Consider the following 68,681-nt stretch of genomic DNA (forward strand, 5'->3'; position numbering starts at 1 on the left):
TTTCGCCGTTTCTCGCTCAAATCGCGAGTTCTTTATATCGATTCGTTCAGAATTCGATTCCCTATCATCGCTAAGCTTCAAATCAAGGTAAGCTGGACGTTTTTATTATGAGAATTGATAAATACGGGTTATTTCGTTTTAACGAATTAAACGAATCGTAATCGCGTTTCTATTGGCGTTTTTGATGAAATTTGAAGTGGTTATTATGGAAATCATGTTAGAATCGATTTTGGACGTTTAAGCACGTCGGAATGATCGAAAAACCCTAGGAATCGGATTCTCAGGGGGCTGTGCACTCGGTACACGAACGTGTACCAGAGTACACGAACGTGCACAAAAGTGCACGAACGTGTACCAGCCGAGGTACACGAACGTGCACAAAAGTGCACGAACGTGTACCATCTAGAGTACACGAACGTGCACTAAAGTGCACGAACGTGTACTAGCTGTGGTACACGACCGTGCACCAAGGTTGCACGATCGTGCACCCACTGAAACGCTCGTATGTGCACCCCGACTTGCCCCAACGCGTATTCGGGCCATATTCGACCTAGGTAACTGATATTTTGAGTATTAAACCCTAAAAGACAATTTGGATTTGAGAATCATAAGTTTTAAGATTAGCTCGACATTTTGAGCAATTAACGATAATGGAATACATCGATTAAGATCCATGATTCTCGAATATGAAGAGTCGTATTTGAGAATACGATCGTTTTAACCTAAGTTAATAACTCAGGGTTTTAGTATTTAGTCCACGTTTATTAATTTAAACATACATACGATTTGAATAGGAAGTGGATATGTCGACAAGCTACCAAGCCAGTTAGCTGGAGTGGTTACGTAATTGGACAACGCATGGAGCTTATGTTTGCGGGATTATAATAGTGCAGCTTCGGATAGCGGTCACTGTGAGTGGCAATTTACTTTCGTGTGTTATTATTATTAAAGCTATTTTCATATATTATGAATATTATTATTAATCTATCGTATTTAAATGATTTGCTCGTATAAGATGTTATGTTTGGTGAATTTGATTATATGAATGCCGTTATTTTCATTGTTTTGAATATAAATATCTAGTGTGCGATCCGAAGAAATCAACTACCTATTGGGTGTCAATAGGCTGTGTGATCACCAGTATTTGAGTCAGTCTAGCGTGTCTAGATTGTCTATGAGATTATGAGATGCGCATATGATATGAATGCGATACGCGTGAGAACTCGGTTACGGTGTAACCTGAGCCCCGTATCTAGTGGGTTGGACCCACCAGTGAGTTGGACTCACACTTGGAGATTAAGAGATTGGTCGCGGCTGACGTGGTTGAGTGTGAACACTCCCGGGTCGGACCATTTGGATCAGTTTGATTTGAATATTCCGAGTAAGATAAATTAAGAGTTTAAGATTAGGATTTCGGTCGGATCTGCTATTTGCGAATATTATGTTATTTTCATATTATATTGGAATAATTATGCATATGTTTGAGTATGCGATGTGTATTTTCATAATACCGATAATAAGTTGCATACTCACTCAGTATTTTCCCAAATACTGACCCCTCACTCTGATGTTTGCAGGTAGACAGAGTCGGATCAGACAAACCATCTCCACTGTGCCAGAAGTCATTGGACTTGCACAAGTATGGGTTCCTAAAGCTGCAGTAGTCAGTAGGTGTCAATATTAGATAGACATTTTGACTTCAAACAATATTTTATATTGTAAACGCTAGTATAATATTTTAATATTTATAAATGCTTTATCCGAAAGAGTTTTTCCGAAAATGTCTTATATATAATATTATATTTTTTTAAATGCGAAAAATTATTAGTGGTTTTAGGCTTGCTACGGGTTTCGGAGCTAGCACTCCCATTCCCTAGCGCCGGTCTCGGCTCAATAAATTGAGTCGTGACAATTGTGGTATCAGAGCAGTTGGTCCAGTTACCTCTGCTAAAATGTGTTTGTCGGTTGAGTAACCTAGGAACTACTGCAGCTATAGAGTTGGGGTTTGTCTGATCCAAGTCGTTAGTGTGATTTGATTTGAGATGAAGATTTTGGGAGATGTATTGCCTCCTCTGAATAGAAAATAATTGTTATGATTGCGATTTGATGTTATATATACATGTGTGCTTAGCACCAGATAGCATGAGCGATGTTATTGGATTCGATCGATCGAAATTTCAGAAAGAGTGAGAAGAAGGAATGTAAAGTTGTAGAAGTTGAGGAACTTTCCAGAAGCAGAATTTAAAGGTCTAGAGAACTTACAAAACTCGAAGTTTATAACTTTTAAAAATTATCTATTTAACGATTCTGAAAGCATAATTGTGCCTAGACCCGATATAGAAATACATGATTGCCACGACATTGATAGAAATGCATCACTACATACATCAATACATGCATTAATAGGACATGCATCATATGCATTATGTTCAGACGAAGAGGTGAGATGTGGCAACTCTTTGGGGATGAGAGACGTCATCACCCTAGTGCACAATTTTGCTAAGATTTAAATGAAATTTTCAAATGAGTCGTTGTATTTGAAAGAGTTTTCAAAGAGTTTTGTTTTTAATGTGGGTATACCTAGACCAGAACTCTGTGACGGAAGTGAGATGCTCGCGAGCAAGCTGTGATTAAGGCTATGAGACGAATGAATATATATAATTGAGAGACATAGGATTTGTGCCTCTAGTTATTGAACTTATCCTTGATTGAACAAACTAGTACATAATTAGAATAGTATATGTGTTCGGATAATAATTTATATCCGACTAATAATGTATAGAACATGTATGATATGTTTTGATACTTATGATGTTTGATCAAGTCTATGTGAGTGGAATGCTCGCAAGACTTAAGATGCGATACGTAATCAAGAAAATCTAGGGGACACTGATTTTCTTGAATCCGGTCAACATAGATGCTTATAGTTACGACAGTAATATGCGTTTAACATATACAATGCGAGTATATGTTTTGGCAATTGGCTAGTCTATGACGAGTCAGAACACTCAAAAGACTTCCAATAAGAGACGTAATCATAGAAGGCTTAAAGGAAGGAGATGTCCCTAGAGTTCAACGTACGTGGACATCGATTAGACGTAATTATTAGTAAAGATTATATTTTAAGGAATTTATCAGTATTCCTTTATATAATCGCTATACAAGGAACGAAGAGTTGCGCGAACGCGTGCTGTTGTACAACAAGTATATGAGACGCGAGAGGAAGGTCGAGGTGACGAAGGCGAGTGCAACCTAGTCCAAGTGGCCTGCAAAGGCCAGAAATGTGATGAAGGTCAACGAGAACCGAAGAAGATAAAGTAGGAATGTATAGGCATCAGGAATACCGCAATAACCCAACGTCATTATAAATCAGTTAGCCGTAAAAGCAACCAATATAAGGAATTGTGTGTCAATGATAGGACGATGGATATAAAGATAGTATCAACGTGAAGAAAGGAACACCTATAGAGATTTGATGTTAGTATACTTAAGTTAAGACTAAAAGAGTTTGACGGATCAAGTGGTATGCTAAATCCACTAGGGAAGTAAAGTAAGATGCTCGTACACATCAAGCGGATGATAGACAAACAGTAATGTCAATAAAGATGTCGATGAAAGGTTCAACCTATGATTAATTTCGATAAGCAATTAAAGCAATGATAGACCAAATAACATGAACTAAGTTTGTGACCCGATTTGGGAAATTCTTTCAACTATTAGTTCCAGCTAAGGATAATCGGAAAAGATCAAGGTACTTAGATCAAGAGACAAACAACAAGAACTGTAATCGGTGAAATGAGAGTTGAAACTTCCACCTTAAGATTTCGGTTATGAAGCGGAATAGTAAGTTGTGAAAGGTACCAACGTAATGGATGTTTGTGAAGTGTTAGCCTTAAACTTCAAATTAGATCAAATAAAGAGGGATGTGATCAGTATAAAAGATTGACTATGATTCTCAAAGGATTAAGACGTATTAGACACGATCAAATTTGTTTGATACATTCCCAGAAAGAGATCCTCAGGAAGAGGACTTCGGGAAAGAAAAGTTATCAGACGAGTTCGATGTCGAGAAGTACCGGAGCAAGCATTTCTGATTTAGTGTACGGTAATATCACAATCTGAGGGAGGATGCGGAAGTAGCCAATGGTCAGACACGAGTGGCTCTGATCAGGTTAGGAAGCAAATGTGCTCCTTTTCACAAGGAATGCTACCAGTAAGACTGTATTCCATTGACTTCCTGCGTACGGTCGAGAGATTGCCAAAGGTACATGACATATATGATATAGTATAAAGACGCAAAAGTAGATTATGGATAATAAGAAGTTAGTTAAAGTAAACAGAGTTAAGGAAAGTACGGATAACCTGCGTATGTCGCAAGGAACTTAATAAGAGTTATTGAGAAATGAAAAAGAGAAAGTCACGTGGAAAGATGACAAGAGGATCATATGGATTAAATTCTATGTAGTCGTCAACGAATAGAAACAAAAAGGGATAAAGATAATAGAGTCATATGAAAGGATCCACTGGCAATTAAGATGTTAGTAAGGGTACAATAGGACGATATGTAAATGATCGAGAATGCACTACGTCGATAATTCAAGCAAAAGAATTGTGACACATTATTTAATTGGTGATTGACGTTCAGAGTATTGAAACAAGAAATATCAATAATACGAGATACAATAGAGATGATACCATTATATGGTCGACTTCATAGACGACCATGATGATAGTACAAGAACGATAAGATAATATATATACGATTGAGAACGCACTACATCGGGAAATTCAGACTAAGAAGACCACAACTCTCTATAAATGATTGATGTTGTGGATAGTAAAAGCAAATAGTATGCGATGTACAAGATGCGCTAAAGAGGAAAGCAAAGAATGCAATAGAAGATGATCAAGAAACACGATAAGAGCGTGAATAAAGAACGCAAGAGAAATACCATAGGATTATAGCAGTTAGACTATGAATCCTATTGGTTGACAAAGGACAAGAAATCAAAGAAAAATTTCGAAGAAGTACATCTACGATATGGACAAAAGTAGGAATAACAAGTGGAATGGTAAGATTATGGATAGAAGTAAGAAGTAAACTTAACGCTACGTGATAGTAAAGATAAATGATTTGAAAGTTAAGAGTCAAACTAAGATTGAGAATTGGAAAGAGGATATAGATAGGAAAAAGTTGGATTATGACAATAAGTGCTAAAAGCATCTTGGAAGGTCAAAAGACGAACAATATTAAGAGGGTGACAGAAAGAAGAAAAATATAGACGAAATGAGAAGGGATAATGAATAAAAAGATCAAGTATAGAACAAGTAACGACGTCATCAGAGCACATTCTAATGTAAGTATATGATTAAAAAGGGATTAAGGCCTTCATTTGAGGTTTATAAGCAAAGAAAGCTTACCTGAGTATTGATCACCTGCTGTTTTATTATGATAAAGATTCAACGATCAATATGACCATCCTATCTGGCTGAAAACCAGATTGATGAAACAGGTCGATGTAAGGTAAAAAGAGACAGGGAGTTTTAAAGAATAGTACGTCATGCATAAAAGAAATAAATCAATGGATATGCAGACGAATATAAAGGTATGCGATAAACCTAGATGCAAGAAGAAGGTTAAGTAAGTTTTACAAGAAAAGTGAAGACCTCATAAGGATACGTCCTGAGGATTCACCTCATAAATAACCATGATTAATGACGATAGCGAAAGAATCTTCATACGAGAAGTGAAGTAACGAGACAAAAAGAGAATAGTGAATAATGGGATAAAGATCCCAACATAATGATAAATAAGAATCAGACCGTGGTAACGGCCATATGGAAGAGATTACAAGAGTAAAGAATTAAGAACGGCGAATCGTAGATACACATGAATACGACTAATGTTGTCATAAAAGAGAGATATTAAATGACAAAGATAATCATTTTTAGTGATAAAACATCATTAAAACGAAATACCATTGGATATCAGTTAGAAACTGAAAGTCCAATTATAGGGACAAGAGTGATAGTATTGAATGTCAAACAAAGGGTAAACACAAGGATTGTGTTGTAAAATAAAGATTGTCAATGATACCTGACGTCAAAGTGCAAAAGGTACAGAAAGTGAGATAACGATTCCTGGCGCTAATCAGTGTCGTAAGACGAACACGGTATTCCTACTGTGAATACAATTCTAGATGTAAAAAGGGAATAAAGTAAGTAAGAAGAGTATATGAAAATTCGAGGACGAATTTTTATAAGGGGGGAAGAATGTAATATCCCAAAATATTGAAGCATTTAATTGGACTACGTGTCCAGTCCTGTTTCGCCAGGGTGGCGATATTGGAAATAATTTTTGATAAACTTAATATTATATTTCAATTCTAAAGTTAGAATTGGAATTAGAAGGAAAAAGGTCAAGAAAAGCTCGAAATAAGGTACAGGGACTAAAGTGGTAATTTAGCCACTACGACTTAAAATGGAAATTATTTCGCCAAGGTCCGCGAAATGTTTTATAGTATATGTGGTAAAAGTTTCGGGTCAATCGGAGACCTTTTAAAATTTGGACGCGGATGCGTTTGGGCTAAATTGTAACTTTTGAAAAGTTTCAAGGGCCAAAGTGAAAATTAGCCAATTAAGCTTCGGGAATAGAAATTAGAAGATTATTGACGGAAAATAATAATTTTGGGTTAGTATTATTTATTTGAATATAAATAATACATAAGTAATTAAGTTAAAAGGATAATTTAACCGTTAGGTTAAATTAGAAAGTTTAAAAGAGAATTGGTTTGAGTTAAAGAAATGAAGGATCAAAGTGGATAATTAGCCATGATATACTAAGGAAACCAAATGAATTAAGAAAAGAAGAAGAAGGAGCAGAAGGTTACAGAAGAAGGAAATGGCGATCGATACGTTCCGTCGCCGTTTCGCCGTTTCTCGCTTAAATCGCGAGTTCTTTATATCGATTCGTTCAGAATTCGATTCCCTATCATCGCTAAGCTTCAAATCAAGATAAGCTGGACGTTTTTATTATGAGAATTGATAAATAAGGGTTATTTCGTTTTAACGAATTAAACGAATCGTAATCGCGTTTCTATTGGCGTTTTTGATGAAATTTGAAGTGGTTATTATGGAAATCATGTTAGAATCGATTTTGGACGTTTAAGCACGTCGGAATGATCGAAAAACCCTAGGAATCGGATTCTCGGGGGGCTGTGCACTCGGTACACGAACGTGTACCAGAGTACACGAACGTGCACCAGAGTACACGAACGTGCACAAAAGTGCACGAACGTGTACCAGCCGAGGTACACGAACGTGCACAAAAGTGCACGAACGTGTACCAGCTAGAGTACACGAACGTGCACTAAAGTGCACGAACGTGTACTAGCTGTGGTACACGACCGTGCACCAAGGTTGCACGATCGTGCACCCGCTGAAACGCTCGTATGTGCACCCCGACTTGCCCCAACGCGTATTCGGGCCATATTCGACCTAGGTAACTGATATTTTGAGTATTAAACCCTAAAAGACAATTTGGATTTGAGAATCATAAGTTTTAAGATTAGCTCGACATTTTGAGCAATTAACGATAATGGAATACATCGATTAAGATCCATGATTCTCGAATATGAAGAGTCGTATTTGAGAATACGATCGTTTTAACCTAAGTTAATAACTTAGGGTTTTAGTATTTAGTCCACGTTTATTAATTTAAACATACATACGATTTGAATAGGAAGTGGATATGTCGACAAGCTACCAAGCCAGTTAGCTGGAGTGGTTACGTAATTGGACAACGCATGGAGCTTATGTTTGCGGGATTATAATAGTGCAGCTTCGGATAGCGGTCACTGTGAGTGGCAATTTACTTTCGTGTATTATTATTATTAAAGCTATTTGCATATATTATGAATATTATTATTAATCTATCGCATTTAAATGATTTGCTCATATAAGATGTTATGTTTGGTGAATTTGATTATATAAATGCCGTTATATTCATTGTTTTGAATATAAATATCTAGTGTGCGATCCGAAGAAATCAACTACCTATTGGGTGTCAATAGGCTGTGTGATCACCAGTATTTGAGTCAGTCTAGCGTGTTTGGTGAATTTGATTATATAAAGGGCTTTTTCTAGTTGTTTATAAGAAACCTGGTTTTGATAAAAGTTTTGTGATTAATTATATAACATGCTTAAACCGGTTACTTGATATGGTAACTGGTTTGCACTACTGTCAGTGTTTTCGGACAGGGTTGTGTTAGGATACGTGCAGCGTACACGTACCACCCTGAGTCCAGAAATACAATCGCACGGTTTTGATTACACGTTTATCTAAAGGCTTTCAAATACTTGCAAAAAGAGATTGAAACTTTTTATGTTTTTCAAAACGCGAAAAGTTTTTACTGTTTTTCCTAGGATTGCTACGGGTTTCGGAACAATCATTCCCATTTCTTAGCGCCGGTCTCGACACGAGTTTCTAGGTGGAAATCGGGTCGTGACAACTCTTTTCATCTGAAAAAAGTTCAAATTAATCCTTCATTTTTAGGATATATTTTAATTAAACATTAATGTTATTAATAGTATAAAAAACATTTTTCTTATAAAAAAATTTAATAATAATAATAATTTTTTATTTAATTTTTATTAATTATCAATAATAAAAACCATAAAAATACCCTCTATAAAATTAAAAATATTAATTCGTCGCGGCACACCGCTCCTTAATTCTCCATATTTGATTTGAGTAGGAACAACAACTGTTCCTTCTCTGGTGGATCGCAGTGAGTTCGTCAATCGGATTGGTGGGTCGGTGGGGAGGGTTTTTTAATTCATTTATTTTTTAATAAAATATATAAGGTTAATTAATTATTAGGATTTATTTGAATGTTTTAAAAGTTAAAAACTTGTTTATATTATTTTAAACAAAAAAATATGATATAACTCTTTTTAGTTGTTTTAATGTTTTCATCCTTAAATTAATTAAATTGTCAATAAATTTAATTTTGGATAGAGGTGAAATATAAAAATTCAGAATACAAACGGTTTCTTTTTTCATACGTCGGGGTATAAATGAAAAAAATTCAACATATATAGTTTTTAAATAATTAGATTTTTTTTAAAAACGGTTCATGTTTTTATTTTAAGGGTTATTGATTCTGGGAGTCATTGTACTTTTCCAAAGTTGCAAAATGGACACTGAACAATTTTTTGTTCCAAAATGGTCACTGTACTTTGTGATTAGTAACTTCCGGCGATCATTAAATGAAATTCGGTGACTTTTGTCCTATGTGGCTTGCCGGAAGCTGACTCACACCTTTCTTTTTGCCGGAAAATGTTTAAAAAATTAGGGAAAAACATGATGATGTAGAAAAATAAGAGTGATATTGACAATGACATGGCAAAGAGGAAGGTGTGAGTAAACTTCCGGCAAGCCACGTAGGACAAAAGTCACCGGATTTCATTTGGTGATCGCCGGAAGTTACTAATCACAAAGTACAGTGACCATTTTGGAATAAAAAATTATTCGGTGACCATTTTGCAACTTTGAAAAAGTACAATGACTCCCAGAATTAATAACGCTTTTATTTTAGAGGCTTAAAGACTTGTCTTCTTTATTCTCTTGATGATTTCTAATCTCCCTTTCCCCTTCCCTCAAATATGCATCTTTCCTGAATCTCTAGTATTTTTTTCTCAATTTGTTTGTTTCTTTTCTTTTTCTTGAATTTTTTTGGCATTCTGTTTTTAAATTTTTGGTGATTATTTTTATCAAAATTTAATTATGAAGTCTGCCGAACCATAAAAAAGTGAAAATTTATAAAAAAAATAAAACATGAAGCCAAAACTAAAAATTAAAAATAAGAATAGAGAAAACAGTTAGGAAGATGTTAGAACAACGAGACATGAACATTAATTTTATTTAATTCTAGATTACATGATAAGTATTTTTGTTCTATTTTTTTATTAATAAATTATTTTAAATTTGATGAAATTTTTGTTATTGTTTGTGACTTTTTTGCTTATCAGAGATATGTCATAGTTTAGTATCTAATTAAGGCCTAATTACTTAAAAACCACCCACCTTATAACTTTTTTCAATTATACCATGACCTAGAAAAAATTTCAATTGTACCCTATTTTTGATTTTTATATTTCATCTCTACCCTAATGAGTTGAATTTACCTATTTTGTTTTGAAAAAAAGTTTAAATTAGTCCTTCATTTTAACCTATATTCTGATAAAACATTAATGTTAATCATTTATATATCTTGTTTTTAATAATTTCATCCTTAAATTAATTAAATTATCAAATTTTTTAATTTTGGGGTACAAATGAAACATAAAAATCGAAAACAGGGTACAATTGAAAATTTTTCTAGGTCATGGTATAAATGAAAAACAATTATAAGGTGGGTGGTTTTTAAGTAATTAGGCCTCTAATTAATAATAACTCATGCAATTTATATCTGCAAAGTGTTTAATTTAATATTTTGATAAAATTATTTTATAAATTTTTCATAACAGTCTTATAACTGATTCACAACTGTTTTATCTGTGTTTTAAAAGGATTAGGTGCAGATTTATGTTACCCCACCTATCCTGTAAAAATAAAAAATGTGACCACTCTTTTTGTCTAGTAAAAATAGAAAATTAGCCATATTTATTGTTCATTTTAAATAAATTTATAAAACTACCCTCACAGTTCATCGTATAATATTTAATGTGGTGACTTCATAATGATTCACTCTTAAATTTTCAAAAGGTATTGTAGGAACATTTTAATAAAATAAGCATAATTAATGAGTATTTTAATTTTTGTAAAAATATTTTTTTTTCTATTTCTACGGGCGGAAGAAATATTAGTTTTGGAAAATCAATTTTGTACTGTTTTATACAAATTTTAATATATTATTGTAAAAGAACATAATAATATGATATATTATGAAAAAAAATGAAACATAATGAAAATGTTTAGATATTTCATACGGACTTATTTATATTATTATATAGGCCAAACCTATCTAAAAATCTATGTACTTTACATTTTTTTTTCCGGAGGTTTTTATACTTTAGTTTTGTATTACCTTATCCCTTTACTTACCTATTTATTATTTTTGAGGTTCTTTTTGAGTTTTTTCTAGTTTTTTATGTGACTGGAGAAAAAACAATGATAAGTAAAGGGGTAGGAAAAAAAATCAAAAAAGACCTGAAAATTAAAAATAGCTAAATAGAAGGATAAGGTAATATAAAAATGAATTATAAGGATTTATGAAAAAAAAATGTAAAGTATAGAGATTTTTAAATAGATTAAGCTTATTATATACTCCCTCCGTCCCATTTTATTTGTCCACTATTCTATATTTGTATGTCCCAAAATGATTGTCACATTTGTATTATATACACATATGTTCCTCTTTTACCCTTGATATAAATGGATATAATTTATAGAATATTGTGTACTATAAATACATATGTTTGACTATCTTACATTTTTAATGCAAAAATTAATGACTATTTCTTTTTTAATATAGTAATTCTAAATTAACTCAAGAATCAAAAAGGGTATAAAGTGAAGAATTGTTAGCAATTAAAGTTTTCTTAATATGTATGAAATTAGAAAGTGGACAAATAAAATGGGACGGAGGGAGTATGAAATACATTTTTACATTTCCATAAATATTGTTTGTATTACATTATGAAAGTGTTATGAAATACTTATGGCATGTTTTTTTTTTTTACAAAATAATTATGAAAAGGTTATAAAGAAAATTACGAAAGAGAATGTGTTTTTTTATTTTTACCTTTTATATTGAAAATATTCATATATTTTATTGATGCCCATTTTCATATTAATATCTTTCTAAAAATTAAATTAGTTAAGAAACTGAATTACGTAATTTTTTATTTGAAATTTCTAAGAACATGTTATAGTAGAAGTTTAATTTTTTTAATTAGGTTATTTGACTTAGTTGACTAATATTAAAAATAAATAAAAAAACTAAAATATTACTAAAAATAAAAATAAAAATTTATATTATTTGATTTCAAATATTAAATAAAAATTTAAATTGTAAAATATGCAGAGTATGAAAGTACTATGTTGTGTTCTTTTTATTAATAATAAAATAGCTAAACCTATTTTAGCATCTCTAAATTATACGGTTTTAGTTTATCAGGTCCCTCAACTTTTATTTGGCTTTCTCAGATTTTTAAATTTTCATTTTTTGATTCATCAAATCCCTCAATTTTTGTTTGACTTACTCAGATTCCTAAATTTTTATTTTTTCAATTCATTAGTGATGGAGTGTGCCTTTTGAACTGGTGAATGAGACTTGTAAAACAGGGTAGAAGCTAACCGGACGGTGGTGGTCCGATTAACTCTCCGATGCTAAAGTCAGTTTAGAGCTTTGAGCAGCATTTTGAGTATTTGAATGTAATTGTGATTCAAGGCATACCTCATACTATTTTTATAGTAGATGAATGCAACCTTGTAGAGTCATAATAGGTAAGTGAATCCTACTTTGTAGGGATCGAGCTACTTTGTAGAGATTCACCCTGATTTGTCGTGATCTACCTTATTCAGACATGAGTCCTATTTAGGAACGTCTTCCTAAATAGTCTCGTCTTCCTAAGATAGAGCCTATCTTTCCATGTTGGAGACTGCGTCCAAATGGGAAGATACTTCGAGATATTGTAGTGGATCATGGTGATCTACCCGAATCCCGGATTTAACGCGCTTTGGGCGGATCCTAAGGGATTCGGTCTTTATTGATATATCGGCGGATTTCAAGGGATTCGGCCGCCTTCCTCATATATTCAGGTTTTCATTAGGAGTCCGGTATCACCTGAGAATGGATCTCATGTGACTCGGCTCTATTTTAACTATCGTAGGATTCAGTATCCATCATTAGCCTCCCCGCAAGTGAGCTGAAGTGATTGGTATTCATGCCTTAGTAGATTTTGGCTCTTTTGGAGCTGAGTCTTTTTGTATTCTGGGCGAGTCATTTCATATATTGGCGAGTTGTTTTTCTTCTCTAGTAAGATTCTCTTTCTTGCCACATGTCATTATTTAATGATTTGATAAATGTTCGTCATATTGAAACTCTTCGTATTTAAACTCTTCATATTTCTATTTTCTCTTTTCACTTCTATTTTGAAATTACTCTCATTCTTCAGTTATCTTCTCCTTGTTCTTCATTTGCTTATTCTATTCTCCACAATTTGTTTCTCCAGAATTTCAGATATGTTTTTTCCTTTGTTTGTTGTGCTTTGAAGGTGTTGAAGATGCTTTTTTGTTTTCCTTCTCTTTCTGCGAATGTTGTTCTGGGAAATGTTTTATTGTTCTTGGTGTTCTTCAATATCTTCTTCGTTTGATCTGTAATTTGTATTTGTGTTTGTGATTTTCTGTTCTAGGATGCCTCTTAGTCGAGTGGAAGATGCATGCACCACCATGGCCATCAGCATATCTGGGCTTCGTAGGAGCGAAGTCTTAAATATTTATTTTAAGTTTGGTTTTCCATTTGACTACAGGGTAATATTACCCGGTGTCGATATGGTCGCTTCCGATTCTCCTGGTTCGTCTTGTAGGGTGATTGTTTTTGAGGAGCAGTTCGCTGCTGGTCTTAGATTTCCCTTAGATCCGTTTTTGGTAGAAGTATGTAGGGATTTAGGAGTTGCCTTAGGACATCTTTATCCTGGTACGATTAAGGTGGTGCTCGCCTTTGTGGAAGCGTGTAGGCTTCGGGGCTATGCCCCTTCTCTTAATGTACTGTATTATTTTGTAGATTTTACAAAGTGCGACGGTTGTTTCGTGTTTGCACTTGGTAGGAAAGGGCGATCCCGTATTTATCTTCCTTGTTTGAACAGTCGCTGGCGAAGGCGTTTCTTTGTAGTTTATCATAATTTTGCTTTTCTTCATTTTTCGGATGGTTTTTCTACTCATCAAGTCCAAAACTGTCCGTCTCCTTTAAGTTTATCTGAGTCGATCCTTGCTTCTGATTTATCATTCCATAGTGTCTTTCAACGTTCTATCTTAGACGTTTTAGTTAATAGTAATCTTCGGCATCGATGGTTTCCTTTGGAGGATCCTTCTCTAGGCCTGGCAGATCTTCGTTATTCCTTTCTTCAAGGTATATTTATTGTTTTAAGTTTATTTGATGTTTCTTTTATTTTTGTAGGATGTCTTCTTCTTCTGACGATTTCCTTTCTGGATTTAAAGTAGATTTGGATATTCCAATGGGCGGTCCCGAAGCTCACATCGCCGAGCCTATTCCGGGAGATGACACCGAAGTTGCTGTAATTCCTGGTGAGGCAGTGCTGCTTGCTGGCGATGGTGTTATCGTCATAGCTGATGGCGACAACCGATAGGCGATGAGGCTGTTATATCTCCACTCCCCCCTCCAGCTCCATTGGATATTCTGGAAGAGGTCGGGGAGGTGAATTCAGGCGAATTGATTGTTGTCGATTCGGAAGAGATTTCCCCGAGTCAAAATGTGGATTCTCCATCTAGAAAAAGACGTCGAGTGAGTAATGACTCTCCTTCAAGGGAGAGTCTTCCCGGAGGTTCTTCGTCTGCTCCCAATCTGGTGCAGTGGGTTGAAGATCACGATCCAGCAAGTTTGCTGAATCCTCAAGTGTTGGCGGAATACATCAGGACTTTGGCGATTCCCGACAACATTACTTGGTTCTGCTCCAGGCCAGGGCAGGAACTCTCTAATCTTGCATGTTTTCACGGCTTTTCTGTAAGTTGATTTTTGTTTAAGTATACTGCTTTTCGGATTCACTATTTCCTTATTTATATTTGATGACTTATTTTTCTGTATTGTATGGAAGGCTCTCCAGTCTGTATTGGTGTTGAATGATCGCTGCCAGTGTGCTGAGGAGGAGGTCGAGCGTCTATCTTCTCTTCTAGCGACGTCTGAGTCTGAGAGGGCGAAGTTAAAGGCTTCTTTAGAGGAGCATGATTCGCTTTTATCGCAACTCAAGGCGCAAGATGCGATTAATGATCGCCACGTCAAAGTGATCGAGAAGAAAACTAATGACTTGACTCGGGAGATCGAAGAGCTTATCCGGATCAATACCCTTGTCGGTGAGGAGAGAAATAAGCTAAGATCCGAGGTAGAAGGGCTTCATATCCGTCTACTCGATATGAAGGCTTTTTATTCTGTTTTGATTAGTGAGTATCGCCTTGCTATTAGGAGGAAGCTTTTGGAGCAGAATCCAAACATTGATCTGTCTGGAGTCAACGGGTTGGATCCTCAAGTCATCGCTCGCGATCTTCTTGATAGAATGTCTGAGGATCGTGCTAAATAGATTTTGTTTCTTCTTTTGTATTTTGTTTTTTCTTTTTGTATCTTGCTTTTTATTTGTAATTCGCGATTTATGAATATATCTTCTTTTTGCTTCAATATAAGTGTTTGTTTCTGTTTTATTTAATGTTTCCGAGTCGATGCTTGCTTTTGATTTTTGTTTTGCCTCGGGAGTTAATCTAAACCCCGTTTTAGCGCTTTTTGTTTTGGCCGAGTTAATCTAAACTCTTTTATTTGAGTTAATCTAATCTCTTTTTTGGCGGTTTGCCTTTTTCTGAGTTAATCTAAACTCAATTTCGTTATTGCTCGTCTTTGATTTAATCATTCATGGCAGTTCTTGATTTTTGTTTCTTTAGTGATTCGTCTGGCCAATCATATAGTAGGGAAATTGAACTTTTATTGATAAAAAGACTGCATACAAAATATTAAAGATAGTTTTGACACCATCGGGTAAGATGTAAATTTTTTACTAGCGATGGGTCGTTTTTCTTTCCTATTCTTCCTTCTTCTCGGTCTTGTTCTCTTGAAGGTCTACTACGGACTCGTCGTAGCATTTCTTAGCGATATTCTGATCTCCTCTCAGCGTCACTACTCCTTTCTCGGTTGGTATTTTCATTGTCAATGCTCTTATGCTAGTCACCGCAGCTGAGTCATGAAGGAAAGGTCTTCCGAGGATGGCATTGAATGTTAGCTCCATGTCTACTAAGTTAAATAGTGACATAACTTTCTTGTTGATTCCTCTCTCTGGGCCGATTATCACTTCCAGGGTAACTGCTCCTAGCGGATTGATGGAGGGGCCACCGAGTCCTAACAGTGGAATCGGGACTCGGCGCAACCTTGATGCGGTTCCTCCAAGCATTTTGTACGCCGCGTTTGTCATAAGGTTCACTGCGCTTCCTTCATCGATTAGGATTAGCTCCATGTTCCAATTCTCAATGATAGTAGTCACTACCAAGGCATCGTTGTGGGGTACTTTGACATGTTCATAATCTTCAACATCAAAGATTATGGGTGGCATGTGAGTTTCTCTGATGTTCATCACTTCTGTCCTTTGCTTTCTCCTAATCGTTGAGTTGTTGTGTCCAACTCCATTGATCATGTGTATGGTTCCCAATATTTTGGATGGGCGTTCGTCTTCTTTTTCGTTTGCTTTGTCATCTCTGCTTCTCTTTTCTCCCTTGTCATTGCTTTTCTCTTTACGGGCCACGAATTTCCTTAATTCACCTGTGTCGATCATTCTCTCAATTTCGACCTTCAAATCTCTGCAGCTGTCCGTTTCATGTCCATAGTCTTCGTGAAATTTGCAGTACTTTCTCGTGTCTCTTATCTCGGCTTTCATCTTCGGTGGCCATACCACGTTTTTGACGTTTTCTTTGATCCACATGAGGACATTAGTTCGGCTGGTGTGAAGTTGTTTTCATCATCTCCTGGGTCATATCTTGGTTCGTATCTCGTTTGGGGGGCGAATCGCCTATTTTCTTCTAGCCTTCCTCTCCTATCTTCGGATTTTGACTTCGACTTCTCTTTGGATTTTTCTTTCGATTCTTTTCCTTTCGCTTCTTTTCCACGAATCGCCCTTCGCACCTCGTCTAGCTCAAAGTATTTTTTGGCTATGCCCATCAGGTTCGAGAAAGTCGTGGATTTATTAACCAGCAGCTTGTCTACCAGTTTTTTGAATCGTGTTCCTTCTCGCAATGCTTCGGTCGCCATGTCAACGTTTAGGTTATCAATTTTCATAGCTTGCTTGTTGAATCGTTCGATATAGCTTCGTAAGGTTTCTCCTTCTTCTTGCATGCATGATCTTAGGATGCAGGTGGTAGTTTTTTCCGGTATGTTTGTGAGATATCTGTTGAGGAATTCTGTTGATAGCGAAGCGAAGCTCTTGATGGATTCTGGTTTCAGTTTGTTGTACCGCTTCTTGGCGGTGCCCGTTAGTGTGGTTGGGAAAACCCTGCACAAAATAGCGTCTGATACGCTGAGTAGCCCCATGGTGGCTGTGAATCTGGAAGTGTGATCTCGGGGGTCCCCTTCTCCGTTGAAGGTTGGCAGAACTGGTAGCTTCATGCTATATGGGATGGTTTCCTCCATGATCTCGGGTGAAAGGGGTGATCCCTTCAGCCTGAGATCGTCTATATCCAGCTGCTCTGACTTACACATTTTGAGTGCTTTGGCGATCTTTTCTTCCAAATCTTCCTCGATCTCAGGCTGTATGTGGCTTTGCTCTTCTGGGGCGATTATGAGGACTCGCCCTCCCCTTCTTGGTGTTTTTTCTTCGGCTGCTCTTTCCCCGCATCTTTGTCTTGTCGCTTGCTTTTTGGTGGGGCATCTTCTTTCTCCTTCTCCCTTCGTTCTTCTCTTTTTGAGTTTAACCCGCTTCAGGCATCGTCTTGATTTTGCTCATTTCTGGGTGTTTCAGGGGATTGCTCGTTGGATTTTTCTTTTCCATTCTCTTGATTGCCTAGGTTTTCTTCATCACTCCTATTTCTATTTTCCCGTCGGTTTCTTGTCTCGCCTCTTTCCTCATTTCCTCCGTTTCAGGGTTCCCTGCCTCTGTTATTTTCTCCCCTTAGCTCTTGGCGACCCACTACTAAAAAACTGTGTTTTACCGACGGATTCAAAATCCATCGCTAAATATTTTTTACCGACGGATATGAAATCCGTCGCTAAATTGTCATTTAAATTGGTGGGAGTGTTCCCGCCAACTTTAGCGACGTAAAATCCGTCGCTAAAGTTGGCGGAAACACTCCCGCCAATTATTATTGATGGATTTAGTGACGGATTTTATATCCGTTGCTAAATCCGTTTTAGCGACAAATTTAAATTCGTCGCTAATTACCGACGGATTTTAGAGATGGATTTAAATCCGTCGCTAATTTAAAGAAAAAAATTAAATCATAAAAATAAATTTTTTATCAAAACATGATTTAGGAAAATAGTTATTAAAGAAAAAATAATTATTTTTTTAATTAAATATAATATTATTTAAATATAACATAATTATTTATAAAATATATTAAAAATATTATTATTTATTCATTAATAATTATTTAAACTAACTATTAATTATAAAAAATAATTATCTTAAAATGTGGGAGGAAGTATTTGTTATTTTTTAGTTACATTTAATATATATATATATATATATATATATATATATATATATATATATATATATATATATATATATATATATATATATATATATAATAAGAAGCTGAACTGGTTCAGGTGGAGCTACGCGCGGGAGGACTTCAAAATTAAAAAGCAATGAGTGGGAGCAATGGGAAGGATGGGTGACCTACTGAAAAGTTTGTAAAAATTGCGAGTGGGTGATGGAGGCAACAGATGGGTAACGAAGGGCGTCGGGCGACGGGTGGGTGACGGAGGGCGACGGGTGTGTGACCGATTAAATAATAATAATTTATTTTTACGATTTAATTTTTTTTTACTTTTTTTCAATTAGCGACAGATTTAAAATCCGTCGGCATTTTCTGAAAAATCCGTCGCCAATTTTTTTGGTCCGTCTCCAAAGAATTAGCGACGAGGATTTTCCCGACGGATTCAAATCCGTCGGGAAACGTTTTCCCGACGAATTTCAAGCTTTTAGCGACGGAAAAATCCGTCGCTAAAACCAGCATTTTAGTAGTGACCTGGATTTGTGTTTTCTGTTCTTCCTCTTCTTCTTGTTGCTGTCGGGCTGAAATTATCCCTCAGGATTTTCAAAGTTCTTCGTGCCTATCATTTGTTATTTTTGCTTCACTAGCCAATTTATCCAGATTTGCCTGGACAAATTCTAGTACCTTTTTTAGCATCTCACTGTATAAATCTTGTGCTGTCATGCCTGGCGTTGGTTGTTCATCAGTGCTCAGGTTGAAAGCAATTGGGTTGCTTCCTCTTATCGGATTAGTTTGATATTGAGGTGTTGAAAAAGAGGGCCCTCCGCTGTCACTTCTTTTCCCGGAGTTATGGATCCCATCTTCAGTAACGTTGATTACTTCCGGCGTGCCTTTTAGATTCATTGGTTGTTTGTCTTTCAGGTTCACTCCTTCAGAAGTCATCTTCTTCAATGAAATTTGTTTTGAGTTCAGAAAAGATCATTCAAATTGAAGTTTAGTTTAAGCTTTTCCCACAGACGGCGCCAATTGATGGAGTCTGCCTTCTGAACCGGTGAATGAGACCTGCAAAACAGGGTAGAACTAACCGGACGATGGTGGTCCGATTAACTCTCCGATGCTAAATTCAGTTTAGAGCTTTGAGCAGCGTTTTGAGTATATGAATGTAATTGTGATTCTAGATATACCTCATGCTCTTTTTATAGTAGATGAATGCATATCTTGTAGAGTCATAATAGGTAAGTGAATCCTACTTTGTAGGGATCGAGCTACTTTGTAGTGATTCACCCTGATTTGTCGTGATCTACCTTATTCAGACATGAGTCCTATTTAGGAACGTCTTCCTAAATAGTCTCGTTTTCCTAAGATAGATCTTATCTTTCCATGTTGGAGATTGCGTCCAAATGGGAAGATACTTCTGGATATTGTAGTGGATCATGACGATCTACCCGAATCCCGGATTTAACGCGCTTTGGGCGGATCCTAAGGGATTCGGTCTTTATTGATATATCGGCGGATCTCAAGAGATTCGGCCACCTTTCTCATATATTCAGGTCTTAATTAGGAGTCCGGTATCATATGAGAATGGATCTCCTGTGACTCGGCTCTATTTTAACTATCGTAAGATTCGGTATCCATCAATTAGGTGCCGAAATTTTTGTTTTTTAGTTCATTAAGTTCTTAAATGGATATCTGTTTAAAAAATTAGTCAATCAAAAAAATAAAATTTAGAGATTTAAGGAAGACAAATAGAAATTATGGGATCTGATAAATTAAAAAAATAAAAATCTAAAATTCTAGAAGAACTAAATAAAAATTGAGAAATTTGATGAACTAAGATGTTATAATTAAGAGAATCCAAAACAGATTTAGCCTAAACAAAATCTAGTGAAGAAAAAGGAATCCATGTTGGCAAATGGGGGTGTTGTGAGAGTAATTATAGTGACAATGATCACACCACACTTTGTTAGTTTTTCCTTGGCTTTTTACAAACTATATCAACTTTTAAATTGTTTTAATTTTTGTCAAACTGCTTTTAGTTGAGTTTCAAGTAATCAAAGTAGCATATGCAGTCTAATATTTTTATATTACTACATCATTACATAGTCAAAGTTCAGTTCTTTGTCATTCCAGTGATGATTAGTTCATCCTTATTTTTTTTTATCTTTTACATAATTTTAAGTAAAGTGTATCTACAATCTTTTTTGAGCTAATTATATATAAAATTATATCAAATTTTAAAAATAATATAACGTTTAAAACGTGTCAGTCATAAATATTATTTTTATTTCTTTTTAATTTTCATCATAAGCACATTTTTCGGTGAAATTTTATTGATTTGAACATCCGATAAGTCTGTCACATGTCATGCCACGTCAGCAAAAATGTACACAAAATTGATGATATTATTTTTGAAAAGAAGTGAAAGATGTTGTCTATAATTGACACGTTTTAAAGGTTATTTTATTTTGGCTAAACCTATTTTAAGATCCCTGAACTATACATTTTTTGGTTCATTAGGTCCCTCAATCTTTATTTGGCTTTTTTAAGTCCCTAAACTTTTATTTTTTTGATTCATCAGGTCTTTTAACTTTTATTTGGTTTTCTCAGATCCCTAAATTTTTGTATTTTGGTTCCGTAGGTTTTTAAACTTTTGTTTTTTTTACTTCATTAAGTCCTTAAATGGGTTTCCTTTTAAAGACCTAATGAATCAAAAAAAACAAAAGGTTAGGGATCTGAGGAAGACAAATAAAAATTTGAGACTTGATGAACCATAAATTGAAAGTTTAGAGACCTGAGGAAACCAAATAGAAGTTGAGGGTTTTGATGAACCAAAAATGTATAGTTTAGGGATCTCAAAATAGGTTTAGCCTTTTATTTTTATAATTTGGTGTAAAGGTCATGATTTTATATATAATAAACTCATTTTTTTTACGAAAACTCTATCTACAACGCAATTATCGTGAAAGAAGCGAACTAAATTTTATTATATAATTGAATAATAATCATTTAGTGATGGTTTTCTAAAATTACTTTGTCTTTAACTTATTTTGTTAATTTTATCATTGAACAATCAATAATATAAGTTTTAACCAACGCGCTGTTCAAATGGTGTAACCGCTGAACAACAAACTGTCAAGGTTGTGGGTTCATTTTCTCCCACAAGATCTCTCCCTCCCCAATTATAAAAAAAAAGTTAGTTTTATTTATAAAAACTAATGTATAATAACTTCAAATATTATTCATCTAAAAAAATGATCAAAGGTTCCAAAGTATTCTATGAATGATTAGTCTCTTCCTTATTAAGGGCCATTATACAGCTAAAAAGCCATTTTGTGTCATTCTTATAGTTAAACATATGAATTTAACAAAACTTTAACACTGATTTGTTGATAGATTATCTTCTTCAAACTTGAACAGCTCAAAAGCCACATTATCCTCTTAATGATGGGACTTAAATATACAGAAAGGAAGGCAAAGAAGAAAAGTTGCTAATTGTTGGAGATTGGACATTGATCAAGTTCACATGGGTTATCATTGGGAATATGGGGGCCAAAATTTCTCATGCCATGTTTTAGAAATGTATTAATTCATAATTAGGTCCTCTAACTATATGTTTTTTAATTAATTGGTCTCTAATTTTTAATTTTGCTCTTTCTAGTCCATAATTTCTGTTTTTCATCAGCCGGATCCTTTTTTTGGATGTCTGTCTTTCTGCGTGCACTCACGTTCTGTTACTAATATGAAACCATAAAATGAATCTCCATATATAAAAAGTTACTGGGTTTAAACCCATTTTAAAGTTCCTAAATTATGATTATCTTGTATACGATCTTCAGTTTATTCTTTCTAATCCTTAAACTATTATTTATTGTTAAATTATGCCCCCTTCTAGATAGCGTTCACTAACAAAAAATCACATAATTAAATTTCATGTTTGAAAAACAATACATTATTCCACATTAAATGTCGGCACTTTTCTCTCTCTATATTTTTTAAAAAATAAATTTATGGATTCCATAAAAAAAACTCACTAAAAATACAAATAAAAATGTATTATTTTGCAAGTTGAGAAAAAGAATTAAATTTAAGTTTGAATTTGAAAGAAATTCAAACTGTCTAATTCGAATTTAATAGACGATACATATAATTACTAAAAGGATCACGATATATAATGTATTTAATTTTTTTAGATATGGAATTCAACCGATTAGAATTATATATGTATTTAAATTTTAAAATATGAAATTAATATTGTAAGAAAATAAATTATTGTGCATATAAGAGATTTGTTTTGACTTATTTTTAAACATTTTAAAATATTTTTGAATAATTTATGAGCAATCTATATTTACTCCGATATTCCGACCTATAAGTGAATCCCTTATAAGTGAAATGCTAAAGAGTAAACATATAATAGCGGACTCGAAATTTGAAACCATCAAATAAACTTACATTCATATAAAAGATTTATTTTTATTATTCGTTTGCTTCATATATGAAATTAATATAAAGTTAAATTCTATTTTGTTATAAAAATATATGAACTTTTATAAATAAAAAATGATTGTAGATAAATTTATTTAAATTAAGAGCTATAAAAAAAGGGGGAAAGAGGAAGCCCATTCTTTCTCACCATTTCAAGTAGACGAAGACAATGGAGAAAATGATAATTAATTATGGGGCACATCTACAATAGATGCAAGTTACATTGGTTTACATGCTTCTACAACGTTGCCTTCTTTTAGTAACAATGTTTAACTTCTGTTTTAATCTAGGCCTACTGTCTTAAAAAAAAAAATTCTGATCTTTATCTCCTTTTCAATCCTATCCTGACGTTAAATTATTTTATATTTTTTTATTTTAATTATACCCTGAAGCATAAAATTGACCTTTTTGCATTAGATACTTTTTATATTAAATTGACCATTTTTAATGAATTTTTTAAACTTTTATCAAATAAATAAAGGTCAATTTTATATTTTAGGGTACAATTAAAATAAAAAAAATAAAATAGAGTAAAATTGACAAATTTTCAACGTCAGGATAGGATTGAAAAGGGGATGAAAAGCCAGAGTTTTTTAAGCCTTTAATCTACAAGAAACTATATCATGTGTTCTTATCTGTCAAATAGCCATATTCAATATTTTATTTTATTTTATATAGGCTTAAATGTACCAAAAATTACCAACTTTCGCGTATTTTTAATATTTAATATAATCTTTTAATTTTGGCATATTTAACATGAACTTTCCAATTTTTGCAATTAAGACCACGTGTGTTTTTCTTTGAAAAATAGTGTTATTTTACATCCAAATCGGCGTCGTTTTAAGGTAAAATGGGGTCATTTTATATCCAAAACGGTGTCGGTGTCTTTAATTGCAAAATTTTGAAAGTTCATGTACTTTTTTATTAAAGTTAAAAAATTATGTTAAATACTAAAAACGCAAAAAGTTGGTGATTTTTAGTACATTTAAGCCTTTTATATATAACCATCAGTTAGTTTAAAAATGAGTTTCATTCCAGTTGAATGTCAAGATTCAACTCTTCCAACACAAAAGTTCAACAACTTTCACAAAAAGTATTTGATTAATTCCTTTCAATTATAATTTATATGGATTGAAATTCAAAACTAAAACACCTTTTGATTTTAGCACTTTCATCCAAATTAATGCACCCAAGACTTCATTAATTAGCAAATAGCAAAAAACTACTACTCCCTCCGTCTCGTTTAAGAAGTCCCATATTCTATTTTAGAATGTCCCATTTAAAAAGTCCCATTACTATTTTTAGAATAATTTTCCATTGAATACTCCATTTTACCCTTATTTTAGTTATCTTAAAAGAGTTTTATGGAAAATTTCACTATCATTAATAGGGGCAAAACATGAAAAAACATGAAAAGACAAGAATGATTAATGTTTTCTTAATCTGTGTGTAAAGTCAAATGAAACTTCTAAAGTGGGACGGAGGGAGTAGTATATAAGTTGAATATGCATTTATGTTACAAAATCTAAATGTAAATATTCTTTTGCTAAAGAAATTTTCTAACTCATTTGGGTTAAAACATTTCTTTTATATAATTATTTGTTTTCTGCGTCAGAAAATCAAAAATCGGACAAATGTCAAAATATAAACCAAATCAAATATATTCCCTCAATGTTCGATTTTTTTTAATAAAATACATTTCTTTCTATTTGCAAAATATAAAAATTTAGTACATCAAAGATAAGAGCAGGAGGATCAAGAGACCCCCCCTTCATAATGCATGAATAAGTTGCTTTCGACAGACAATGAGCAACAATATTTGCAGAACAAAAAATAGAACTAACAGAAATAATAGTCAATAGCCATAGTCTTCAGAAGATGTTTACGGTCATTTTTACAATTTAAATTTAGTTTGATTTAAATTTTTGTTTTGGTTCGATTTTTGCATCCAAGTAAGAATTATCCTATTGCATGGGGCTTATGTAATGATGGAGAATACCTACAAAATCCCACATGCAATGAAAGTTAGATTAGTGAATGGGACTTCAAATATTCCAAGGATCTCACACTTACCAAAATTTAGGAAACAAACCTACAACTTTATTATTGTTAAGAAACAATCTAAAACTTTTTGACCAAAAAACAAAAAATGTAGAACTAAATTTTGAAGACTTTAAAATGAGTTTAGCTTTTTCTTTTTCAATTATAAAATATAAAAGATAATTAAAAAAAGGCATGGGTGATTATTAGCCTACAGTTCAGGGGGATTAGCGCCCGTTTTTAGACATCAGGGGGTTTAGCGCCATACCCCTAAAATTCAGAGGTCAGGGGTGATTATTAGCCTGTTTCTTGTACAGGTTTCAGTTTTTGTTCGCATCTTTTCATAGTTTAGCTCCAATTTTTCTTCCGAAACTAGTAAGTTTCCTATTTCCATTGTTATTTTTTCTTATTTTTCTGTCTATTTTCATCTTCTTTCAAGTTATGTTGTCATCCTCTCTTACGTCCTCTACCGAGGGCTTTAGTGATAAGTTTGATTTGTATGTACCTTATAACGTCATAGAGTTAGATTCTGATATGGAGAAGTGAGAGAATAAGGTAGTAGAAGATAGCCAAGAAGGGTCTTCTAGCCTAGAGATGGGGATAATGAGGTAGGATGGGGGCGAGGTTATATTGGCTATCAACACTAACAGAGAGATCCTGAAGGGGATGACCATGTTAGGAGGAGAAAGAGGAAAATTCCTAAGAAGAAGTGGATGTTGTGAAGAAAAGGAAAAATCTCACAAATGCTTAATTTGTCATTTTAAGAGGAATCCTCACATTCTTTTAAGCGAGTATCTTTGTGTTTTGGGCGAGAATACTCTAACTTGCATTAGGGATAGGTATGAGATCCCTGTTTTGGTTACCTTGAGACTTTCACAGCAAGGCTGTGACATGGATCAGTGCTTGGCGAGCGATGCACATGTTATTTTTGTTCAAAATTTGGAGGCGGAGCTTAGTTCTCCCCTTGATACATTTACCGAGTCTGTTTTTGGAAATTAAAGATTTCTTTTGTCAGACTGCATCCTAATGGTCATAGGCACTTAACCAGTTTTTTCATATGTGGGATGAAGTTTAAAAGGGAGGTAAATTACTATTTTATTATTTTCTAGTATTAAGTGTATTTTATTCTATGAGGTGAAAATAGGAGTGGTAGGATTTGTTACGATTTGTTATAATTGTGGATTGAATTGATCCACTTTTGTTAATTTAATTTTTTTTTTATCTTTCGTGCCAAGTGGAAGGGGTGAATTGATTCTTAGTGCTTCAGAAGTTAGAATATGAGAGATTTGGCTAATAATTAACAGTGTTTACCCTTCCTATCAGTAAACCCCTCTACTTTAAAAAGCATCAATAAACCCCTTATACTAATGGTAGAGCTCATTCACGGTCTTTATGAACGAAAATACCGTAGCGCCATTTTTTAAATGAAATGTCAATTTTTTCAGAAAAAAAAGATAAAAGGTACAAAAAAACTCTCTGTCACGACCCAAATTATTGAGCTGCGACCGACGCTAGGGCGGAATGGGAGTAGTAGCTCCAAATCCCGTAGCAAGCCTAAGCCACTATAAATTTTTCGCATTTAAAAGTATAATATTATATATAAAACATTTTCAGAAAATCTCTTTTAGATAATACATTTATAGTTATTAAAATGTCAAATTTTACAATGAAAACCAGTTATTTGAAACCAATTCTCAAAACCTTCTATTGACGTCTACTGACTACTGCAGTTCTAAGGACTTGAACTTTGTGCAAGTCAGAAGACTTCCAACACAAAAGAGATGGTCTGTCTGATCCGATTCCGTTCACCTGAAACGAAACACTGTGAGGGGGTCAGTATTTTGGGAAATACTGAGTGAGTTTATATATTACTAACGGTGTTATAAAAACATAACATCGCTTTGCAAATAAAGCTTTTATATAAAAAAATATATATAATCAAGCATTTGATCTGTTCGAAACTAAAATCATAAAACTCAACGCAACTTACGAATATTCAAATCGTATAAATCCAAATGATCCGACTCGGGAGTGTTCACACTCAACCACGCCAGCCGCGGCCAATCTTTTAATATCAGAGTGTGGGTCCAACCCACTAGATACGGGGCTCAAGTTACACTGTAACCGAGTTCTCGCTCGTATCGCATTCATATCATACGTGCATCTCATAATCTTTCTAACAATCTAGACTCGCTAGACTGACTCAACTACTGGTGATCACACAGCCTATTGACACCCAATAGGTAGCTAGTTTATTCGGATCGCATACTAGAGTTTTAATTCAAAACAATCATTCAATCATCGAATCATATAAATGCGATGTATAAATTCATAATATATAAAAATAACTTTTATAAATAATATGCAAAAAGTAAGATACAACTCACATAAATCGCTTATTCACAAATACTCTGGTGCTTAGAAACGCCTAACTTCCCGAGCTCCTGGTCCAGCGACTCCTTACCTCGTCGGATCTAAAACTATTTTAAAATCGAAAATCAAATCAAAACCCATTCTAGGATTGACTCTAAACTCGAGACACGTCACATTACTTTTATCAATTATTGTGCTTCTCACGTGAATCCCACTAAACGGTTTCTAACTCATTTATGGATCGTATCTCATTTCACGTTTAACCTCGTTAGGTTAACTATTCAGTTTAATCGATCGAATACTTTTCGATTTCAAATCTCGATAGGCGAATACGAAACGGTATCAAAACAATACAATCGGGGGTACAAGGGTCCGGGTGCACGTTCGTGCCTTGGGGTGCACGATCGTGCACTCTAGTGGTGCACGTTCGTGCACCATGTATAGGTGCACGTTCGTGCACCTCGTGTGCACGATCCCCAGAATTGTTTTCCGGGGTATCCTGACGTGCTATAGGTGTAAAAACGCTCCTAGCGCATCCAAAACGCTTAATCTATATTCAAAACATCCAAATTCAATCCTATAATCGATAAAACGATAAAATCGTTTCGTGGCCTAAAACTTTAACTCGATATAACTTTAAATTTACTCATCCAAACAAGAAAACGTCGAGCTTATCGTGATTCGCCGTCGAAATACGACAATTTCGAGCTATAGAACGTCGGAAACGGACGAGAAACGGAATCGAGCGACGGAACCGATAGATTTTCGTCGAGAGAATGAAAGTATGAAGAAGAAGCTGATGAAAGCTTCTGGAGCTTTCTTTCCCATCTCATTCTTTATATATAAGTGGCCAAATTATTCTTTTAATCCTTCATCTCTTTAATTTAAACCAATTCTCTTTTAAACTTTTTATTTTAATTTAACGATTAATTATTTACTTTAATTCAACTAGGTATGTATTATTTATTTCCAAATAAATAATACTATTCCGAAATTATTATTTCCCGTAAATAATCTTCCGATTGCTATTCTCGAGGTTTAATTGGCTAATTTGCACTTTAGTCCTTAAACTTTTGAAAAATTGCACTTTAGCCCAAAACGCATCCGTGTCCAAATTTTAAAAGGTCTCTGATTGACCCGAAATTTTTACCACAAATACTATAAAACATTTCGCGGAGCTTGGCGAAATATTTTTCACTTCGGGATTTATATGGCTAAATTACCACTTTAGTCCCTGAACTCTAGTTTGAGACTTTTCTTGACATTTTTCCTTTCTAATTTCAATTCCAACTTTAAAACTGAAATATAATATTAAATATCTCGCGATAGTCCTTTCGAAACCATTCTGCTAAAATTTTATATTTATCTTAATTTCTCGGAAATTCTTCCGATGTCGCCACTCCGACGACTCAATACTGGACACGTGGTCCAATTAAACAATTTAATCATTTGGGGTATTACACTCTCTAAGATTTTCCAAAAGGATAAGACAGCTCCTAAACTTATTTTTGGAACAAATAAAAGGTTTAAAACTACCCTTAATTTTTAAAACATATATCTATTTTATAAATATAATTTTTTATTTTATTTCACCAAAAGGTCCCTCAATTAATTAGGAAGAATATGGTGAAAAAAAAATTATAATTATAAAATTAGTAAATGTTCAATATTTAAGGGTATTTTTGAACCTTTTATTTGTACAAAAAATAAGATTAGGAGCTGTTTTGTCTGTTTAGGGAATTTTGGAGACTTTTTGTACTTTTTATCTTTTTATTTGAAAAAAAAATCGACAATTGACTTAAAAAAACAGCATCAGAGATATTTTTATTCATAAAAGGACTGTGAATAAGCGTCGCCATTAGTATAAAGAATTTATTAATGCTTTCTGAAAAGAGATTTATTAATATGAAGAGCAAAATACAGGCAAAATACAGGGGTCATGGTTGATTATTAGCCGAGAGATTTTTGTAAGGGTGACTGGCAGTTTTAAAAAGAGACAGTTGGAGAAGAAGAGTCCTACTTAGCTACTTCCATTGTTTGACACATCACTCCCTCCAACACAATTTTCTCCAAATTCATTTTCTTCTTCTCTCTATATATCAATCACTCATAATACCACCCACTTCATTTTTTCAATCCATTCTCCACTCCTTTGAACTCATCTTCAACCTCAAGAACCTTGAAGAAAACTAGAGATCATGAGGTTTAATTAATTGGGTTCATTTGATTTGACACAAAAAAATATTCAATGGCAAAGAAGACGACGAGTTGTTGGGTTGGCTGGCTCAGAAGGCTGTTTGTTTCTCAGGAAAAACCAGAAAAATCAAAGGTTAATTCTTTTTCAAACACTATATTTTAGTCTGTTAACTTTTTGTAATTTTGATTCTGATTTTTATTTTTTGAATGATTGTAATAGAAATCAAAGAGATGGAGATGGATTGGCTATGTTAAAACAAAGCTTAAACAAAAGCCTGCAATTTCATTACCAGAGAGCAGAGCAACAATTGATGAAGCAGCAGAACAGCAGAGGAAATATGCCATGACTGTTGCTATTGCAACGGCAGCTGCAGCAGAGGCTGCTGTCGCGGCGGCTAAGGTGGCGGCCGAGTTTGTTCGAATTACTACTGCCTCTTCTCAATCTTGTCGTCTTCATTGTATAAACGCAGATCAACAATTGGCTGCCATTAAGATACAGAGCGCTTTTCGAGCTTATCTTGTAAGTTCAGTCACATTCTTCATTTCTCTCTAGTTATATTTCGGAATTTTAGCAATTTGAAAGAGATTATCAGTTCATTTAGCGATTTGTAGAGTTCGATTTTGCGAGAGTAGATAGTTTGATTCGGTAGATTAGAGAAACACCAGTCACTAGTTACCTATATTGCACAAAAACTTCTCGAATTTTAAGTTTCGGGAAGTTTGCTCTATATTTATAACCTATTCGCTCGTAATATATGTTCTATCAGCATTTTCCATCCAACATTTCCGGGTTTCAGCGTTTTCATGTGCCTTTTTTGGGTTTCGCGTTTTCTGTTTTGGGTTATAACTAGTTACTAATTATATTTTTCTTGAATTATTGTATGAAATAATCAAGTAAGGGAGCTTTCTTCAAGCTATTCCTAAGAGTTCTGTTTTAGTTTCGGCTTAACTATCAACATATTAATAGTTCTCAGACGATAAATCAGATACATTTTACTATTGTTTCTGAATTCCAATCAATAAATTTGTAGAATAGTATTTAAGAAATTGCATTTTGAGACGCAAGCTAGTTAAATTTGATTGATATTGAAACAGGCGAGGAAAGCTTTGCGAGCATTGAAAGGATTGGTTAAACTCCAAGCCATGGTGCGTGGACGAGCAGTGAGACGCGAGTTAGTCATGAAATTGAAGCGTTTGCCATCACAGGGCCGAGAAATATGTGTTCCTAATATAGATAAAAGTCGTATGGATCATGAGTATATTCATTTAAAGTCCAAGGATCCGGGAGAAATGGATAGTAAGGTAATTTGAAAACTAAAACAAGTAATTAATGAGAAGACTTTATGCAATGTTGAAATTGATATCGGTTTTTTGCTTCCTCTATCCAGGCGAAGAACCAAAGTAAAGATTCACAATTAGTTCAAATGGTAAAACATATTAAATTAGTGCATAGTATGCTCAGTTTTACAACTTCAGTTCATAATCTTCATCAGTGCTTTAATCAACAGCTAGAATGCAAAAGCCGAAGATGTTGGGATTACAGCATGCTTTCAAAGGAAGAACTGTGGATGAAAAGGCAAGAAGCCACTGTCAAACGAGACAGAATGATGAAATATTCATTTTCTCACCGGGTAATTTCCTCTCATTTAACCTTTTAAAGGTTTACTCATAGGTAGCATGGACACGGAAAAATGGGACGCTTGGATTCGGACACTGTGAAACAGTGTTTCTTAAAGATTTCTAGGTAAAAGAAATGAAGTTTCGAGTCATAAACGCTAAGTTTCCCTCACGTTTTCAAAACGAGAAATGTTGACTGAATGAATTGTCCGTGCTATCTAGATTTTCTCCTATTCTTATTGTATAAGAAGCCAGTACTTCTATAACCTATGTTGCACGGAAATGAAATGTTGAAATGAAAAATGGTGAAGCCATATCTCTTATGAAGATATATTATCAATATAAAGTTTAGAAATTTCAGAAATATTTACGGAGACGGAAATGAAAAGTCAAAAAATATAGAACTCAACAAATTTTCGTGCAACATTGTTCATCATCATTACCACTATCAGACTAAATTAAGCGTCAGGGTTCATTTCTCATAATTTATGCATTAATTTTTATGTATATCAGGAGAGGAGAAACACTCAAATGCTGGAAGAATCGCTGCCGAATAAGGAAAGTGCTAGGCAGAGCCATTGGTGGGAGCAATTCGCGGAGAAAGATGCATACATTAAAGAAGGAATGGAGACTCTGAAGCCAATTTCCGTTTCTAATCTGTCAACTGCTGACATATTTGGCACTGTACAACTTAGATCAAGAAATTCAGTAAAACAAGATTCGATAGAGGCATTAAATTCACCAGTATCATTTCCGAGAAGATCATTTTGTCGTATGCAACGGAGTGGCATCGGAAATGACAGTTCCATCCCTAATTCTCCAGTTTTTCCAACTTACATGGCTGCAACAGAATCTGCAAAGGCGAAGGCAAGGTCGATGAGCACACCAAGACAACGACTCGGAATTCAGGAAGCTTTACTTGATCACAGCCTATCATACAAGAACGGAGTTTCTCTCTGGTCTTCTTATGATGGTGAGTTGTATAGCATTTGTGGAAAGAATCCTGTAAAAGTAAATCATCATCGCTGAGATGCCAATCATTTCGAACGTATAATTTTTTGCAAAAAATCTGCCGAAGATGGATATATCGATCCCTCAGCTTCTAACAAGACACTGACGTATCTTCAAGATCTGTTCATTTGGGGTCTCCATATACAAACAACAATATGCTGATTATTTTAAGTGAAGATTTGATGCACTGATTGAAGAAGAAAGCTCAAAAGGTTCCTTTTTAGAGCTTATTTCAATTTTTGATGTCTATATCAATTTATTTTTGTTCCTTTTTGGTTTACTTTTACTAGGGAGATGGTTTGTTCTATGTTTTTGGAAGGTTGGGAGTGGAGTTTTGTCTTTCTAAACATGTTAAAACTGATAAAATTACTTGCAATCAGAAGTATAAATAGTTTTGGTGTCTTTTGAAGGGAGTACAAGACTTAGCTTGAAACACTTCTTTACATCTTGTACATCAGAAATTTTGGAATGAGATTGAAATGTTGTGGATTGATTGAATTTTCTAGTTTTTTTCTTTCGAGATAAGTGGTTCATTTTCGAAATTAGTACTTATCCGCCTTTTGTATTAACACATCAATGTCTTCAGTCATCGATTGTCGTTAGCAAAGTCATGGTTGTCTTTAGTTGAATTTTTATTCTTCCGGTATTATTCCTTGAAATTATATAATTCTGAGACTCAAACTCGAGTCGAATTCGAGATTTTACAGTATTGTTGCAAGTTACAACATAAGAGCTATGCTCCATCTTTTGAGGCTAATCTCAAAAGTCTTATTTAGTAATAATACATAGGAAATACTATCTTCAATTAGCTAGATGTAAGTAAATAATTAATTAAAATTAACTGGGTATTTAGCCTGTTTATTTGGAGTAAACAAACCCCAATGCTTTTCAAGTTCAGGGCTTTTGTTATTCTCATCAAACATTGCAAAAATATAAGCTTCGATTGCTTTCGGCTTCTTCGGAGTCCCCCTTTTCACATTTTGAATCAAATTATTGTTATAAGTCCTTGCATTATCAACTGATGTCGCTGTTCCTCCCGCTGTAGGCCAACCGCTTTCCGATATCACAATCTCTAACGAACTTCCACCAGTTTTCTCTAATGCTGCATAAACAGCGTCGAGAATCGCACCGAAAAGGTTCTGATAACGAAGCGGCCCGTCGGTTACCACAGGAGATGGAGCTGTGAAAAGCGCGTAATCGAGACGAATGTCTCTCGTATTGCCTATGTAACTGAAGTAAGGATACAAGTTGACAAGTAATGGAGAGTTGTTGTTGACTAAGAATCGGATAAGAGGATCAAGAATTGGTCTATATTCTTGTTTAAACGAGCCTTTTGAAGGCGGAAATGCCTCTGCGAGAACTCCGGTGTCGATAGCGCTAGAAACCTTAATGTTTCCGAGACCTGCAGAGTTAAGAGCATTGCGAATGTTTTGCATTGCAGGAACAAGAAATTGCGCGAATGAATCCGAAGGTTTAACCTCGTTTCCTACTGCAATGTAGCGGAACTTGACATTACCAAAATTTCGTACGTTGTTCTGAACCCATGTGTTGGCTTGGGCTTGATTAGAAGCAATTCTTTGGAGATCATCATTTGAGAGACCAAGCATAAGGTCTATGTTGGTGCCTCTGAGTGCTTGAAGAGCGTTCTGGTTGGGATCATAGAGTCTCATTCTTCGAATGTTGTTTTGGTTGTAAAGAGCTATGACCTCTGATGGTGGTGGCAAATTGTTGCCAATCATTCCATAGCAAACGCCTATTTGAGCACCTGCATACACCGTATCACATATGAATTTTCAATTATATAATACTAGTCGTAAACTTGCATATTTCCACTTTCAATTGTACCTTAAAGTATTATCTTGATTTAACTCGGAAAAATTCATATAATTCCTTCATATTTAACATATATTCTAAATAACTTTTAATGTCATAAATAATACAAAAAAAGTCTTATTTCCTAAAACTTCAAAAATAATTACAAGTAATAATAATTTCTTTATTTCATAAAATTTAATGTCAGTAACTTTTCATATTAATTCGACACTAAAATTACCTCCGACCCCACCGCCGTCCTCCTCGAATCTGGGTTTGTTTTGAGGAAGACGAAATAGGGAAGACGATCTAGCTAGTCTTCCTCAAGGCAAACCGGATCTTGATAAAAATTTAATTTTGGTATGAGTATGACAATTTTTAGTTTTTTTTTTAATAAAATCTAAAAATTAATTATATATCTAATAAATTTATTTATGTTTAGTTAAATGAATTAAATTTTTAAATTAATCTTAAATTAATCATGATTTAAATTAAATTTCAAAGATGAAAAACTTATTTGAACTTTTTCAAGTGAAAAAAAATAAAATTTTATCCTCAAAATTAATTTTTTTAATGGTTTCATCAGTAAGAAAATCGTTACAAATTAAAAATTTAGGTAACAATTGAAAGTGAAAAATACAAAATAGGGTTAATTGTTGATTATACAATGTCACGATACGGGCTAAAAGGAGGTAGTTTGTGAAACACTTTACTATTATTGCAACATGTGAAAGATTTTTCAATAATTTAATAACTATGAAATAAGAAAAAAATCATATTTTAAAGTTTTAATTTTATCAACAATTTAATAATTCTAGTCAATTATATACAGAAATGGTGTGAGTTACTAATGAGTAAATTATACAAGATAATATAAATACTTTTTAAAATGTATATCAATTAGTTATAAATGAATTATTTCTGAATATTTTTTTTCGGATAAATTATTTCTGAATATTAATATTTTTATTTCTTTTAACTGCGGATTATACTACTGTAAAATAAGTTAGAGCAAAGTGAGAAACAATGTTACTTGATGGCTAAGATAACCTTTTAGGTTAATAGTGGGAGACGTTCTCTTACTACAATGAAGTATATTTACACTTACCATTCGCGAGTTTTGTTGAAAAACACTGTCAAAACTCAAATTCTACTTAATTCTGAAATTGAAAACTTAGGACCCGATCAAATTTTATTTTAGAAGTTCGACGGAACTAGAATATAGTAAAATAATTTAAAATCAAGTTCGATTCAACTCACCATAATTATTTATATAAATATTTTAAAACATATAGTATAAAAGCAGGGGCGTATAATTATATAGAAAAAAAAATTAACAAAAAAATTGATTAGTCTCGCAAGTCTGTCTAACCGAATATTTGGATGTTCAAATTTGACTCAGCAATTGATATGAATAGCCCGATTTAATTCTGAATAATCTTCCAATATTTGACTCGACTCGATTCTATTTATAACATAGTTGCTCTTCTATAAAGAGTAAGGTATTGCGATATAGCCGGAGAATGACAGTTACGGCCTATTATACATAAAATTAAGAGCTAGGATTTTACCCGTCGTTTGAAGGGTAGCTAGTAGCACCCCGGCGAGGAGCATAACGGAGAAGATGGAAGGGGTTTTGGCCATGATGTTGGAGCTGACCATTTTAATGGAAGCAATATATAATTTAACTAAGAAGAGAATACAATACAAGCCTATTTATATACAGAAATAGCACCAATTTTCCACATTGACGAGTCAATCACTCCATATAAAACCAAATTCAAGCAAAAAATTTCCATAGAAAATAAAATTCAAGCAAAAAATTTCCAAAATTGTGCCCACTTATTAAGTAGCATAAATTACTATTTGATTGCCCATCTACGTACCTATATATCTACACCTTGGAAGAGTCTTGCTTTCACACTTCTAACGCCAAATCGTTTAAGATAAAACATTTAATTAACTTAGTTTATTTCATAATAGAAAGGTTAGTTTCTTTTTTATTCTCTTTATCCACTCTCATTTTACTTCCAACTTAACAACATTCAGTTTGGGACAAATTTCGTTACCCTGACTATCAGGGACGAAGCCATGATATTTTCTTGGGAGGGGGATAATTAAATTATAACTACCATGCACAAACTATCATAAACTATCATAAAAAAATAAAAATTTAACTTCACTAATGATTGAGTCTAATTCAACATAAAAATACTAAATATCAGTCGTGAAATTTCACACGTCTTTTTTCCATATGATATCAATAACTGAATCAGTACTGGATGTCTTTACAATTTTCTTCTCATCATATGTGACCAAGTAATCTGCAAGATAATAATCTTCCATTTTATTCCGTAACTTCGTCTTCACAATACTTATAGTTGAAAACGAGCGCTCTGTTGTTGCAGTAATCACAGGTTGAGTCAAAATGAGTCGTATTAACCGATCAACTAAAAGATAAATTGCAGCTTTTTTAGTGTTCATCAATACTTGACATAATTCTGAAAGAGTAGATAATTCTTCAACTTTGTATGTTGAGGAACATCAGGCTCATAGTGATGTAGTTGAATCTTCAAATGTAACTTTTCTTGTTCTGTGAAATCTTCAGGATATATTTTTTCTACAAGATTGTATATACTATCAGAATTGAACAACCTGTAATTATCTTTCGGATCTAGAGAAGAACTTAGAACAAGAAATTCAACTGCTTAGTCATTGAATCTACTATTTAACTCTTGCAATTGTGTATCAATTGTAACTGAATAAGTCATACTGATAGTGGTGACCAACAAAGATATTAGTTTCCTTAGAACGACACCTACTTCGACGAATGGAAAAAGGAGCATTCATATTGGGGATCAATACTTCATGCTTCTCACAAAAGGATTTGACTTCTTTAATAAACTTCTCCCATCCACATTCTCTCATATTTTGAATCAATCTTTTTGTGGTAGAAACTAAATCAAGAGCGTTTAAAATATCTTGAGCTTTTCTTTGTAGAGCTTAACAATGATCATTAGAGAGTAACAATATATCTTGCATAAAATGTAAAATGAACACAAAATCAAAAGATGTAATGTATATCATAGACCTGTCTGCATCTCCACATTGAGAATAGTTTCCATCCTTGATGATATTTTCTAGAACAGTGCAAGTCGCATCAAACACATCAAATACACTACCAATTGAGCTTATGTGAGAGCTCAATCTAGTGTTTCCAACTCTTTGAAGATTACCAATTTAATTTTTTCCAGTTCCAGTCTCAATTTTTATAGTTTCAATCAACTTGGAAATATTTGTAGTTTGAACAGCCCTTAGTTCATCTTGTCTTTTACAAGAAGCACTGACAACACTAATGATAACAAATAACTGACTAAAAAAATTATAAATGTCAATTACCTTTCTAGATACTCCAACCAATGCTAATTGAAGTCTGTGAGCAAGACAATGAATATGCATTAATCTTTTAAAAAATAAAGCTTGTAATCTGTTTCATTCTCCACACATATTACTTGCACCATCGTAACCCTGAGCTCGAATATTATGAGTGCTTAAGTTGTGATAAGAAAGAACAGCAAATATGTTATTTTTAAAAGTCACAACTTAAGTATCAAAAACATGAACAAGATCAAAGAAACGCTCATGCACACAACCATTTTTGTCTATAACTCTCAAAACAATAGCCATCTATTCTCTTGTTGATAAATCTCGAGACCATTTTTGTTTACGAATCTCAAAAGAATAGGCATATGTTCCTCACGTATTGTACGACCTTCTTTCTTTGCAAAAATATTTAGGATCTTCTTCTGAACATCAAGAGATATATGTTTTGCATTCTTTGGAGCATTCTCAAAAACCACTTTATGAACACTCTCATTATAAGATGCCAACAACTTTACCATTTCACGTCAATTTCCTGAATTTGTTAACTCGTCTTTTTCATCATTACCTCCTAAGGAACAAGTTTGAAAAGTGAGCCACCGAAGTGCATCTATTGTGATCTTGAGTCGTAATCGATTATTCACAACATCTATAGAAGATTGCTTTGAGAGGACATTACGAATATGCTGAGATTGAGCCATCAAATCGTCACAGGATCTTATAGCATTATGATGAGGAGAATTAGGAGAAGTACCAACATGACATAAAAAACACAGTTTTTTCCATCATTTACTTTCTCCCAATTTTGAAATCCCTTAATAGTTAAAGCATTCCCCCCAAAATGTTCATTAGCCTTATTGAAGATGTAACATGGAAGACAAAATGTAGCATTTTTACTAGGTGAGTACTCTAACCAACTCGAAAATTTAGAATACCAAGAAGCAATAAGATGTCAGGACGATTTGTTGGACCTGATAATGGATACTAATAGGTTGGCATGGTCCAAGTATTATATAGGCTCTTTAAATTTCATCACGTTTAGTGATCAGATACTCTAATATAGGACGTCTTAATCCTGGATCCCTCTGTAAAGAAGAAACGTCAGGTTTTACTTGAATTTTTTCTCGCAATTTTATCAGCTAGCTCTTCAAAACCACTAATATCAGAAATTAGTATATCATCACTTTCTAAATTAGTCGTACGAATTAGGATTTGAGAGAAAATCCATTCTCCCTTAACCTCTATCTTTGTGGGATCGACCTCGACTTATCGAGTACTACAAGTTGGCATTAGCGCGTGAGCGTTTTCACCCACAATTTTCTCCATTTTTGGCAGCGTTTCCCTGGTCTTCTTCCTCCGATTCTTCGTTCCTATGGTCTCAGTTTTCCGTAGTTTGTTGTTTGCCATTATTTCTTCCTTCATCTCCTCGTTTGGTTGGTCCATGGTGGCTTGGATTCCTTGTGTTTTCTGCTCTTTTTCTTCGTCGAGTAGGGGGTGGGCTGAAATTGTCTCTCAGTATCTTCATGGTTTCGTCATGGTTATCGTTTGATCGTTTGGGTTCGTCAACCAACTTGTCAAGATTTGCTTGGAAGGCTTCCAACATCTTTTTAAGAATTTCATGGTATACTTCTGGAGTCACCATGAAGGTTGTTTATTCATTGTTTGCTCCAAGGTTAGGATATGCAATGGGGTTGCTTCCTCTAACCGGATTGGTCTAATACAGGGAGTGGAGAAGGAAGTTCCTCCGGTGTTGCTCCCTCTAGTAGTATTATGCCCATCATTCCCAATGATGTTTATCGCCTCAGGTGTTTGTTGATGGAGTTTTGGGTCCATTTATTGCTTATTCTTGAGGTTTAATCTGTCATAATCATCCCTTCAATGAGAATTTGTTTTGAGTTCAGAAAAAGTGACTTATAGTCTGAAGTTATTGGTGCTTTTTCCCACAGACGGCGCTAATTGATGGAGTCTGCCTTCTGATCGATGATTTAACCTGCAAAACAGGGTAGAAGCTAATCAGACGGTTGTGGTCCGATTAACTCTCTGGTGCTAAAGTCAGTATTGGCTTAAGCAATATTTTGTGTATATGTATGTAATTGTGTGTTTAGGCATACCTCAAACTCTTTATATAGTAGTTGAATGTATACCTTGTGGACTTTGAATAGGAAAGTGATTCCTATTTAGTAGGGTTTGACCTTGATAGGAAAAAGGTTTCTTATTCAAGTAGAAGTCTTATTCAGGAATATCTTCTTGAATTAGCTTATCTTCCTAAGTTGGAGTTTGTGTCCAAATAGGAGAGATATTTCGCATATCTGATTCTTGGGGAATCCCCTAGGCGACGCGCTTTATCCGAATCTTCTGGGGGTTTTTTCTTATCTTCGCGATTCAGATTACTCCTTCAGTAAAGACGAATCTCGTAGATTCGGTTACTGGTCTTATCTGGCTTCTAGCCCCTTCGATTAAGAGATCGATATTGTCTTAGAGGGTGAATCTTGTACGACTCGACTCCACTATACTTATGGTAGGATTCAGTATCCATCAATAATCTTTGCCCATAAAAATTAAAGGAGATAAAAAAACTCAAAAAGAGAAAGAACAAAGTGATGTGCGTAAAACTTGCTTCCTTTTATATCTAGAATTTCAGTTTACGGTAGTAGTAGTAGTAGTAGTAGTAGTAATTTGTTTTATATGTGAAACTAGGAGGGGCAACTGCCCCTCTTAAATTGCTTGGTTAGGGGTAAATTAACCAGAGAAATAGAACTTCCCGAAAAGTGATAAATGTTATTTTCTTGGTTCATTTTATATGTCTTACTTCACGGAAAGTTGATAGTCAAACTTCCCATTGACTAGGGAAGTAATTTCCTTAGCAAAACTCAGGTAAGTTATACTTCCCTGGGTAAATAGATGTAAAATACAATAATGTTCTTATATTTAATTGTTTTAATTATTTGTCAAGAGTTTTATTGTCTTTAATCATTTAATGCATAAAAATAAAAAAAAATAACTTCCCTAGAAAGTTGAAAAACAAACCAAATATAATATTTCTTATTTCTCTAATAATTAAATTCCTAAGTAATTAAATTCCTGGAAGTTATTTATCGGGAAGTGTATAATTACGGAACAAGCGAGGCCTTAGTCCTCACCTAGCTACAACGAAATTTGCAAAGGCAAAGGAAAAGTTTAGTCTCTCTGGTCTTTTTATGATCGTAAGTTGTTTAGCTTTTGTGGAAAGTAAATTTCCATTGCTAAGATGCCAACCATTCTGAAAGTATTTTCTGCAAAAAATCTGCCGAAGATGGATTTTTCGTTTCCTTCAGCTAATAACAAGACACTGAAGTAAGTATCTCCAAGATCTGTTCACTTGAGGTATCCATATAGAAACTAGGACAACAACAACATGCTGACGATCTTATGTGGACCATTCATGGGTTAAAAAATTTAAGGTCACCGAATTATATGTTTTTTACAAAATGGCTATAAAACTTTTGAAACAAAATGGTTACCGAGAAAATTATCAAATTATAAAAAATTATAAAACGGTTACCGAACTATTATTTGTTTACAAAAGGGTGTTCCATCTTGATGACGTGGACAAGAAAAAATGCATAGTAAGATAACCTTTTTGTAAAAACACAATAGTTAGATAACCGTCTTATAACGTTTTATCATTCGATAACCGTTTAGTAAAAAAGCTATAATTTGATAACCATTTTGTAAAAAGATCATAGTTACGTAACCTCAAAAATATTTAACCAACTATTAATACCCTTATTGAACATATAAAAACTTAAAAGTGATTAAAATACATGCAGTCAGAAATCTAAATAGTTTTGATTAGCTTTAAACATTTCTTTACATTTGCACATCAAAAAATTTGGAATGAGATTGAAATGTTGTGGATTGATTGATTTTTCTATTTTTTTTTTAGATAAGTAGTTTATTTTCCAAATTATTGATTATCAACTTTTTATTATTAATATATCAGGGTTTACGATCATCGATTGTCATTAGCAAGTCATATAGTTTCTTTAGTTGTACTTTTTTTTTCAGGTATTATTTTGTTTATTTAATTATTTCACTCAGCGGTTATCTTCAACTTGAAATTTTTATTTCTAAGCCTCAAACTCGAGTTCGAATTCGAGATTTTACAGTTTTGTTACAACATAAGATCTATGCTCCATCTTTTGAGGCTAATCTCAAAAGTCTTATTTAGCAATAATACATAGAAAACATTGGCATCAATTAGCTCGATGTAACTAAATGATTAATTAAAAGGGTTAATGTCATAAAAATTTACTAACTTTATAAGTTTTTTTATTTTAATCAAGTAGTTTAAATTTCTCATTTTCATGCACGAACTACCATTTTTTCTCAAATTCATGCACGGTGTTGAGGTGTCACGGCTCCATTGGTGTAATTCGCCGAGGTGGAGGTTAATTTACACCAATGAATGAGTGCCACCTCAGCATTGTGCATGAATTTGAGAAAAAATGGTAGTTCGTGCATGAAAATGAGAAAATTTAAACTGCGTGATTAAAATGAAAAAATATGTAAAATTCGTGATTTTTTTGACATTAACCCTAATTAAAATTAACTGAGTATTTAGCATGTTTGTTTGGAGTAAACAAACCCCAATGCTTTTCAAATTCAGGGCTTTTTTTATTCTCATTAAACATTGCAAAAATATAAGCTTCGACTGCTTTCGACTTCTTCGGAGTTCCTCTTTTCACATGTTGAATCAAATTATTTGTATAAGTTCTTGCATTACTAATTGATGTTGCTGTTCTTCCGGCTGTAGGCCAACCGATTTCCGATATCACAATCTGTAAGGAACTTCCACCGGTTTTCTCTAATGCAGGATAAACCGCGTCAAGAATCGCATCGAAAAGATTCTGATAACGAAGCGACCCATCGGTGACCCCGGGAGATGGAGCTGTGAAAAGCACGTAATCAAGACAAATATCTCTTGTATTGCCTATGTAACTGAAGTAAGGATACAAGTTGACAAGTAATGGATTGTTGTTGGTGACTACGAATCGGATAAGTGGATTGAGAATTGGTCTGTATTCTTGCTTAAACGAGCCTTTCGAAGGCGGAAACGACTCTGCAAGAAGTCTAGTGTCGATAGCGGTAGAAACCTTAATGTTTATGAGACCTGCAGAGTTGAGAGCATTGCGAATGTTTTGCATCGCGGGAACAAGATACTGCGCGAATGAATTCGAAGGTTTAACCTCGTTTGCGACTGCGATATAACGGAACCGGACATTGCCGAAGTTACGTACGTTGTTCTGAACCCATGTGTTTGCTTGGGCTTGATTGGAAGCAATTCTTTGGAGATCATTGTTTGGGAGATGATAGGAGTAGAAATACTCCTATTTTCTATGTCGGTTTTGGTCTTTCTAATATGCTTTTATTGTTATAATTGAGCTATTTTGGGTCTTATTGTGTGTTTTAGTATTTCAGGTTAAATACATGGTAATCAATGAGTTTTGGGTTTAATTTGAGCATTCCGAAGGTTTCCGAAGTAAAGAGACGCCGAAAGCACATTTGCAAACCTGAAAATATGACCCCTCTGCACTAATTGACGAATTTAGACCGGTTTGAGACTTCCAGTGAATTTGTGTTCTTCATAAGAAATAAAGTAGACGTCTTAATCTTTCCAGGGGTTCAAGAACCAACTCATTTGGAGGTTTCTACATCGAGTTATGAAGTTTTGAAGTCAGTGTTTGTGCAGCAGAAATAGTGTCTCTTTCAAGACAAACTTTTGTGCATGTCTCGATCGAGAACCTCACCTTCTCGATCGAGAAGCAAGGAAAAAAATGGCAGAGAATTGGGAAATCTTGTTTCTCGACCGAGAAGCTGACTTTAATGAAGCTTCTCGATCGAGAAGTGAAGAAAACTCAGAAAAGTCCAAATTTCGAGTTTAGAGCTTTGCTTGGAACATTTTCTTATTAAGCCCAACAAAGTTTGTACTAGAATGTTTTATATTTCCTCTTTTTCTTTTACCTATATAAGGCACCTTATTATGTAACAACACTTTTAGTCATCTTTTAGGAGTAGAATAGTTTAGGGTTTTGTGCCTCCATAGTTTCCACCATTGTTTGTGCTTGGAAGCTTTTATTGCTTTGTAAGAACAAGATTTACCATTTGAATACAAGCTTTTATCTTTGAGTCTTCATTATCTTCTTTATGATTTATTGTTCTTCATTGCTATTTAAGGTAATCATTCTCACTTTTGTTATTTTAATTAATTATTGCTTAGTTGTTGCTTTAACTTTAATCATGAATAGCTAAACTCCTAGTTTAGGGGTTGCCATGATTGTTTTATATGATTGCTAGATGATTGGCTAGGGTTGTATGGGTTAGGGTTTTGTTGTGTTTATTAGTCTTAATGCCTATATTAAGTTGGCCTCTTAATCTTTGATTAGTGTTTGATCAGTGAGGGCGAGAGTTAAACTAATCAAATAGACCTAGTTAAGCATAAGCTTAAGACCTAGATGCACGAGAGTGATTTAGGGATTTAGCTGTTGTTCGAGTTTGCGGATTAATCGGATTGATTGGTGTAGTCGACATTCAATTGCGCGAGAGAGTTGGATTTCAACTTATTAATCAATTTTCGGTTATTCGACTTCCGGCTCGAGAGAGCGGATTTTGATACCTTAGAATGGCTTGACCCGAACCAATACTTGTATACCCGACCTATCTACCTAGGAATTGTTTTGGCATGATTTGCAATCCTTAGGCGCTTTTAATTATAATTTTTAATCCGTTAATCAATTAGTTGTTGAATTGTTGTTGCTTTTAGTTTATTTATTATTGCTTGAGTTTATTTCCGTAGTGTTAATCAAAACCAATCACTCGTTTGCTATCCGAATTGAATTTCAAGATCGATTTTTCTCACTTTAATAAAGTCCACTTTATTACAAATTGGCATTAGCGCGTGAGCATTTTTGCCAACAGGAGACCAAGCATGAGCTCTATGTTGGTGCCTCTGAGTGCTTGAAGAGCATTTTAAAGTCTCATTTTTCGAATGTTCTTTTGGTTGTAAAGAGCTATGACTGATGATGGTGGTGGCAGGTTGTTACCACTCATTCCATAGCAAACACCTATTTGAGCACCTGCATACACCGTCTCACATATGAATTTTTAATAATCAAAATAAAAAACAATTACCCTCAAAATCAAATGTCCAAGTTATTTAAAAAAGAGTTGGTTACATATTTTATCATTTTATGAAATGAGTAAATAAATATCATCAGTTTTATGTAGTTATTTTTACTAATAATTTATGATTTCAATAGAATTATAACATATTTCTAATAGAAAGATATTGAGATAGAAAGTTTTCAAACGAACTCGCCTTGTTTAAAATACTAATGAACAATTTAGGTTTGAGCGGTTTTATAAGTGAGAATGTGACAACCCACATGTAAGTGATTGAAATCTTTTTACTTATAAACTCATTTATATTTGCATTTCTTAGCAATGTGGGATTGTCATTAACACTCCCCCTCAAGTACAACCGGGACTGGACATCCACTTGTCGCTTGAAATTGACTCCTTGTGAAACTGAAATTTTGATTTAATACGCAGCGGTAACACCGAACTAGGTCGCTGGAAATGAACATCCAGACAGACAACCGGCTAATTAAGAATCCGGGCCAGACACACTGAAATTTTGATTTAATATGCAGCGGCAACACTATGGGAGTAATTGATTTTATATAAGTGAAAATGTGACAACCCACATGCATATGAAATGTGCTTAGTTTCAACCATAATTTAATAATTAAAAGTAATTAATAGGTGTTTGACTATTTACACTTATAAATTTATTTTAACACTCTATAAGGAGCAAGGTATTGTAATATCGTTGGAGAATGACAATTTCGGCCAATTATATACAAAATTAAAAACTAGTATTTTACCTGTCGTTTGAAAGCTAACAGAGAAGATGGAAGGGGTTTTGGCCATGATGTTGGAGTTGATCACCATTTTTAAGGAAGCAATAGATAATTTTTTTTTTTGAAGAAAGGAAGCAATAGATAATTTAACTAAGAAGATAATACAAACCTATATATATATATATACATAAATAACACCAATTTTCCACATTGACGGTCAATCACTCCATAAAAAATAAAATTCGAACAAAAAGAACTTCCATAGAAAAAAATTCCAGCAAAAAGTTTTCCACAATCGTGCCCACTTATTAAGTAGCATATACTACTACCTGATTGCTCATCTACATACCTATTTTGTGGTTTATTATACCTATCTTGTGGTTGATTATTCAAGTTATACGAAATGGTAATATTTATAAAAAAATTCAGAAAGATTCAAAAGTCAAATCCGATTATTTGACATGAAACAGACATTTTTCACTAACATGTATATCTGATTAGCAAATCGGTGTTGCGTGGTACTGTTCATAGGTCCTCTTTGCATGGTGAATTTAATTTTGAGACAGAGATGGTTGCCGAGTTTAATAGAAAACAAGATGTTAACAACATTTTTCAAGTCTAGAAATCTCTAGCTCCTCCTCGGGTTAAGTTTTTTATTTGGGTTGCGGTACATAATAGAGTACCATTCTATTATTTCTTAGCTTTTCTTGCGCACCATTCTATTATTTCTTTGGATAACTCTCTTTGTTCGTTATGTGGGGAGTTGGAAACCTAGGATCATATTTTTATCCATTGTGTTTTCACATGGAAATAACGTCATTCAGAGAGTCGATGTTGCGTGGTATTGTCCTTATTCATTCGGGGATTTCTTGACTCATGGTTTCACATTATTTCTTCTAGGCCTTATTCGAAATTGTGGAGACTTCTTTGGTTTATCATAATTTGGGAGATATGGAAGTGTAGAAATGAAAGAGTTTTTCAGAACATGGAAAAGAATATTGGGTCCGTTATCTACAGGAGTTTTTTTTATTCGGTCTTTTTATTTAAAGTTTGTAATGGAAATTTTGCTTATTTGGAATTAGACTTATTCAGAAATCCCGCTTGTATCATTTTCTCAGGATTATGATGTTTTGCCTTCTCTCAGAGTCGTAGCCTCTAGTATGCCGCCTTAAGTGTGTCACTTCTTGTGCGAAAGCTTTGAATTAAGATTTTTTTCCACCGCTTGTGGCTTTTAATATAATTATTATTTATAAAAAAAACTATCAAACTGTTTCGATAAAAAAAATACAATATTAAAACCTCTTCACCACTTGCAAACTAATTTTTCATAACAGAGAGTCATAACATTTGAATTAACCACCACCTGAAAATCATTATTAGAAAAAACTCTTCGTAAAAAAAGGACAAAAATATTTATCATAAAAAAATGCAGATAAACCTTTCACAAAAAAATACAAATAAATCGTAAAAAAAATGATAAATAAAACTGTCATAAATAAGACAAACAATAAATTAAAACATTCTAATAGCTACTATAGCCCATAAATGAATTTATCTCTATTGTTGAAAAAATTTAATCCATCTTTGGCTCTTGATTGGCAACAAATTGGATTTGATATTGTGTATCGTCGATAAATTTTAACCAATCGAATATACAAAATTATATTTTTTGTTTATTTATTATATTTAATAAATCTAAAGCGATCAGAAAAAAGAATGGCTACCGTTTACAATAAAAATTGTCCGTTGATAACAGCTGAGAGAAAATATAAAAAAACTATAGACGTTTAAGGTTTTGAGTTAAGAGAAAGAGAGAGGGAAAGGATTTGTGAGTATGTGGTTTATTGGGTTTTTGATATTTGGGTGCCTCATAGGCACCCAAATTTCTATTGTTGTGTCTCTTTTGGAACTAATTCCAAAAGAGTGCCTGGACCCACATGTTCCGCATTCTAGAAATGCAGAACATGTGGTGTTCCGCATTCCTAGAATGCGGAACACCACTAATTTTGATCCAAATTAGTGGTGTGCCGCATTCTAGGAATGCGGAACCCCACATGTTCCGCATTTCTAGAATGCGGAACATGTGGGTACAGACACTCTTTCGGAATTATTTTCGAAAGAGGCACTGATCCGAAAATTTGGGTGCCTTTGAGGCATCCAAATATCAAAAACCCTGGTTTATCTTCTTTTTTATATTGGCACACCTTGGAAGAGTTTTGTTTTCACACTTCTAACGCCAAAATCATTGAGATAAAATATATAATTTAGTTTATTTAATCATTAAAAAAAATATTAGGGGCCGTTTGGTTCGTCAAAAAAAGGGAGGAATAAAAATAAGAACGGGAATGGTTTACATTGTTTGTGTTTGTTTTGTCAAATTACACTAGAGAATGGAAATGTGATTACCCCTTTAATGGGAATCACCCATTCCTCCCTACCCCATCAGAATGAACTTTAGGGAACGGAAATTAAAATTTAATAAAATATTTTAATGATAAATAATAAATATATAATTATTAAAAAAATTATTTTTAAATTTTAAAAAAATTATTTAAAATAAATAATATTTTTCAATATTTTTTTATTTTTTTTAAAAAATAATCTTTTTAAAAAAATATATTTAATTTTAAAAATATAATTTTTTTATATAAAAAAATATTTAAAAAAATCAAAAATATTTTTTAATATTTTTTAATTTTTTTAAATATTTTTTTTAAAAAAGTAATTTTTTTAAAAAAAAATATTTAATTTTAAAAATATAATTTTTTTATATAAAAAAATATTTAAAAAAATAAAAAAATATTTTTAATAAATAATAAATAATTTTTTTATTAAACTTTAACCATTTTCATTCACATTCCTACACTTTAAACTAAATAAAAAAATGAAAAGAATCATTCCCATTTCCATTCTTTCTCATTCCGATTCCCATTCCAAACTTGAACCAAACGGCTCCCTTTTTTTTGACAATATTAGAAAAGTTAGTTTTTTTAATAGGAAATTACGCCATATATGTTTTATTTTTTGAAATTTTTATAAAAATATGCTCTTTATTTTTTTTTGTTGCAAAAATATATATTTTTTAACTTTTTTCTTACAAAGATATGCTCGTTTTCCAAATTTACCACCAATCTATTAATAATCTACCAATATGTTACTAATAATCTTCCGATAATCTACCAAGAGCATACTTTTACAACATAAAATATTAGAGCGTATTTTTATATATATTTAACTAAAAATAAACATTTTTTCATAAAAAACTATATTTTTTATGAATAACTATTCTTTTTATTCTTTCAATTAATCCACTCTTATTTAACTTTCAACTGAACATCATTCAGTTTTGGACAAATTTGATTACCAATAGTGTTTTCCTGACTATCCGACTACCCCAAATGGGAGCAGGGGTGCAATCAAGAGTAGGCAATGGTAAAACCATAAATTTTGTTCGCGTAGAGCGAAATTTATTCTAGTCGAAATATATGTTCAATTATTTTTATAGAACAAACAATATGTTTTTTGACTTTTTAATTTTATTTAGACAAAATATTATGCCATTTGGCTTAATTACTTTTATTAAAATTGTTCGATCCTCTTAAAATAATTGTCCCGTATTTATTGGTTTCAAAAAATTTGGATCAGGTGTTTGTTCGGCTATTTTGTTAGACCAAAGTGAATATATAAATAAAAATTATTTCAATAAAAAATATTTATATTATCTTGATTTTTGTGGAGAGTAAGGCTTTTTTAATTAATATATCAGAGTTCCCGGTCACTGATTATCTTTAGCGCGCAAGTCACGATTTTCTTTAGCTAACTTTGGCTTTTTCGGTATTTTTCTGTTTTTTAACTATTTCACTCAGCGGTTGTCTTCAACTTGAAAATTTGTAAGACTCAAACTCGAGTTCGAATTCGAGATTTTATAAGATTATTAAAATACAATACTCCATCTTTTGAGGCTAATCTCAAAAGTCTTATTTAGTAATTATACATAGGAACACTGGTCTTTTTTTAGATAGATGAAACCAAATGATTAAAATTAATTGGGTATTTAGCCTGTTTGTTTGGAGTAAACAAACCCCAATGCTTTTCAAATTCAGGGCTTTTGTTATTCTCATTAAACATTGCAAAAATGTAAGCTTCGATTGCTTTCGGCTTCTTCGGAGTCCCTCTTTTCACATGTTGAATCAAATTATTGTTATAAGTCCTTGCATTATCAACTGATGTTGCTGCTCCTCCCGCTGTAGGCCAACCACTTTCCGATATCACAATCTCTAATGAACTTCCACCGGTTTTCTCTAATGCCGCATAAACCGCGTCGAGAATCGCATCAAAAAGGTTCTGATAGCGAAGCGCTCCGTCGGAGACCACGGGCGATGGAGCTGTGAAAAGTGCATAATCGAGACGAATGTCTCTTGGATTGTCTATGTAGCTGAAGTAGGGATACAAGTTAACAAGTAATGGAGAGTTGTTGTTGACTAAGAATCGTATAAGCGGATCGAGAATCGGTCTATAATCTTGTCTAAACGAGCCTCTCGAGGGCGGAAACGCCTCCCCGAGAACTCCAGTGTCAATAGCGCTGGAAACCTTAATGTGCCCGAGCCCTACGGAATTGAGAGCATTGCGAATGTTTTGCATCGCGGGAACAAGAAATTGCGCGAAAAAATCCCAAGGTTTAACCTCGTTACCGACTGCGATATAACGGAACCTGACATTGCCGAAGTTTCGTACGTTGTTCTGAACCCATGCGTCGGCCTCGGCTTGATTAGAAGCAATTCTTTGGAGATCATTGTTTGGAAGACCGAGCATAAGCTCTATGTTGGTGCCTCTGAGAGCTTGAAGAGCATTATGGTTGGGATCATAGAGTCTCATTCTTCGGATATTGTTTTGGTTGTAAAGAGCTATGACTTCTGATGGTGGGGGCAGATTATTACCAATCATTCCATAGCAAACACCTATTTGAGCACCTGCATACACCGTCTCGCATATGAATTTTTAAATATATAACTGTCCTAAAAAAATTTAAAAATGTGTATAATTGCATCATTCTAATTCTTTTTTGATGAATAATTGCATCATACTATTAAATGAAATTATTCTATGTGGAGTAAATTATTTAAGATTGCATATTTTGTTATTTTATGAAATGAGGTTAAAATAACTTCAGTTTTATAGTTATTTTTATTAAATATTTATGAGGTCAAATAATTTCAGTTTTTGTTAAAAATATATTTTTTTTCTCAAAAAAAAAAAAAATAGACCGTTTGTCATATATAGTGAATAATTATACAACACAACGGTTGCACCACGTCATTCGTGCTACAAACTAATGAGGCGTTAGTCATGTGTAAATGTTTAATGATAAAAAAATAAAAAATAAATAAAAAATTTCTATCGCAGAAGATTATTGGCTTGTTGTAAAAATGACGTGGCACATCCGTTGTGTGGGATAAACATTCATAAATAGTATATTAAAATCTTTACAAGTCTAGTCTAATATTTTTGCAAATCATGTCAAATAAATTCACTTGTCATAGTCTAATCGATATAAATTAAGTAATATTTAGTCGCTTATGTCGCTTTTACAATAAATGTATCCATATCTAAATATCTAAATGAACTTTCAAAGAATTTTAGCGAAAGTCAACATATGTTTTTAAAAAAATTGTATTAGTTATTTATAATTTATTCATTAGTTTTGTTTTTATAATCGCAAAGGAAAAACACTTGTGAAAGAGTAATTAAACTAAGTAAATTATTGTCTAGCGCTTATACCATTTGAACTCTAACTCATTGGTATTTATTCATTACCTATTGAGTACTATTTCTATGATTTATTACAGATGATTCAAAAAAATAGCTATAATTTTTTAATACGTTATTAGAATATAAAAATAATATAAAACTATAAAACTAATAATTAAAATTATTTTATAAACTATTACTAAAATATATTTTACCTTCAAAAATTTGTCGTAACAATGTGAATGATTTTTCCACAATTCAATAACTACGTGTAACAAGAAAAAGTTGTATTTAAAAATTATATTTTTATAAACAACTTAGTACTATTAATGATATAAATTATATGTTCTTTTAAATTTTTAGATTATGGATTCATTTATTGTAAAATAAGTTAGAGCAAAGTGAGAAACAATGTTATTTGATGGCTAGGCTAATCTTTTATTTTAATAGTGGGAGACATTTTAATCCTTAATTTTCAAGCTAGATATATACATTTGATGCAGGCATGCAAGTTTAAAGCTTAAGTATGCAACCGAGTTGAGTTACGTCGAAATATAGCCAAATTTAAACTCTATTCAATTCTAAAATTTAAAATTCGATTCAAATTCATCCAAATTTTAGTTTAAAAACTCGATCGAGCTCAAATATAATAAAATAATTAAAAATCAAATTTGATTCAACTTAACATGACTATTTATATAAATATTATAAAAACTATGTTTTAGTATAAAATCAGGACGTATAATTATATATGAAAAGGTAAAGTAATCAAAGTTTGATTAGTCTCACGAGTTTGTCTAATCGAATACTTTCAGGAGCAGAAGCACTTCAAGCTTAGGATAGGCTCTAATCCGGACTTCCATCAAATTTTTTTGAAAAGTTTCAAATTTTTTTTTGAAGAGAGTGAGCTGAAATTTATAGTGAAGTTAGTGCTAAAAGTTAAACCCGAGAAGTCAGGAGAATGAAAATGGGAGTGGATCACCTTTGAACTTGAGGGGAGCCATTCCCAAAATGAATGCATCAGATGATCAAATAAACATTAACTTGTACTGAAAATAAATTATAGTTCTGCCATTAAATATTTTGATGTTCAAATTAGACTCATTAAACTCGAATAGCTCAATTCAAGCTCGAGTCGATTTCAAACGTTGTTTTGAATTAGTTTAAAATAACGTACAAGTTAATTACTCGACTCAATTATATTTTCTGCTCCTCCACAAGGAGCATGGTATTGTTATATAGTCGGAGAATCGGTCGGTTTCAGCCTATTATACACAAAATTAAAAGCTAGGGTTTTACCTGTTGTTTGAAGACTAGCTAATAGCATCCCGAAGAGCAGCATGACGGAGAAGATGGAAGGGATTTTGTCCATGATAATTTAAAGAAGCAATGGATAATTTAATTACTAAGAGAATGCAAACCTATTTATATACATAAACAACACAAATTGCTCACATTGACAAGTCAATCACTCCATAGAAAATAAAATTTAAGCAAAAATATTTCCACGATTGTACCCACTTATTAAGTAGCATATAATACTAATTGATTGCCCATCTACCGATTTGAAAGAGTCTTGGTTTCATTTCTGACGGCAAATCGTGGAGATAATATAAATATAATTAACTTAGTTTATTAAACAAAAGAAAGGTTGGTTTCCTTTTTTTTTTTCTTTTTATTAGTCGACTCTTATTTGACGAGATGGGTTAGCTCAAGCAGTAAAAACGCTTCGCCTAAGATTGATAGGTTTCGGATTTGAGTTAACATGGGAGTAGGAGTAAAAAAAATCATCTTAAAAAAACCGACTCTCATCCAACCTTCAACTGAACAGATTCGATTTTGGACATATTTCATTACCAATTGTATTTTCCTAACTATGCAACTATGCCTAATGGGCAGGGGCGGAATTAAGGGTAGAGCAATGGTTGTCTCTTTAGCCGCTCCTTGTTGATTAGTTTCTATTGTCGTTTTTTATGAATAATATGTATATTAAGAGTCACGAGAAATGGCGAAATCAAATTCTAAATTTTCATACAAAAAGTGATACACATAGGGTGGCATATTAGAAGCTACGGTTTAAAAAAAGGGTTAAAAATAGTCACTGACCAGATTACAAGATGCGATTAAAATTCCTAAAAAAATCTGATACTAACTAAGAAAACTCATATTACATAATTTAAAGTAGAATATTGCCTTTGTAAAGCAATTAAAATTACAATCTCCTTGTTTGCAATAGGACTCGAATAAACTCTTCCATTTCTGCACTTTCAGATTTCTCACAGCACAAAAAACAAAAAAATCTGTCATAACTTCCAATATGAACCTCTATGAATAATACTATCTCATTGAATCATAAAGTCCACAAAAGAATTAGGAAAAATTCAAATTTAATGAAGTTTCTAAAGAATATTATACCCTATACTCCTAGAAAAATCATAATGAATAAAAATATATGCTTGCGTTTTCACAACACCGCACAGAGAACATAAAAATTATCCATAGTGACAGTAGAGAGTCTAGCAAAAAACAATCAAGAGAGGGTACCCGATTATACAAAGCAAGCCAGATAAAAAAACTTAACCCGAGGTGGAGCCAAAGACTTCTAAACATGCAAAAACGGTAAAATAGTCCATATATTCCTAGTAACTTTGGCAACTTGACTACTTAGCACACTTCTAAAAGGAAAAAAAAAATAGCCTAACCTGAAACATGAGAAGCTGCATCAATGGAAGAATTAACGTTGCCCCGGACAATCGGCTAAGATGAACCTCAAAACTGACCGAATGAACACGACGCAAATCTTGAAAAGCGGCAACAACATCCTCATAACGAGCAGCAGAAGAATCAACTCGTCTTAATATGAAGAGAGCTGACAAACAACATTTTGATTCACGCATACTCGACGAGCAACAATCTCCCTCTTACCGCTAGCATAAACTCGACGAGCAAAGACATAACTTCGTGCCAAAACAGGATGAACAGCTCTGATACCCATATTGACCATTGCAGCCCCATCATCATCCACATCAACATCACTATAAATTTCGGCATCCCCTTGCTCATTAGACTTGTCGGCTGCACTGAAACTCTGACCAACATTTGCATTAAAAACAAACACAATTCGACACAAGGAATTCGAGGAATAAATCCCCGAAGCTGAGCTCCAAATATTTTCATCGTACAAATTCACCAGTTTTAACTTACGTTTTAAAGTTGAAACTTTTCAGAAACAGGTTCTCGTGTTTTGAAGATCGACTTCCGAATTGTTTGTTCTCAAAATGTATTTTTAGGATCGCAAAGTCGTATAGTCTTTTTACTCTAGCAGATCCACAGTAGCAGCAGTAGTCTTAGTACGGATTATTGTAGTCTGATGTCTTACAGGTTTTGTATATTTGTATTGTAGTTATCATATGATCGAATGATGTTGTAGCATGCTTATGATCATCGATATTGTATCAGGGTGGGATGCAAAAATGTTTTGCCATGATAATATGCCTGCATTGAAATAATGACGTGGTGGATAATAGAAAGATAAAACCGGACTAAGATGCATGTGTAACATGAACATGTTATATGTAAAAATAAAGAGTTAATGTAAAAAAAATCATGAACTTTACACGTTTTCTCATTTTAATCACGCAGTTTAAATTTTCTCATTTTCATGCACGAACTACCACTTTTTCTCAACTTCATGCACGGTCTGATGTGGCACTCATTTATTGGTATAAAATTATCTCCACCTCAGTGAATTACACCAATGGAGCCGTGAAACCTCAGCACCGTGCATGAATTTGAGAAGAAGTGATAGTTCGTGCATGAAAATGAGAAAATTTAAACTGCGTGATTAAAATGAAAAAACGTGTAAAGTTGGTGAATTTTTATGACATTAATCCAAAAATAAAAGAAGAAGAAAAAATATATAGGGTGAAATTGTATAACATGTTATGTCTCGACAGATCGTTAGACTTGTTACGGGTTTTGGAGCAACCACTCCCGCTCCCTAGAGCCGATTGCGACTCATGAATTTGGGTCATGACAGTGTCATACTGCATGCCGCTAAAAGCATGGTTACAATCGGCCATCATGTTGGCATATTCACCAATATGTTTTTCTGATATAACCTTTGCCAACATTTCCGCTGCGCTTGACAAGCCACCCTAACACAACATGATCTCCCTGTAAATGATCCTTCATTCACCGATCATGGTCTTCATGAATCCCATTATCTAGTCCACCGCTCCATCACATGTCAGTCAATTTTAATGTGAGATCTTATTTAGCATGATCTCACAATCAAGTGTTGATAAGGATAGACGGGTAGGATGCAAAGTGTGACCGTGGTTCAACTCATCCTCATGAATGTAAAATGGATCGTTGAAGAATATTCTCGACGCGTGAGTCTTCCCATAAGTTGGGGAGCTGATAAGTCCCGTTGGAAGCTGCTAGTTTGACTGGTTGCCTTTAGTCATGATCGTCCCAAATACAAAATTTGAATCTAATTTATGGTCTTAGTACTCTTCGTCTTGAAAGTAGTCTTTGTGCTAATCATAACACGTCCCTAGTAGAGTCGTTAAAGGATGCTAGCGTGGAAAATATCCATACACGCGAATTTTTAAATTTATAATAGAAATTTTATTATAATAGAAATTTTCCTGTTTGATGCTTTAAAATGAATGCCACTGAATAAGTAATCAGAAACAAGTTGATTGAACTAAGCTTAACTAAATTATGCTAAATTAATATGGAGGTTAAAAAACTCGTGCAATCAATTATCCCCCGATAAGTTATTTTAGCCATCTAATAAGAATGGAGTATCCTCGGTAAAATCGGGTTATTATCTTTCCTTGAATATCAGAGTTGATCGTTTCCAGGTTAGCTCATTATTAGATTGGTTGAATGTTATGTTTGGTTCTTTAAAAATATCAGAGCTGCAGATTTTTGTTATAGGTTTCTGGTGTATTTGGAATGACTGGAATAATATGGTGTTCGAAAAAAAATGTCTGCCAATGAAGCTGATGTTCCAAAGGATTTCTGGTGTACTATCTCAGTCTTCAAGGAGGAATGATGCTCGTCAAGCAGTCACTGAGTGGCAACCTCCTCTCCATTCTAGCATCAAAGTTAACACGGATGTGGCTGTCACGATACAAAATCGAGGGCCGAGACCGGCGCTAGGGAATGGGAGTGGCAGCTCTGAAACCTGTAGCGAGCCTAAAAACAAGTAGAAATGTTTCGCGAATTAAACATAAAACGTTTTCAGAAAACTTCTTCAGACAATACGATTATAGTTTTCAAATATCAAAATCACTTTCTAAATACCGATGCAAAATGATCTTTAGAAACCAGGGTCTTACAAAGTGATATCTCATATCCAGCAATGCTCTATTTCAGCTCGTACAAAATCATAATCATAACCAATTCCATTCATAGGCAATTGGTAAAGAAATCAAACGGTTAAAACATAGTTTTATAAACTATTAACATGCATATATCGTATCAGAGTTAACGATCCAAATATTGTTTGAAATCAAAAACAATATTCATATACCAACATCTACTGACAACTCTGGCTACGAATTACAATATACTTCTATACATACTTTAAACCATCGTAGACTTCCGGAAAAAGAATAGAAGTCCAACACTTCAAATATTTTCACCTGAAACAAGACACCGTTGAGGGGTCAGACGACGCTGAGTGAGTTCATATAATACTGCATATAATTAATAAAAATAAAACATATTTATATGCATCCAAATACGGAATCGAATGAAACCCTACGTTCTTTATGTTTCGTACTCATTATGTTTCTTATTTAATATGTTCTTTTGATTACGATCATACTGATGCAATTCAAAGCTTAGTTATTAGTCCCAAGTCCCGGGATAGTTCAACCGAGTTAACTGGGGAGATACAGGTCTCGAGATAGTTCTACCGAGTTAACCTTGTATCTAGATTGATGTAGTCCCGAGAAAGTTCCACCGAGTTCAAGTGACATCAATCATTTCTTGATGCAGTCCCGAGATAGTTCCACCGAGTTAAACTAGCATCAGCCGATTAAGGATATTCTTTATGGCTTCATATCTGATTCAATATTGTTGTACTTTATGTATAATCAATGTGTTATCGTTCGTATCTTACGTTTATTGAGTTTATTATGACTGGTTTACACACAGTTCTATTGTTGCCGAATAGATAGCTTTTTCCATCGGATTTATATTAGGTTTCAAAACATTTATATGCGATAATGCAATTTAAATAAAGATTTTGATAAAATAATACAAGTATTAATAATCGACAGTATAAATAAAAACTCACGACTTGTTACTCCAAGTACTTCAAATAAGCATAACGATATCCGTATATTCCGAGCCCCGTCGATAGTCGCTTCGTCGAGTTTACGCAAATTCGATAACACAACGAATTAATAAAATTCCTAAGTACGATTAACTTCTCAAAAAGCTATTTTTCTAGCATATTTCGGCTATTAAAATTCTTATCTAAAATAGTCCAACCTCTAAACAAAATTGACATTCTTAAATTTCATAATATCCCCTAAAATTTTTATTTGAACCTCTGACTGAAACTAGCACTCGAAGGTGTTGGAAATTAGCCCGAAACTTATTTCCTTGGGCTGACTTAAAACTGCAGGGCGGACTACACAACAAAATGTTCTGCTCTAAATGAACATCTTAGGGTCTGATTTAGGAAAAACCTAAACTTAGAAAATAATAGATAACATCCTTAAGTTTTTGTACCAACAAACAGAACTTAATTTGGAGTTATACAACTCAAGATATTTCTCTCTCAATATGGTTGTTTTGCAGACCAATTTTCTGCATAACGTCAAACCAGTTTGCGTCAACTTTAATCGTAACTTATAACATGCCGAGACTTAAAACCTAATTGATATCATGCTTCCTTAACAGCATAACTCAGCCACAAACATTCCATTATAAACACTTACAATTTAAGAGTAAAACCTTTTCAAATTCATTTTGTCATGAAATTAGCATGTTGGCCGAACCATCATCAAAGTTTCCAATCAACATTTCTCAATCAAATTTGACTCCAATTCATCCCTAATGACTCTTAATCAAAGCATGTAATTATCATTTGAACTCTTATACCCCTAACCTTCGTCATGGCCGAATACTTTAGTCAATTTTCTATCTAATTTTTCATTCATAACAACACCAATTCCTTAAGCAATCATCACTAACTATCAAACCTTATGTACAACACATGATTGCCAAACCACAAGACAAACAACTCATCTAATTGCACCAATAAAACCTAAAAATTTTCAGAATTAGAACCTCACCTTGATTGATGATCCAAACCGAAGGTTTATCTCCACAATTTCACCATCAAAGTCATCCATATAAACCCTTAAACACCTTACAACAACAATCAAACAAAAATCCCAATTTAGCTCAAGAATCCTAGAATTTCTAATCATCAAATCACAATAATTAACCAATAATTCTTCAAATTACTTACCTTTTCTAAATCTCCTTTGAGTTTGGTGTGATTTGCCTCCAAAATTATAGACTTTGGATGAGAAATGGTGAGGTGTGTGTGGATGGATGTGGGATTCGGTTATGACAAGTGAAAGTGAGGGTATGTGTTTTTCATTTGGCTATCTTATGAAGAAGATGAAGATAGTGGGGGCTTTTATAATGGGCACTTAGTGAGCAAAATTCCCATTTTAATTCAACCAACTTATCTTGTAATTTAACCCAATTTCGTAACTAACGTCGCGTCAAATTTTAAAATAAATCCGGGAATCCAACGGAATTTTCACGATAACCTCTTAGTAATATTTCATGGACCTTGGCGTGAAAATACTTAACTCAGGCTTTCCAATTTATTTATTTAACACTCCTTTTTCGAATATTAAAATACTGCTTACTAAAATATCTTCGTCCGAATTTTACAAAATTTGATCTTTGATCCATAAATTTATTTTACGAACTTCATCGTAAAATTTATTAGTTCAGGACTTACCAATTATTTTATATTAATTTCCTTCGTTTTCTCTTATTCCCACTAATAATTGCTTCTACGAATAATAATTTATATTTCAAATTACTACTTCGTTATCCAATTAATTCTCTTATTCCAATTATAATTCTTAAGTCGGTTTCCATTTCCGACCTACTTGGTTTAAATTTTATAATTTAGGACACGGGGCACGATCCAATTATCATAATATTTTTAGGGTTATTACATCGGCAATCTCTCTCGAGAAGAAGATGGTGGTGGCTAGTGTTGTCTGTAGAGAAGGTGCTATAGTTAGGAGTGGTGTTTCTATTCTTCATGTAGTGATTAATGTTGAATTGGCGAGAGCTATGGCTGTTCGATTTGGATTGATGGCTACAGCTGCTCTCAACGCACCGGAGGTGGTGGTGTAATCTGACATTGCGGTTGTGATTCAAAGACTCCTTATCCGAGCCAAGCTATGGACCAAACTCATCTGATTATCTATGTTTGTTTAGCTACTACTTCGACATGTGATGAGATGTAGTAATCAGGTTGCTCACGCTTTAACTAAACGAGGTATATATATTTTTTGGAAAATACTGTTTATTTGTCGATGAAGTTCCATTCCCGGTAAATGAGATTGTATCTCCCTTTATTTGACAATCAAAGAACAATTTTCTTCTCAAAAAATTAAAAAAACTCATGTAATAAATATGAACTACTCCTAAATTAACCAATTGCTAGGGGTGGGCAAAAAAACCGATCAAACCGATTAACCGAACCGAAACCGGAAAACCGAACCGGAAAATGTGGTTAACCGGTCCAACGGTTTAGGTTTAGGTTTTTGATTTTTAATTTTCATGGTTAATGGTTTAGGTTTAGGTTTTGGATTTCTAAAAACCGTGGTTAATCGGTTAACCGGTTTATATATATATATATTCATATATTTTTAATAATTAATAAGGTATATTTTATGATCTATAAAATAATATGGATTTTATAATATACACAATAAAATCTAAATATAAAAATATATTGATAGATATTTTATTTAGGAATATTTCTATATTTTAGGAGAATTTATATATAAAAATATTTTGATGTTACTTATAAATTATTTGTAAATAATAATAGTTTTAAATATTTGCATTGACTTAACTATTCATAAGATAGTTTAGATTTATATTTTTAATATAATTTGAATTTCTATGGTTTTTTTTGTTTGCTAAAAAATTAAATAGAATTAAAATTTTATCTTTTTTTGTCTTTAATTTTTCTAATGGTTATATGGTTAAAAACCGCAAAACCGAAAAACCGAACCGTTTTTGATGGTTAACCGATTTACCGGTTAACCGTTTAAAATTTTAGGTTTAGGTTTTTAATTTTAAAAACCGTATTACAATGGACCGGTTTACAAATCACCCTCATGGACCGGTTAACCGGTCCATGCCCACCCCTACCAATTGCAGAGGTTGGAGTTTGAAAAGTATAGAACTTTGAATTATATTTTTGTTTATTGATCGAATATTACGGTTTAAAAAATTACTATTTTGACTTTGGTTTGAAAAATAAAAAAAATTAATTATTAGTCTGTTTTGCAGTTTTAAAAATTATAAACCAACCCAATATATATATATATATATATTAAAAACACAAATATTATGATTTAAAAATAAAATTTCTAAAACAATTGTTTAAAATTGTACTTAATAAAATAATATTTTTAAATATCATATGCTAAATAATTATTATTATTTATAATTTTAATATATGTATATTTATTGTCGATCATTAAATATTATATTTACATAATATAAAGATATTATATCAATAAAATATAAAGAAAACATAAAAATTGTATGAAATACTATTATCATTTTTTAGTCACATTATAATGTTACATAAATATAAAATTTATTTTATGATGAATAAATAATTTAAAATTTTATTTTAGTTGATAAATAAAATAATTATTTGAACTGATTTTAACGAAAAAAATATAAAATCAAATCAAACCAATTTTGCAAATTTGTTATATGTCTGGTTTGATTTTGGTTTGAAATTTTTTCAAATCAGTATGATTTATTTGGACCAAAAATCAGCGATAACCCAGTCAAACCAAACGATGTACACCCCTTTGTAATACAATACTAAAACTAGTTATTTATAAGGTTAAATTAATTTAGATAAATGCTATTAAGAAAAATTATATAATGAGTAGATAATGACTAATAACTAGATAACTAAAAACAATTAAATGATTTTTGAGATAAAAAAAATATGATTTAGCACAGTTGAGTTATTTTTTGGCTAGTGTAAACAACACTGTATTTTTAGAATTGTGTCATACTTACTATTATTTTTTAAAATTTTTGCTAAATATCTACAATTAATTTGGATTCAATATAGCACGGTCCTACAGATCTATGTGCATAAAGTTAATTTTATGTAGCGTATATCAATTGTGGCATCAATTTTAAATCGATTGAGGATATATTTCACAAAAAAATTAAAAAAAAATTATGATATATGGCATGAATTTAGAATATGGCATTTTTAAAATCGTAGATAGATATAAACATTTTGTCTAATAGATAAGTCAATTTTTTATTATATTGAAGTTGGTTCTACTTCACGTTAAAAATATATCTGATAGTGTTAGAAATGATATAATTATAGTATTTTTAAAATAGGATGGCTCATCAAAAATAATTATAGTTTTTGCAAACACAACTCAAAATGGATATCATTAGTGTACAACTTTAACACTTTCTTTAATTTTTGATAATTACAACTTTAACACTTTTTTTATGATTACAACTTTAACACTTGGATAAACATAGAAATAAACTTTTAATGATAATCTTTTCAATTTAATATCCATCTCTACGCGGCTGCTAATGGTGAGAAATATTAAACCGAATTAACATACATATATCGGTTAGTTCAGTTTTCTTAATTTAGTAATCGGTTGGGTTCGATTTATAATTTTTTTATTATGGTTTATGATTTTAAAAATTTAGAATAATTGAATTAACTGATCATTTTTAATTTTTGGAATTTTTTTTTATATTTTTATCGGTTTAACCAAATCAACCGGCTAACTTAGTCGGTTCGCTAGTATAATTTGATAAGAATAATTCGGTTCGGTTTTAAGGCTGCTAGAGCTAATGGTAGTTGCCAAACTCCACGTATATTTTGAAATAAATTAGTCCCTTTCACGGAGTATCAAATTGGAGTAAAAAATTGCGATCGTCTAAATTAATTTCCAATGACCATATCCTAAGAATATTAACTTATCAAAGTCTGTAGAGAAAAACGAATAAAGCGATGGAGATGAATGGAATATTCCCCTGAAAAAATTATTTTCATTAAAAAAAACTTCAAATATTAAAATCATGTTTGATTCATGAAATAAGTGCGAAATAAAATATTTATTCCGTATAAAATATTTTGGTTCATGTAATAGTTATTTTATAGAATTATTTATAGAATAAATATCCTCTTAATTAGATGTTTAAAAATAATTTTCTTACGAGATAATTACTTTTAATCACTTGAGGTTTGCTAATAATATACTTAACAGTTATATATCCGTTGTAAATATGCGGAATTAATATGATACTATTTTTTTTATACATGATTTATGGGATTTTCTGAACGAGTCTCAACTATAAGACTGCACCTTTTAAGCCTTTCATATTAAGACTAGTCACCATCGAATAATGTAGGTCTTTTACGGGAGGCAGATTCTGTCCCCAAATTTTAAACAGCTGCATACATAACCCGCGACTTTTTTTAAATCAGGAAAGTGCCTTACCAACTCATGCGCCTTGGAGTTTATATGATACTATTTTTTAATTATCTTTATATGGTATTTTTTATTGTATTTAATTTATCTAAATTAAAAAAAAGTATTATATTAGACAGTAACTTTAGATTTTTAAATGAGTAGAATTCATTCTTTTGAATATTAGAAAGATACTATTGTATAAAAAATTCAAAGACAAAATTTGACATAAAAACACAAATAAAATGTTCCATGATTTATAAAATTAATAAATTTTAAATCTTTTAAATTAGAGAAAATTTCTCAGGTTACCTTTATTTAAAACTTATTTATTTTAATACCTAATTTTTTGGACCTTTTTGTTAGTGATATGCATTAAGTGAGTCATGTTTGACCATATATTTACTTTATCATTTTTTATTATTAATGTTTTTTTAATGAATTGTTATTAATTAGTTGACACTTTTATCATCATTTAATATTATAATTAAATGTTGGAATGATTAATATTTCATAAGATCATCAAGTATGTGACTTAATAGTATAACAGCTTAATACATCATTTGACCACTAAATTATACCACTTTATTGTTTGCAGTCTCTAAACTAATTTCATGTCCTATTTGACCTCTTAATTTTTTTTTCTATTTAACCCGTCAAGTGAATAAAATTATTGACATGACTTTGCTTATATGGGGTTAAATAGAAAAAGAAATAGTTAGTCCAATAGAACATTAAAATAGTTTAGAGGTCATAGGAAACAAAAGGGTAAAGTTTAGGAGTTAAAAAATATATTAAACCTAAATATATTTCTTTTATTTAAAATAAAAAATGATATATTTTATACATTATTTGAAAAAAATCATTTAAGGCTTAATTACTTTAAAAATCATGAACTTTAGCATGTTTTCCAATTTTAACACAAATTTGAAAAAATCAGAATTGAATTGAAGATTTTGAAATTGCAAAAAATTAAAAGCTGGTATATTAAAATTTTTAAAATTAAAAATTCATGAAACACACTAAAAATTGTAATTTTTTAAATAATTAAGTCTTTATTTAGTATCATCACAGTATAGTAAATTTATATAATTAATAATATCGTTAAAAATAGACAAACTCCCTTTATCGTGATTGAAATGTAAAAAAATATTTACATGTACAAGAAGTTATATCATGTAATTATTTGACTAAATTTTGATACTTTTTAATTTTCTACTGTTTTTTTATTTCTATTGTCGTTAACAAATCATAAAAATATTATTAAAATTTAAAATAAAGTTATTTAAAAATTTATATGTCAACGTACATAAATTAATTTATATGCTTATAATCATTCATGCTAGACATAAAATAGTTGAAAATTAAATAATTGTATTTTTCAGGAGGTTAAATGGGTAAAAATTAAAAGTTTGAAGGTGTAGTAGGAAAATAAAATATTTTAGGGGTCAAATAGAATAAAATAGTATAGTTCTGGGGTTAAATAGAACAATTTATGCATTTTAATTATCCTTTGCGCGCTTAAAAGCGTTTGAAAACACGTGTTTTTGCCACGTTGGACAAAAAGGGTCAGATCGGCAAAAACGGTGAAATTAAGAGGTTAAATAGAACCAAACAAAAGTTAAAAGGTCCAATAGAATACAAAATTAGTTTCGGAGTCTCAGAAAATAAAAGGATATAGTTTAAGGGTCAAATGATGTATCAAGCTATAATAAAACCCTTCGAACTAATAAAAAATTATATTCAATCTACCTCTAGTCTTAATATTACATTAAGACTAATATGATGTTGACTGATAATTATATATTACTAATCATGTATATGAGTTATTAAATCAAATCATAGGTGTCATTTATAAAAGAGTTAATGTCAAAAAAAATAACGAACATTATATGTATTTTTATTTTTATCACGCAGTTTAAATTTTGTCATTTTCATGCACGAATTACCATTTTTTTTAAATTCATCTACGACGATGAGGCCGTACTCATTCATTAGTTTAAAATGACCTCCACCTCAGCGAATTACATCAATAGAGTCGTGAAATCTCAGCACCGTGTATGAATTTGAAAAAAAAATGGTAGTTCATGCATGAAAATGATAAAATTTAAAGTGCGTGATTAAAATGAAAAAACATATAAAGTTCGTGATTTTTGACATTATCCTTTTATAAAATAAAGCACGGGATGACCCATCATGAGAATATTACATAAATTACTATCATAAGTACTTCTCATTATAATAATATTAAACAAATCCTTTGAACTTTGAATCAACATGTGAAAAATGTAAGTGACTGAAAAGGAATTTATCACTCATTTATTTAAATAAAATATCTATGGGCCCCTTAAAAAGATAAACTGAAGAAAATTCATGGTCATGCCAAATGAATTGATAAAGAGTTATAATACTAGGCTTATATTCAATCTGAATATCATGAGACAAACAAATTAAAATATTATTATAAAAGGTTAAGCCGGATAATCGATATTCATATGACTTGGGTAGTGATAATCTCTTAAAAGAACCTGTGGGCCGAAATAGGAATTTCAGGCCCACTGCCAACGTTTTTGTATACTTAAACTCAAAAGAATTATAAAAAATATAGTGTTTCAATAGGAACGAAACACACATATTTGACTCAACCCCTAGTAGTATTGTATGCCAATAAATACACATTTAAATTTAGCATTTGATATATATGTTTTTTGAAATTAAACATAAGACACCCACGAAATATTAATCACTTAACTCGAATTTGCTTTGAGGAGCAAAAGGTGCGAGCACACAAGCACTCATTTTGGGGAGAAACTGGTTTTGTGGACACTCGTAGAAAACGCGTTTTTTATAGGCGTTTTTGATCCGAGACAAGATATCATCAAAGTGGATCACCTCCTTTCTTCCTACATTTATGTTGTGTTCGACATTCAGTTAGTTTTATATTTACAACTATGTTTATCTGTCTATTATATGGATTTTATTTTGGGTTTTTGATAAAATTTAAGAAATTCCGCCTCAGTTTGAACCTACAAAAGCCAACATCCTTTTCATCACATATCTTTTTTTATTTACCAAAAATAATCTTGTTTAATTTTTTAACTTCAAAAATACTTTTTTACTTTTTTATGTTTTATGTCACTTTTGTAGATTTTTTTATTTTCTTTATATTCTTGGTGGTGTTTTTTATAATATTTTTATGGTAATTTTTTGGTGTTTTTATAGTGTATTTATGGTGTATCCTATGGTTAATTTAGTGTAAATCACATAAATCAATTCGTTGTCTATGAAATCAGTAGCAAAAACACCATAAAAACATAAATCAATTTGTTGTACAAAATCAGTAGCATCAAAATAAGAGAACAATTTTATGAATAAGAGAACAATTATATAAACAAGAGAACAATAAATTTATAATAATATGCGTACAAAAAATCTAAAAATCTAAAAAATTTAAACAGTCATAAAAATCTAAAAGACGATGTCGAAGAAACCAGCACAAGAAAGACGACATCGCGGAAACCGCCTAAAAATGACGACAATGAGAAAATGACAGGAAGAAAATTGACAGCAAGAAAACCACCAAAAGAACGCCATTTTTTGTGCTCGTAGATCGGAAAAGAGACGACGACAATGAGCATTTGTAATTTGATCTACGCCGATTTTTTGTGCTTGTAAATGTCATGTATTAACAAGGCTTAATACATCATTTGACTCCTAAACTATATCACTTTATTCTTTGCAACCTCAAAACTAATTTCATATTCCATTGGACCTCTTAACTTTTTTTTATTCTATTTAACCCCTCATTCGAAACGTGCACACAATGCACGCTGACGTGGATAAAATTGCTAACATGGCTTTGCTGACATGACGTTAAATAGAACAAAAAAATAGTTAAGAGGTCTAATATAATATTAAAATAGTTTAGAGGTCACATGGAACAAAAGGGTAAAATTTAGAAGTCAAAAAATATATTAAGCCTACATATAAACTCCATCTGTCCCAAAACAATAGTCCACTTTCCCCTTTTCACACAGTTTAAGAAACACAATTAATGCTCTAACTTTTCGAAACTTTATCTTCATTTTTCTTATTATACCCTTATTAAATATTTTGTCTAATTTATTTTCTAGGCTAATGGCAATAAATGATAAACATTAAATAAGGGTAAAATGGAAAAACCAACACTTTAAGTTGTGATTAACAAGGAATGCGCACAATTATTTCGGACAAAAATAAAGAGAAAAGTGGACTATTTTGGGACGGAGGGGTATCTTTTATTTAAAATAAAAAGTGATGTTTTTTATATTATATGAAAAAATATCATTTAAGGCTTAATAACTTTAAAAATTATGAAATTTAGCGTGTTTTCCAATTTTAACACAAATTTAAAAAATTCAGAATTGATTTGAAAAGTTTGAAATTGCAAAAAATTAAAACTGGTATATTAAAATTTTTAATATTGGAAATTTGTGAAACATACTAAAAATTATAACCTTTTAAACAATTAAGCTTTTATTTAATATCATCACATTAGTAAATTTATATATTTTATAATATCGTTAAAAATAGACAAACTCCTTTTATCATTATCGAAATGTAAACAAATACTTATATGTACAAGAAGTTATATCATGCAATTATTTGACTAAATTTCAGTATTTTTTATTTTTCTACTCTTTTTTATTTCTATTGTCGTTCACAATTTATTAGAATATTATGAAAATTTTAAAAAATAATTATATGTCATGTTATATAAATTAATTTATATGCTTCTAATCATTCATGCTATACATAAAATGATTGAAAATTAAATAATTGTATTTTCGAGGAGGTTAAATGGGTAATAATTAAAAGTTTGAATGTGCAGTAGGAAAATAAAATAGTTCATGAGTCAAATAGAACAAAATAGTATAGTTCAGGGGTTAAATAGAATAATTTATGCATTTTAATTATCTTTTATGCACTTCAAAGCGTTTGAAAACACGCGCTTTTTTCACGTTGGATATAAAGGGTCAGATCGAAAAACAAATTGAAGTTGAAGGGTTAAATAGAATAAAAAATAAAATTAAGAGGTCCAATTGAATACAAAATTAGTTTAAGGTTTCGAAGAATACAAAAAATAATTTAGGGGTTAAATGATGTATTAAGTATATTAACAACAAGAGATTTGAGAGAAAGAAAGAGACTTCAAAGCCTTTTTTTGAGAGAAAGAAAGGGCCCTTCTGCAGAGCGGAAGAGAGCAAGTGGCGGCCGGTTTTGTTTGTGTGAGAATGAACCCTAATTAGTTAGGTCATTTTTGAAAACAAGTTAGTATAACGAATAGCGGAAAAAATACGAAAAGATAAGTAAAAAATGTTGTATTTATGTTCTAAGAGTAGAATATTATATAAATAATTCCTTTAAATTAATCTTTATGTTTTTTTAATAATATCCAAATATTTTTTTCATTTTGTATTTTTATAATTTGTTATGCTGGAATTGTTAATTTATTTCTCCATTGATGTTTTTCAGAGGTCATGTACTTTAAATGAATATAACTTTTAATTCATTAATGAAATTAATAATTTTTTAAATTATAAATTTTAAAAAAATTAATTAGACAAATTTTATAAATAATAATTTAACAGTAAAAAATTCTAATTTTGAATTTGTATTGAAATTTCGGTATAGTTTTTATTATTTATTCATGATAAGTATATTTTTAAATTTACATATTATATTATACATTATAATATTTACATAAACATTTGAAAATAAGTTTATTTTGTTTGTGTTAATAGTGTTAAAAATAATTATTGAATATAGGTGAACTGTGGATTAATATACTATGAGTTTTAAAGACTTGAAAATGACTATTTTCGTTAGTTAAGTTTAAGATTGAAAAACCAATTTACAAATTAAAATCCTACA

General features: G+C 32.3%; 5 protein-coding genes and 1 pseudogene across 6 annotated transcripts; 1 reads left to right on the forward strand and 5 right to left on the reverse strand.

Moving 5' to 3' along the window:
* Positions 1-15,807: 15,807 nt before the first annotated feature.
* LOC126678384 (uncharacterized) lies at positions 15,808-19,333 on the reverse strand. Its single transcript, XM_050373282.1, has 3 exons — positions 19,115-19,333; positions 16,801-17,669; positions 15,808-16,582 (listed from the first exon to the last, which is right to left on the reverse strand). The coding sequence occupies exons 1-3, from the start codon at positions 19,331-19,333 to the stop codon at positions 15,808-15,810; spliced, it is 1,863 nt and encodes a 620-aa protein (XP_050229239.1).
* A 9,971-nt stretch (positions 19,334-29,304) lies between these two features.
* Positions 29,305-32,650, forward strand: LOC126677564 (protein IQ-DOMAIN 12). Of its 2 annotated transcripts, XR_007640545.2 has the most exons (7): positions 29,305-29,657; positions 29,745-30,044; positions 30,620-30,826; positions 30,913-30,951; positions 31,033-31,155; positions 31,655-32,364; positions 32,472-32,650. XR_007640545.2 is itself a non-coding variant. In XM_050372245.2 (6 exons), exons 1-6 carry the CDS (start codon positions 29,577-29,579, stop codon positions 32,168-32,170), a joined length of 1,266 nt encoding a protein of 421 aa, XP_050228202.1. In that variant the 5' UTR covers positions 29,305-29,576; the 3' UTR covers positions 32,171-32,650. The 2 variants fall into 2 exon arrangements, 1 of the variants encoding a protein (XP_050228202.1); XM_050372245.2 differs by having other exon boundaries at positions 31,655-32,650.
* A 116-nt stretch (positions 32,651-32,766) lies between these two features.
* On the reverse strand, positions 32,767-35,665 carry LOC126677565 (glucan endo-1,3-beta-glucosidase, basic isoform-like). The gene is made up of 2 exons (XM_050372246.2): positions 35,536-35,665; positions 32,767-33,917 (listed from the first exon to the last, which is right to left on the reverse strand). Exons 1-2 carry the CDS (start codon positions 35,624-35,626, stop codon positions 32,980-32,982), a joined length of 1,029 nt encoding a protein of 342 aa, XP_050228203.1. The 5' UTR covers positions 35,627-35,665; the 3' UTR covers positions 32,767-32,979.
* A 782-nt stretch (positions 35,666-36,447) lies between these two features.
* Positions 36,448-37,866, reverse strand: LOC130015407 (uncharacterized). The gene is made up of 6 exons (XM_056105496.1): positions 37,725-37,866; positions 37,470-37,566; positions 37,251-37,397; positions 37,056-37,142; positions 36,738-36,956; positions 36,448-36,649 (listed from the first exon to the last, which is right to left on the reverse strand). Exons 1-6 carry the CDS (start codon positions 37,864-37,866, stop codon positions 36,448-36,450), a joined length of 894 nt encoding a protein of 297 aa, XP_055961471.1.
* Positions 37,867-41,922: 4,056 nt separating this feature from the next.
* LOC126677566 (glucan endo-1,3-beta-glucosidase, basic isoform-like) lies at positions 41,923-45,337 on the reverse strand (annotated as a pseudogene).
* A 3,778-nt stretch (positions 45,338-49,115) lies between these two features.
* LOC126677567 (glucan endo-1,3-beta-glucosidase, basic isoform-like) lies at positions 49,116-52,448 on the reverse strand. The gene is made up of 2 exons (XM_056105361.1): positions 52,294-52,448; positions 49,116-50,216 (listed from the first exon to the last, which is right to left on the reverse strand). The coding sequence occupies exons 1-2, from the start codon at positions 52,364-52,366 to the stop codon at positions 49,261-49,263; spliced, it is 1,029 nt and encodes a 342-aa protein (XP_055961336.1). The 5' UTR covers positions 52,367-52,448; the 3' UTR covers positions 49,116-49,260.
* Between the last annotated feature and the right edge of the window lie 16,233 nt (positions 52,449-68,681).

This window comes from Mercurialis annua, linkage group LG4 (assembly GCF_937616625.2).
Source record: "Mercurialis annua linkage group LG4, ddMerAnnu1.2, whole genome shotgun sequence".
Lineage (NCBI taxonomy): Eukaryota > Viridiplantae > Streptophyta > Magnoliopsida > Malpighiales > Euphorbiaceae > Mercurialis > Mercurialis annua.

What these genes read in the sequence shown, in the direction of transcription:
- LOC130015407 (XM_056105496.1), bottom strand. Translation starts at nt 37,866, where the DNA reads ATGGTAAAGTTGTTGGCATCTTATAATGAGAGTGTTCATAAAGTGGTT. An exon ending in CAATGTGGAGATGCAGACAG is followed by an intron (nt 36,957 to 37,055) that starts GTCTATGATATA and finishes AGCTCTACAAAG; the next exon opens with AAAAGCTCAAGATATTTTAA. An exon ending in TTTGTTGGTCACCACTATCA is followed by an intron (nt 36,650 to 36,737) that starts GTATGACTTATT and finishes TCTTGTTCTAAG; the next exon opens with TTCTTCTCTAGATCCGAAAG.
- LOC126678384 (XM_050373282.1), bottom strand. Translation starts at nt 19,333, where the DNA reads ATGAATCTAAAAGGCACGCCGGAAGTAATCAACGTTACTGAAGATGGG. An exon ending in ACAGTGAGATGCTAAAAAAG is followed by an intron (nt 17,670 to 19,114) that starts GTACTAGAATTT and finishes AAACTCAAAAAG; the next exon opens with AGAAGAACGAAGGGAGAAGG. An exon ending in TCCGAAGATAGGAGAGGAAG is followed by an intron (nt 16,583 to 16,800) that starts GCTAGAAGAAAA and finishes TGAAACGGACAG; the next exon opens with CTGCAGAGATTTGAAGGTCG.
- LOC126677564 (XM_050372245.2), top strand. Translation starts at nt 29,577, where the DNA reads ATGGCAAAGAAGACGACGAGTTGTTGGGTTGGCTGGCTCAGAAGGCTG. An exon ending in AAAAACCAGAAAAATCAAAG is followed by an intron (nt 29,658 to 29,744) that starts GTTAATTCTTTT and finishes TGATTGTAATAG; the next exon opens with AAATCAAAGAGATGGAGATG. An exon ending in ATTCACAATTAGTTCAAATG is followed by an intron (nt 30,952 to 31,032) that starts GTAAAACATATT and finishes TTTAATCAACAG; the next exon opens with CTAGAATGCAAAAGCCGAAG.
- LOC126677565 (XM_050372246.2), bottom strand. Translation starts at nt 35,626, where the DNA reads ATGGTCAGCTCCAACATCATGGCCAAAACCCCTTCCATCTTCTCCGTT. An exon ending in AGCTACCCTTCAAACGACGG is followed by an intron (nt 33,918 to 35,535) that starts GTAAAATCCTAG and finishes CGGTGTATGCAG; the next exon opens with GTGCTCAAATAGGCGTTTGC.
- LOC126677567 (XM_056105361.1), bottom strand. Translation starts at nt 52,366, where the DNA reads ATGGACAAAATCCCTTCCATCTTCTCCGTCATGCTGCTCTTCGGGATG. An exon ending in AGCTAGTCTTCAAACAACAG is followed by an intron (nt 50,217 to 52,293) that starts GTAAAACCCTAG and finishes CGGTGTATGCAG; the next exon opens with GTGCTCAAATAGGTGTTTGC.